This window comes from Scylla paramamosain, chromosome 14, assembly GCF_035594125.1.
Source record: "Scylla paramamosain isolate STU-SP2022 chromosome 14, ASM3559412v1, whole genome shotgun sequence".
In the NCBI taxonomy this organism is placed as follows: domain Eukaryota; kingdom Metazoa; phylum Arthropoda; class Malacostraca; order Decapoda; family Portunidae; genus Scylla; species Scylla paramamosain.
Window position 1 is genome coordinate 3,358,094 of NC_087164.1, and position 72,089 is coordinate 3,430,182.

At 37.8% G+C, this 72,089-nt stretch overlaps 2 protein-coding genes and 1 long non-coding RNA gene across 3 annotated transcripts; 2 read left to right on the top strand and 1 right to left on the bottom strand.

The window, feature by feature from the left end:
- Positions 1 to 959: 959 nt before the first annotated feature.
- LOC135106750 (AN1-type zinc finger protein 2A-like) lies at positions 960 to 45,914 on the bottom strand. The gene is made up of 6 exons (XM_064016016.1): positions 45,504 to 45,914; positions 31,559 to 31,601; positions 31,275 to 31,446; positions 21,752 to 21,903; positions 15,959 to 16,154; positions 960 to 2,923 (listed from the first exon to the last, which is right to left on the bottom strand). Exons 1-6 carry the CDS (start codon positions 45,556 to 45,558, stop codon positions 2,711 to 2,713), a joined length of 831 nt encoding a protein of 276 aa, XP_063872086.1. The 5' UTR covers positions 45,559 to 45,914; the 3' UTR covers positions 960 to 2,710.
- LOC135106751 (uncharacterized) lies at positions 18,385 to 40,252 on the top strand. Its single transcript, XR_010271450.1, has 3 exons — positions 18,385 to 18,490; positions 19,721 to 19,801; positions 40,119 to 40,252. It is a non-coding gene; the product is annotated as an uncharacterized LOC135106751 (long non-coding RNA).
- Positions 45,915 to 46,882: 968 nt separating the features above from the next.
- On the top strand, positions 46,883 to 59,852 carry LOC135106754 (PRKR-interacting protein 1 homolog). The gene is made up of 3 exons (XM_064016023.1): positions 46,883 to 47,273; positions 52,989 to 53,168; positions 59,494 to 59,852. Exons 1-3 carry the CDS (start codon positions 47,181 to 47,183, stop codon positions 59,752 to 59,754), a joined length of 534 nt encoding a protein of 177 aa, XP_063872093.1. The 5' UTR covers positions 46,883 to 47,180; the 3' UTR covers positions 59,755 to 59,852.
- Positions 59,853 to 72,089: the final 12,237 nt, after the last annotated feature.

The window sequence follows — 72,089 nt, forward strand, 5'->3', positions numbered from 1 at the left end:
AAATGTTTCTAAATGTTACTTATTTTTTCCTAAGCTAACTTCACCTAACCTAACCAAGCTTAACCTTACTTACAAAAAAATAATAGTAATAAATGAATAAATAAACAAATAAATAAACAAATAAATAAATAAATAGTGAGCAGATGAATGAGTGGTATTAAAACCAAAGGTAAGCAAAAGGGGGCAGTGTAGTGGCTGGGGCTACACATACAAAGAAGTAAGCACGTAACCACAAGTTTCCTGCATATCCTGCTGCTTCTCATCTTGAAGAGTGTGAGTCTTACCTCAAAGCTTTCTTTTTTCCATCTTGAAGTGTGCTTTGAACTCTTTGGTTACTATACAGCGGATCTGTGTGCTCCACGCATCCTTCCACCCAAGTCAGCTGTCGGTTCCTTTCCTTCCCCTTTTCTGGTGCTCTTTCAGTCATCTAAACCCTCCCTGTGGCAACCAACAATGCGGCTTCCATTTCTTGCTCTTCATCAAGGAACTCATCAAACAGCAGGACTGCAAGTGTTGCAGGATTTATGTCAGCAGCTGAGGAAAAGTAGCCTGGGCCATCTTGTGGCGTCCCCATTACCATAACAATGGCATGGCTTTGTTACCCTAGAGGCTCCCAAAAGCATTTGATAGGTGCTCCGCGCATCCTGAGTCGCGCTCTCAAATGCAGCCCTGATAAACAAACATAATTCCTGACTCACAGGACTTTGTGGCCTCTCTTCTCCTCTCCTCCTCCTCTTGCCTCCTAAATTAATTTCTTCTATGAATAATGTCCATAACGTCTAGTACAGGATCATCAGTGAGCTCTTCTACCAAGAAAATCACTGTGGCTGGCCATTTTTGTTAGCTCCAGCTGATCAACTGTCCCAAACAGGTTTTTTCACACAAGCTTATGAAATCCTCTTTGGAACACACCCCCATATGTTAGCAAAAATCTTTACAAAGGCAAAGAATACAAATAATGTCATTAAAAAAATGTATGGTGTATTACATCTCTATGGATGAAATACCTTTGTACATTATGCAGCTATCTATTCAAGTCAGCTGAATACAAAATTGATATTAGTAAAAAGTCTCACCATGATTTAAACTAATTTTTCATATTAAAATAGATTATAATTGTTTTAAATCAATACAATCCTGTCAAAGGGGAAAACTATTATTAATTTTTGTTTCAAATATACAACTTATCTTTCATGAAAATAACTTTTCCAATATCTTTACTGTCTTCTCAGTATCAGTACACACACAAACACACACACACAGAGTATAGTAAAACTAAGTTAAGTTGGGCACTTTTAAAGCAAGGGGAAAGACCTGTATAGAACAAGAAAGGCACAGCACGAAAAGTATCAATGAATTAGTCTACAAATGTTTAGTGAAAGAATCAGTAGTAGTCCAGTTTAGTGAGGTTTGATTTTTTACCTATGTTTCTGCTGGACATATGGCAAGAAGAGTTTAAGCCAGCCTAATTTGTCAAATGCAAATCCTATGAATGGTATTAAATTTTGTTCATAAATATGGCACAAATTTGAATCAACTCAGTTTGTCAGGTGCAAATTTTATACATAGTAAGTGGTATTAAATTTTGTTCATAAATATCTTCAATCTTCTCAAAGGTTATTGATAATGCAGTAAATGAGAATACATGTAACATCTATTCATATTTACTGCATTATTATAAGGAAACATTACAATTATTGATAGTTTTTATATAAGCTCGTGCCTGTTGCCTAACTTCAACACCATTTACTGTCATCATACGAGTTTGCCTCATATAATAAGAGACTAGCTTTATTCAATCTTTATTTCATATGACGATATTTGTATATGCCATCCTCACAAAGCAGCAGAAAAATTTCAAAAAGATGTTAGAAAATTGTTGTAGATAGAATTTATCTCCTGATTTCTCGAAATACATTTGTCAGTTCATAAAGTCATGTTGCTGTTTTAATACAGCTATAGGAATTATAATACCTCCATAATGCAAAGGTTAGGGCACCTGGCTATAAATGAGCAAGTCTCTATTCAATTCCAGGCTGGGGCAGTTGGAGCACAGTTCACTCAGCTGTTCATCCTTCCTTTGGCTTGGTTGATATATGAGTACCTGAGAAGCCTGAGGAAGGTAAACTATGAAAACCTGGATGTCACAGTGGCTCTGTGTCCCCAGGGTAAGGGATATCATCCACCAAAGGCTCAAAGGCCAGTGAAATGGAGATGAGCACCAAGGCCACACACCACTACTTTTAGCAAGATATTATACAACTGTAACATTTATTTATGCATCAGTTTGTAACTTCTTTTTATGAGTATACAGGGATGGTTAGCATATGAAATATTTTGCAAGTATGGTAGTATGTAACTTTATTTATTATACATGGATGTTAAGTGTATAAAATAACTTTTATATATGATAGCACCTTACTTTATTTTCACCTGATATAACCCAGCCTTGCAAGACACTTTGTGGAATCTCTAATATGATTAATTTCTACTGTCTTTCCCCAGATAATTTCCATACTATGATTTTTTAAATGCAAAATATGTATCAACCATTCCAAGCTTATTCTAAGAAAAGAAAGTGCATTAGAAGTGCTCTTTTAACTGGAAAGTCTAGTCCCAGAGTAACAGATAACCATTTTGGCAAACATGCTTATATATAATGTTCCATTCTCTTTTGCCAGCTTTGTACATTCTTAAATATCTTATTGTATTAACAAACACTGCAGCTATTGCTAGTACTGTTACGTTGTTCCCTGTTATTTATTCTGTGATTCTCCTCCAAGCTGGCAGCAATGGTACGAGCCAGTAAGGCATCTTCATCTTCTTGTTCTAGGTTACCACCATCAGTACGGTATGATGTTTGTTCTCCATTCACCTCCAACATAGAAGCAGCCATTGCTCTTGACAGTGCCTCTTCCTCAGACTGAAGAAAAAGCAACAAATAAATAAAAGAGGGAATGGTATGTTTAATTAAGGCTGAAATATTGATGGAAACACTATACAGTAGGTCTCTCCAGCAAGTTACTTGTCATGCAACTGGTGACAGTCAATGCATTAAAAAAATATATATAAATAAATAAATAAATAAAAAAACTCACATTCATGATAAGTATACTAATTAAATATATATTTATTTTTTTTATGTAGGAAGAACACTGGCCAAGGGCAACAAAAATCCAATAAAAAAATATGCCCACTGAAATGCCAGTCCCATAAAAGGGTCAAAGCAGTGGTCAAAAATTGATGAATAAGTGTCTTGAAACCTCCCTCTTGAAGGAATTCAAGTCATAGGAAGGTGGAAATACAGAAGCAGGCAGGGAGTTCCAGAGTTTACCAGAGAAAGAGATCAATGATTGAGAATGCTGGTTAACTCTTGCATTAGAGAGGTGGACAGAATAGGGGTGAGAGAAAGAAGAAAGTCTTGTGCAGCGAGGTCACGGAAGGAGGGGAGGCATGCAGTTAGCAAGATCAGAAGAGCAGTTAGCATGAAAATAGCGGTAAAAGACAGCTAGATATGCAACATTGCGGCGGTGAGAGAGAGGCTGAAGACAGTCAGTTAGAGGAGAGGAGTTGATGAGAATATAAAACTAATCCTTTAAAAAAAAAAAAAAAAAAAAAAAAAAAAAAAAAAAAAAAAAAAAAAAGCATTAAAAAGACATGAGGCTACTCATGCTTTATCCAAGCCAAACAATTGTGGTTCAGTGCCAGTACCAATCTGATGTACTTCAATTAATCAGGAGTATTTTGTTTATTTACTTCTATTTCTATTTTATTATATTTAATGAAAATTGTAAAAAACAAAACAACTGTACATCTATAGGAAACTGTAAGAAGCTGAAAGGGATGTTGGAAGAATTATTGTAAAAGCTTTAATCATTTATGCAATCCTCATATCTTGCCTATATATATATATATATATATATATATATATATATATATATATATATATATATATATATATATATATATATATATATATATATATATATACACAGTGGAACCTCAGTTCTTAAATTTAATTCATTCCTGATTGCCGTTTGAAATCTGAAATGTTTGAAAACCGAAACTATTTTCCACATAGAAATCAATGCAAAATGGACTAATCTGTTCCCAGACACTAGTCTACACTGTCTTAGCAGCTTATGACAGACACTCCCACAGCCAAGATGGCTGCTTCACAACATCTCCAGTTCACAAATTATTTATCCAGAAAGGATATAATGAATGAACATAGTGACACAGAACTCATCAGAAGATACTGTTTAGACCAATGTAGTGAGGGAAGCCTTACAGAGGGACACAGAGTGAAGCAAGCCACTTACCACCAAAATAAAAGGGACCATAACACTTAGACACCATGCTGCTGGGAAAAGCTACTGGAAAAATGCAGCTGTGCAGTAATGGTGGTGTTGGGGGTCATTGAGAGAGCCACAGGTGCCTCAGGATTACTCCTGAGTGCCAAAACCTGTTTGTTTACATTGGTTGGGGCTTTTCAAGGGGATCACATCTACCATATTTCAAAGATTGAATTACTGTCTTACACTTTGTCTCTCTCCTTCAAATATATAAAAACAAAGTAGATATTTATAGAAGCTATAAATCAGTAATAAACAGCAGCTTTTGCTATGTCTTTTAATATTTCAAATCATGTAACTTTGTCCTATAATCAAATTATGGTACCACAACTGAAATAATAAGGAGTTCAAAATTTTGTTTGAAAACCAAACTGTTCGGAAAGGGAGGCATTTGGTAATTGAGGTTCGACTGATATATATATATATATATATATATATATATATATATATATATATATATATATATATATATATATATATATATATATATATATATATGCCGAAACAATAATTACTCCCAGTGAGGTCTAAAGCACTGTTCAGGGGGTGCTGTGAACTTATCATTAAACCCAGCTGTGACCTCACTGAACGTTTCCCTTTGTGTCTCACAACACAAGGGGGCAGTCACAGCCTGCCCTCTAAAGACAACTCTCTTCCTCCACACAAAACTACAAGCACCTAATAACACAGACACACCCTTCACTCAAAAATTTCAAAATTATGATGGCAACTCCTACACCAGCCTCAGAGTCCCCATCTGGGGAGGGGACCATAAATGTCCCCAGGTCGGACTGCCTTTCTGCCGATGACCCTAAGTGTCTTGACACCCCCCTCAACTTTTTCTTCATTAACTTCTGCAACATTCACGGTCTAAGATCTAATTTTCAATCTGTAGAACACCATCTCTCCTCTTCTAAACCTCATCTTCTTTTCCTCACTGAAACTCAGGTGTCAGAGGCAACTGTCAGTAGCCCCTTTTCTGTTCCCTCCTACTTTCTCTATCCTCATTTTCGATCCAAAGCTGGATGTTGCATTTATGTGCGCAATGACTTAACCTGCTCTCATACCCACACTCTTGAATCTTCAGAGTTTTCCACCATCTGGCTACGACTACAGAGTCACTCTCAAACTAAATTTATCTGTGCTGTATACCTCTCACCTTACTCCTCTGACTATAAGAAATTCTTTGACTACTTAACTTCCAAAGTGGAGCACATTCTGACTCTCTTCCCTTTTGCAGAGATCTCCATTCTTGGAGACTTCAATGTTCACCACCAGCTTTGGCTGGTGGTGAACATTCACTGACCATCCTGGTGAACTAGCCTTCAACTTTGCTATCCTTCACAACCTAGAGCAATTGGTGCAACACCCTACTTGTATTCCTGACCGTCTTGGAGATACGCCCAACATTCTTGACCTTTTCCTGACCTCTAATCCTTCTGCTTATGCTGTCACCCTTTCTTCTCCGTTGGGCTTCTCTGATCACAATCTCATCTCTGTTTCTTGTCCTATCGCTCCAATCCCTCCTCAAGATCTCCCTAAGTGAAGGTGCCTCTGGCGTTTTGCCTCTGCTAGTTGGGGGGACCTGAGGAGGTATTTTGCTGATTTTCCTTGGAATGACTACTGCTTCCGTGTCAGAGACCCGTCTTTGTGTGCTGAGTGCATAACAGAGGTGATAATGTCTGGCATGGAGGCGTACATTCCTCACTCTTTTTCTTGACCTAAACCTTCCAAACCTTGGTTTAACACAGCTTGTTCTCGTGCTATACATGATAGAGAGGTGGCCCACAAAAGGTACTTAAGCCTTCCATCACCAGAATCTCATGCACTTCATATTTCTTCCCAGAACCATGCCAAGTCTGTTCTCCAATTTGCCAAAAACTCCTTCATTAACAGAAAGTGTCAAAAGATTTCAAGATCTAACTCCCCTTGTGACTTCTGACATCTAGCCAAAAATATCTCCAATAACTTTGCTTCTTCTTTCCCTCATTTATTTGAACCAGATGGCACCACTGCTATCACATCTATTTCTAAAGCTGAGTTCTTCGCTCAAACCTTTCCTAAAAATTCTACCTTGGACAATTCTGGGCTTGTTGCTCCCTCTCCTTCACCCTCTGACTACTTCATGCTACCTATTAAAATTCTTTGCAATGATGTTTTCCATGCCCTTGCTGGCCTAAACCCTCGGAAGGCTTATGGACCTGATGGGGTCCCTCCTATTGTTCTCCGCAACTGTGCCTCCGTACTTGCACCTTGCCTAGTCAAACTCTTTCAGCTCTGTTTGTCAACATCTACCTTTCCTTCTTGCTGGAAGTTTGCCTACATTCAGCCTGTTCCTAAAAAGGGTGACCGTTCTAATCCTTCAAACTACCGTCCTATTGCTTTAATTTCCTGCCTATCTAAAGTTTTTGAATCTATCCTCAACAGGAAGATTCTTAAACATCTATCACTTCACAACCTTCTATCTGATTGCCAGTATGAGTTCTGTCAAGGCTGCTCTACTGGTGATCTTCTGGCTTTCCTTACTGAGTCTTGGTCATCCTCTTTTAGAGATTTTGGTGAAACTTTTGCTGTTGCCTTGGACATATCGAAAGGTTTTGATAGAGTCTGGCACAAAGCTTTGATTTCCAAACTACCCTCCTACAGCTTCTATCCTTCTCTCTGTAACTTCACCTCAAGTTTCCTTTCTGACTTCTATTGCTGCTGTGGTAGACGGTCACTGTTCTTCTCCTAAATCTATTAACAGTGGTGTTCCTCAGGGTCCTGTCCTGTCACCCACTCTGTTCTTATTATTCATTAATGATCTTCTAAACCAAACTTCTTGTCCTATCCACGCCTACGCTGATGATACCACCCTGCACTTTTCCACGTCTTTTCATAGATGTCCAACCCTTCAGGAAGTAAACATTTCACACAGGGAAACCACAGAATGCTTGACTTCTGATCTTTCTAAAATTTCTGATTGGGGCAGAGCAAACTTGGTATTGTTCAATGCCTCAAAAAGTCAGTTCCTCCATCTATCAACTCGACACAACCCTCCAGACAACTATCCCCTCTTCTTCAACGGCACTCAACTGTCCCCCTCTTCTATACTGAACATCATTGGTTTGTCCTTTACTTATAATCTGAACTGGAAACTTCACATCTCATCTCTAGCTAAAACAGCTTCTGTGAAGTTAGGTTTTCTGAGACGTCTCCGCCAGTTTTTCTCACCCCGCCAGCTGCTAACTCTGTACAAGGGCCTTATCTGTCCATGTATGGAGTATCTGTCCATGTATGTTGGGGGGATTCCACTCATACTGCTCTTCTAGACAGGGTGGAATCAAAAGCTTTTCATCTCATCAACTCCTCTCCTCTGACTGTCTTCAGCCTCTCTCTCACTGCCACAATGTTGCATCTCTAGCTGTCTTCTACCACTATTTTCATGCTAACTGCTCTTCTGATCTTGCTAACTGCATGCCTCCCCTCCTCCCACAGACTCGCTGCACAAGACTTTCTTCTCTCTCTCACCCCTATTCTGTCCACCTCTCTAATGCAAGAGTTAACCAGTATTCTCAGTCATTCATCCCTTTCTCTGGTAAACTCTGGAACTCCTTGCCTGCTTCTGTATTTCCACCTTCCTACGACTTGAATTCCTTCAAGAGGGAGGTTTCAAGACACTTATCCTTCAATTTTTGACTACTGCTTATGACCCTTTTTATGGGACTGGCATTTCAGTGGGCTTTTTTTTTTTTTTTATTGTATTTTTGTTGGCCTTGCTCAGTGTCCCTCTTGCATAAAAATATATAAAATAAAATAAAATAAAAAAAATAAGAAAGCCACTGGCCAAGGGCAACAACAAATTTGAAAAGAAAACAAGACCCACTTCAGTAGCAGATGCTAAAGCGAGTTGGTGTTCACACACACAATGTTAACTGGGTGCAAAGCTATAGTCTTCATCGCTAAATACAAATGTTAATTAAACAATAGTTTTCTAATGGTGTAAGAGACAACCTCACTGCTATAGGTCATTAGAGAGAACTGCACAGTTGCCAAGGATGCAAGAACAGGTCATTCACTAAACTGGTATCACTACAGGTGGTGGTGGCAGCAGGAGCCTGTTTTCTACCTACAAATTTCTCTGCAGGTTGCTGCAGTACATCCCTCTATCAGGGATTTCAAGTTGACATTAGCAGCAACCTACCTATATGAGATTAATAATGAGGTCCTTGAGCAATGCAAAGGATCAGACCATGTGAAAACTATATCTGCAAGACTTACAGTTCCACTAGTTTTGCAAAAAATAAATAATTAAAAGTAAGAGTCCTCATAGTTACATGATAATTTAACAGTTCCCCTACAAAAATTTTGTTTGTGGTGGGGGAGTTAATTTGATTTAAGGAGGACCATGATCTTCACCAGCAATATAAAGGCCACAATGGAGCAACTCCCACAGAGAGAAACACCATGGTACAACCTCTTTTATAGGTTAATAACCAGATAACCTAAAATTTAAATGTTACAGCTAGTGATTCCAGAAAAAAGGGAGAAACTCACCCATCTCAGCCCAAGAATGTCTTCTGTGCTGAATCTTATGTGATCAAATTGTTTTTGGGTTTTCAGACAAAAAACACACTAGCATATTAAAAATGACTATGTTTCAAAGACTTTCAAGTAGTTACATTTTTTGGTGAGATTTGCTTTAGTCTATATTTTTTTACATAAGAGAGAGAGAGAGAGAGAGAGAGAGAGAGAGAGAGAGAGAGAGAGAGAGAGAGAGAGAGAGAGAGAGAGAGAGAGAGAGAGAGAGAAAGAGAGAGAGAGAGAGAGAGAGAGAGAGAGAAAACTGCCATGTTGCAAGGTGTAAATGATCTAACATTTTTTTTGAAAAATACAACTATGGTTACCTCCTACACTTTTGCAATTCTGTTTATTGACTACATTAATTGTGTGTCCTGGTAATTTGACTAAAAGCTTCTTGCACAGTGTAGGAAAGTCAAGATAACCAGAGACTTTTCAACCTAACAGCTCAATGACCCATGAGACATTTGATGGAAGTCAGCATAAAAGTCCCCTGTTATAAATAGACTTTAAAACAATAAAATTAAATAAAGGAAGCTGAAATTTATAGTTTTGAAAATACTAATTGTTTAGATATTATTACCAATGGATGTCAAAAATATTAGAAGTTATACTTCTGTAAGAAATTGGATTTTGACAAGGCACCCCAGTTTTGAGCCTGTGCATACCCATATCCCCATCCAGTTTTCAAGGGAAGAAGCCTCTGATTGATTGACTAATGTAAGTAAGGAAAGTAAGCAACTGCAAATTTTTGTTATTTATTGTTAAGGGCATGAAAATGAGTGAAAACTGTTTCAGCATAATCATATAGTTCACATATATGACTGTTCTATTGTTGCTGTGGTAGGCATTACTGTTCTTTTTCTAAGTCTATTAACAGTGGTGTTCCTCAGGGTTCTTTCCTGTCACCCACTTTTCTTACCATTCATCAATTATCTAAACCAAACTTCTTGTCCTATCCACTCCTACGCTGATGATACCACCCTGCACTTTACCACATCCTTTTGTAGATGTCCAGTCCTTCTGGAATTAAACAGTTCATGCAGGGAATCCACAGAATACCTGACTTCTGATCTCTCTAAAATTTCTGATTGGGGCAGAGCAAACTTTGTATTATTCAATGCCTCAAAAGCTCAATTCCTCTATCTATCAATTCAACACAGCCTTCCACATAACTATTCCTTCTTCTTCAATGACACTCAAATGTCCCTCTCTTTTATAGTGAACAATCTTTACTATCCTTTACTAATAATCTAAACTGAAAACTTCACATCTCATCTCTAACTAAAACAAACACATCTCATCTCTAACTAAAACAAAGCAGCTTCTATGAAGTCAAGCATTCTGAGTCATCTCCACCAGTTTTTCTCATATCCCTAGCTGCTAGCTCTGTACAGGGGCCTTATCCATTCATGTATGGAGTATGCTTTACATGTATGGGGTGCTCCACTCATACCGCTCTTTTAGACATGGTGGAATCAAAAGCTTTTCATCTTAACGCATCTCCTCTAACTGACTGTCTTCAGTCAGTCTCTCTCTCTCTCTCTCTCTCTCTCTCTCTCTCTCTCTCTCTCTCTCTCTCTCTCTCTCTCTCTCTCTCTCTCTCAATGTTGCATCTCTTGTTATCTTCTACCACTATTTTCACACTAACTAGTCTTCTGATTTGCTAACTGCATACCTCTCCTCCTCCCACGGCCTCACTACACAACTTTCTATTCTCTCTCATCCCTATTCTGTCAACCTCTCGAGTACAAGAGTTGAACAGTATTCTTATTCATCCCTTTCTCTTGTAAACTTTGGAACTTCCTGCCTGCTTCTGTATTTCCTCCTTCCTATGACTTGAACTCTTTCAAGAGGGAAGTTTCAAGATACCTATCCTCTATTATTTGATTACTCTTTTTGGCATTGATTTGGGAACTGGCATTTTAGTGGGCAGTTTTTTCTTCAAATGTTTGTTGCCCTTGGTCAGTGGCCCTCTTCCATTAAAAAAGATTAATAAAAAAATAAATAAATAAAATCATGACAATATGCTAATTATTAAGAAATAGTGTAGAACTTACTTAATTTGAATAATTTCAAGGATGCTATGAGTGCATTAAGAGAAACTTTGTTCCTGCTAATAAGCAAAAAATTGTAAATAAGGCTACAAGAGCAAAATACAGACAAGATGGTGTGTGGCAGTAGTGAGTCACTACTGGTGCCACCACCACTCCCCAGCATGAAGCAAATTCTCTTCAGCCCATGTCTACATCAGTCTAGTCCACTGCAGTCTTCTGAGTGTGACACAGCACCAAAGGCTTCTACAAGTGCTGGTATGCAATGATGGGAGGGATGATGACAAAGATAAATCTCAAAGCAGAATGAAAAAGAAGCCAAATGCAAGGCAGGCAATGCAGTGGAAGCACCACATGATAACCACTTAAGATCACTAACACTTACTAATGAAAGTCACAGGCTCATGCTATGTAATCTTGTAATGCTGAGAAAATGGATGCCCTTGTTTAAGAAGGAAACTGGTAGCATTGGTAGGATGTAATAATCATTTAAGTAGTTTCAGAGTGTATATGTCAACTTACATTCCTTCCAAACATTTCTTCTTCCTTCCTATCCCTCTTTCCATCCTTCCTTCCTCTCTACTTTCCCATGCTCAGATTTAACTCACTAGAATAATTTGTGATCTCCAAAAAAGCTACTGCTATATAATAACCCCTATCCCTTAAGCATTACTCTTACTTGGGTTTTACTGCCTTTTAAAACTCAGTCAGTATTCTCCATATAAATCATGTCGTAACTGGCCTGACACGCCAAAATCTAGGCTCGCTAATATTGCAATCCTCAACTCATTCCTCTCCCTCCCTGTGTTTGGGATGCAGCTTGACTCGAGTTTATTAATATGCATGAACTCATTCTCCTGTATAAATTTTAAGTATCTTCGAGTTTTTTTGTCTTTAAAGGTATACCCCTTCCTCCCTCTTTCTTTCCATTGTTTAATCTTCTTCATCAGCTTATTTGCCCATCTTTATATGGGGTCACTGATTTTGATCCTGCCTCCAATTTCCTGTCACCTGCCATGTTGGTAATCTAGTCCCTTCCCTCTCATGTTATCTTGTATGCAATCTTTCCATCTAATCTTGGGCCTTCCTATCCTCCTTCCTTGCACTTCCATATCCAGGACTCTCTTCTCATCACTTGCTCCATCCCTTCTCATAAAGTGCTCATACCATCTAAGCCTTGTTTCCTATGTCTTCTTCGAAATCTCTCCCACTTTCACTGTTCCTCTGATCCTTGTATTGCTGATTATGCCCTCCTTCATCATCCTACATATCCAACACAACATCCTCATTTCTGCTACTTCCATCCCCTTCTCATTTACTTTCTTCACAGGTAATGCCTCTGCTCCATACATCATTGCTGGTCTCACTACAGTTTTGTAATTTAATTTTACTGGCATTTTTCTGTCACACAATATCCTTGATACATCCCTCCAGCTCCTCCATCCCTCTTGGATCCTTCTAGTTACTTCCTTATCCTCATTGCCATCTACTGATATGGTAGATCCCAGATACTTGAAGGCATCTACTCTCTTTAGCTCCACTCCATCCAGCTTGATGCTTTCACCTCTATTCTACTCTTCCTCTGTACACTTCATATATTCTGTCTTTGTCGTAATTATCTTCATCCCTCTAATCTCCAATGCTAACCTCCACTCATCCAGTCTTTGCTCTTTCTTTAGACTCACCCACTAAAACATCATCTGCAAACATCATGTCTCACAGAGTCCCCACTTGTACGTCCTCAGTCAGCACATCCATCACAATGTTGAAGAGAAAGGGACTCAATGCAGAGCCCTGATGCAGACCCACCTCCACTCCAAAGCTATCTGTCATGACCATTCCACTCTTCACCTGTGTCTTGACACTACTATACATTTCCTTCACCAGCCTTGCACATTTTTCTGGCACCTTTCTCTCTCTCTCTCAGGCATCTCCACAGCTCCTGCCTCTGCACTCTGCCATAGGTCTTCTCCATGTCTATGAACACCATATGTAGTTCCTTATGTTTTTCTCTGTACTTTTCAGCCATCTGGCTCAATATAAATACTGGTCTTGTTGTTCCTCTTCCAGGCATGAAACCAAACTGACCTCTGGAAACCTCAACCTCCAACCTTAGTCTCTCATCCATTATCCTTTCCAGATCTTCATCATATGTGATAGTAATTTAATTCCATGGTAGTTTCCACACTCTTGAACATCTCCTTTCTCCTTGAAGATAGGTAGCAACACATTTTCCCTCCACTCATCTGGAATATCTTCCTGCTCCTCTATCTTGAACATTAACTTCCACAGTAAATCTATTCCTTCATCTCCCAGGGCTGTCCAAGCCTCCACTGGGATCTTATCTTGTTACCATGTTGTTTTTAATTCTTTTAAGAGCTTTCATGACCTCTCTACTCCTCTTGTCAGTCCTGGGTATGGTATTCCATCATCATGGTGATCCCTTGGGTTCTCCTCATTCAGCAAACCATTTTACTGTCTAATGTAACCATTAAAGTCAGTGAAGCCCAAGAAGTCCCAAGTTGGGAGTATACATTAAGACAAACATCACTAATCCCCTTCCCCCTTTCTGTTGCATCCCCCCACACATTGCCTTGAGACTGTGATTCCCACAAATATATAAACAAATATAAATTAATATTTCCTGCATTACTTTTTTTTTTTTTAAACATTCTGAGCTTCCTGCATAAAATCACACAGCTCCAGAGGTCTGTTAGTGAAAATTATCACAATAGCTGGTCCAGCAAAATGCTTAATCTGGTAGTTTTTGGAATCAAAGGCAAATGAGTGATGTACCTTTAGTATTCTGTCTGATTTTCACTTCAATAAGAACCACAATCTAGCAGTGATTGGCACTAACAGCATAATCCCTATCAGTGGTCAATATAGATTATACAATCTATGTGGACGACAAAATGGAAGCAAATAGCTTAATTCTTTATTTATTGTTATGTAGAATGCCTTAGTGATGAGAAGGGGGGATGAACAGGAGAGAAATGAGAAAAGAACAAGCAGGAAGAGGAAGAGAGAGGAAAGCATGGGGGAGAACTCTGCATCATAGCAGTGTGTTGGGTTAGCCCCTTTCATCTGCCTGGCCACCCTCACTCTTTCTTCCCTTTTTCCCCTCCCCTCAAGGCCTGGAAGTGCTGCTTCCATTTTCTCTGTTGTTACCTGAATCTTTGACTATAAAGACATACATGTGAGCCACCCAGGGGAATTGCTTTGTTTGCAGCATACATCACTTTGAAGTTTATTATATCATACTGGCCTATAGGGGAGGCCTGTGCTGGCTGTTCTTGTCGTCTGGGTGGGTCAACTCATGTCTTCATTTTGTTAGTGTTCTGTTATCAGGTCAGTGTCCCATCTTGTCCTCGTAGTTAGCAAGGCTTGTGGAGTGTTTATTCGTCAAGAGTCGAGCTAACTTATTTGTCTATTCTCTTTAGCTCCAAATGTGACTGGCCCTGTGTGTGCATGAGTTATTTGTTTGTCAGGTGGTCAGAGGATAATCTTTAGTATCTTTTTTATGTAGGAGGAGCATTGGCTAAGGACAATAAAATTATAATAAAAAAAAGGCCCACTGAGGTACTGGACCACAAACAGAGTCAAAAGCAGTCATCAAAAATTAAAGGATAAGTGTCTTGAAACCTCCCTCTTGAAAGAGTTCAAGTCATAGGAAGGAAGAAATATAAAGGCAGGAAGGGAGTTCCAGAGTTTACCAGAGAAAGGAATGAATGATTGAGAATACTGGTTGGAGTTCAAGTCATAGGAAGGAAGAAATACTGAGGCATGAAGGAAGCTCCAGCGTTTACCAGAGAAAGGGATGAATAACTGAGAATACTTGTTAATTCTTGCATTAGAGAGGTGGACAGAATAGGAGTGAAAGAAGAAAGTCTTGTGCAGCTAGGCTGTGGGAGGAGAGGAGGCATGCAGTTAGCAAAATCAGAGGAGCATTTAGCATGAAAATTGTGGTAAAAAATAGCAAGAAATGCAACATTGTGGTGGTGAGAGGCTGAAGACAGTCAGTCAGAAGAGAGGAGTTGATAAGACAAAAAGATTTCAATTCCACCCTGTCTAAAAGAGCAGTATGAGTGGAAACCCCCTTATACATGTGAAGCATACTCCATACATGGATGGATAAGGCCCCTGCACAGAGTTACCAGCTGGGGGAGATGAGAAAAACTGGTGGAGATGACTCAGAACACCTAACTTCATAAAAACTGTTTAAGCTAGAGATAAGATGTGAAGTTTCCAGTTTAGATTATGAGTAAAGGACAAACCGAGGATGTTCAATGTCAAAGAGAGGGACAGCTGAATGTAACTGAAGAGGGGATAGTTATCTGGAAGGCTGTGTTTAGTTGATATATGGAGGAATTGAGTTTTTGAGATACTGAACAATACAAGTTTGCTTTGCCCCAATCAGAAATTTTAGAGGGATCAGAAGTCAGGCATTCTGTGGCTTCCCTGCATGAACAACCTGAAGGGTTGAACGTCTACAAAAAGACATGGAAAAGTGTAGGGTGGTATCATCTGTGTATTTGTTTTTGCATTGTCGTCTTCCTTTTCTCCAGACCCATTAATTTTAAGGGGATAGGGTCTGTCTTTTGAGAGACTGAAGAAGAATTGAATGCAGATCAGACAGCTATAATATTCTGATGAGCAAGAGGGTTGGACCATTTTTAAGGGAAGCTTGCTCATAGGTTATTAAAGCCTCATCTTGTGGTGTTAGACATATGTGTTTCTCTCTAGAATGTACAAGTGTGAGTTCTTTCCTGCAAGTCGAATAAATTTAAAGTTATATTTACCCCTATTGGTAAAGGCAGAGGTGGCAACCTCCAGGCAACTGTTGTGTACAACTCTTGAATGTGTCGTTTTGCCCTGCACTAAGCTACAGGGTTAGTAGTCAAGGAAAACTGACATGAGATGAAGAGGCAGTTGTGAGAGGGACTGAGTTTGAGTCATAACAGTATTAACAACTGGTAAAATACTCACCATGCTTCCTTGTAATGTTGATACTTTAGCTGCATGTTCTGAACGTGCATGACCTGTAGGTTGAATAGGATTGAAGGCAGGTGATAAAACTCTTCTTGCACTTTGCTGGTTATTACCACGGCTACTACTCTGGCTTCTGCTGTTGTTGCTGCTGCTGCTGCTGCTGTTAGTTTTGGACCTTGCTAGAGCAGCCATTCTGCAAATAATTTCATGAGTGTCACTTCTGTCTATATTCACACAACACTGCATATTGTGACTGTAGGCAACTCAGGCAAAATAAGCACTGGCCACATGACATCACAGCATCCTTCCACTAATCATGCCATTTCCTGCTGAGCACAGGCACAACAAAATATTTACTACAACTTTCACCAGTATTATTACTTTCCTCAACTGCCTACTTATATTTCCCTCCTACAATAATTTATTAAAACTGGGGCTACTGTGGTACAGTAGTAACACATATAGAGAATGATGGGTCCACAGCCCTTTTATCTGCAGTTCTGAAAACTGCATACTTTGTCTGTAGGGTGTCATCTGTACATAAAAGCCTGTGTTTGATACTAAACAGTGTGGGTAATTGCTAGAAAGCAATGTTTTTTTTGCATCATCAAACTGTCTTCATAAAGGCTTCACTCAGGCTTCACTTCAAAGGTTATAAATACCACCTTAGTCAAAATCTACATAGCACTATCTTCCCCACCAACAGGCCCCTATAATTCATGTTGTGAGTGTATTTATTCCCTTGGCTGACTCTAACATGGTATAAACTGTTGTAGAACATAGTTGAAGCTAGTTTCTCTGGCCAACCATATTGCAGTCTGTGGGAGCAGGGCATGCCAATGAGTACTTCAACTATAAACAGTGGGTCCTGCAAGCTAATCATTGTGAGCTCAGGATCTGTGAAACAGTGAATGTCTATGTCCAGTGTCACACAGCCAGGCCAGATGTAAATATTGTTGATATTTCTAGAATGTGCCCACCATGTACAGGTGTGAGTCTTGGTGCTCTGCTATTTTATTAACAATAATAGTAGTCTTTTCTAATGTAAACACAACAATGTCTTCATCCTGATGGGAGAAATGGGAACGTGTGGAGATTAATGTAAGCTAAGACTATGCAAAACTGAATGAAAGAGTGAGTGTTAAGACAGAAAAACTTAGAGGCATGAAAATAATTGATTAACCATAGTAGTAACAGTAATAAAAGGATGTGTAAGGCCAGCTGTGCTGTGTTTGGACTCATGTGTGAAGTATGGTGAGCTAAGAGACTGTCCCTTTCCACAAGGGAGCCAAAGGTGCTAAGAGTGTGAAATGGTGTGTGTGTGTGTGTGTGTGTGTGTGTGTGTGTGTGTGTGTGTGTGTGTGTGTGTGTGTGTGTGTGTGTGTGTGTGTGTGTGTGTGTGTGTGTGTGTGTGTGTGTGTGTGTGTGTGTGTGTATTTACCTAGTTGTGCTTTGTGGGAAAAGAGCTATGCTCATGCTGTCCCATCTCCATATCTTTTAATATCCAGTTTAGCCCTGAATCCATGTATACTTTTTGCATTTACTACCTCCTCATCCAGACTGTTCCATACATGAATACTTCAATAAGGGAAACTATACTTTCTGATGTCTCTTCTACAAGCACTCTTCTTCAGCCTCTTTCCATGTCCCGTCGTATCACATGTATCCCAAACCATCCAGTCATTCTGGTCCACTTTCTCCACTCCCTTATATGCTTTATATATCACAAAAAGGTCTCTCCTTTCTCTCCTTTTTTCCAACACTGTTAGATGTGTGTGTGTGTGTGTGTGTGTGTGTGTGTGTGTGTGTGTGTGTGTGTGTGTGTGTGTGTGTGTGTGTGTGTGTGTGTGTGTGTGTGTGTGTGTGTGTGTGTGTGTGTGTGTGAGTGTGTGTGTGTGTGTGTGTGGCCTGGTCTCGACCACCCCATATGGGATTGCTGACCTGGCATATAGAAAAACACAGATAGTTTATTATCATTATTATCACTATTATTATTGTCATTATTATTATTAACATTAAACAAGTTATTTTAACTTTCTTAATATGTACACCACAATAGTTTTTGGCCTTTTGAAGGATCCAGGCTATTATAAAGTTTGTGCAAGCAACCAGCTCATGTTGTGTTATCAACTAAGAAGTAATGATTAGTTGGTAAGAAAGGATGTTTATTCATAATAAGTTTAATAACAAGTTAAACGTGAAGACAAAAGTATGTAATGATAATAACTGATTATTATTATTTTTATTATTATATTCAGTGATCCAAATCTCTGGAGTCAGTAAGCATAATCACTCCCTTTAATCTCTATAGTGCCCTGTCTTTTTTTTGCTGTGTATTGACTGCAGAGAAAGGGGTCCCAAGCCCCTACACTCTGTTCCTTTCTGTTGCCTCTTACAATGTGCAGGGAACACAGTGGCAGTATTCTCACTGCCATACCACAGGAAATGAATGGAAAGCAGTTGTGAGTGCGTGAAGAATGACAAGGCTCTACTACCTCCAAGGGAGGCACCACACATCAATTGTCTTACGTAAGTGTTGGGCAATCAGGTGTGGAAGGGGAGAGTATTTACTATTAGGAGCCTTATTCTGGACCAAATTGTCCAAGCTGTGCTGCTGATACCTATAAAGAGAGGGGCAGGAGTAATGGAAACAAGGTGTTTGAAGAGTGTGTGGAGAAACCTGCAAGGATAGAATAAGAAATAAAGAGGTAGGAAGAGTTGGTATTTTGAGAGAGTCAGCTGGACAGGCAGATCAGCAAGATAGTTTGGGCATGTGAAGAGAATGGAGGACAGAAAACTAGTAAAGCAAATAATGAAATTAAATGTGCATTGTTGAAGGTTAAGAGGAAGTCCATGCCAGAGTGGATGAAATGAACCAAGGGTTTATACAAGGACTATAAAAGCTCTTTTTCTCCCATTACAAACATCCTTGGCCCAGCTGTTCAACTAGGAACAAAGCATGTGGGAATGTTCCCTTATATGCTTCATCCAGAACTTAATTATTACAGGACAAGCAAAGTTTATGGTATTTTTGTAAATATGTTGCTTTGAGTTTAAGTTGAGTTAAATTTAAAACTCCTGACAGGACACTCACAGTAAAGGCAAATCCAATACCTTTCCAATCAGGTAATTTTTGGGTTGGCTTTTGACTGTTCTGTCACTGTATAAGCAAATGGTAACATCAATAAAAATTTATTGTTAAAAAGACAAAAAAATTTTGAGAATCCTACACTTTCTCAAGCTGACTTTCAATTTCTTATATAATCTTAATACAGTTATATTAACTGTGCAGTATGTGGTGTAAAATCCTAAATTATAACATCTCATATAAAGGATTCAATATCAGAAGTATGACATAAGAAAATATATATTCAGTAGACAGAAGTTCAGAAACAATCACTGCCTAACTTCAAACAGTTGGATACTAGGCAGAAGTACTGACAGTAATCTATGAGTGTTTTAAGGAAAATTTAAGCTCAGTACCACCACTGCAGGTGGCAGGTGTGGCACCCACCTTGGTGTTACTCTGTTCTGCATTATGGGTTTATCTGCAGCTTCTTACAGCTCATTCCCCATTCCTCCCTTGTTCTCATCAACATAGCAGTCAAGAAAAGCACTGCTATCAAAAAATATCTACAAACTTAGTAATCAGTGTTTTTAAAAAAAAATCAGGTAGATTCACAAATTTACTTAAGAGAATTCTATTCACAGCAGATGGTGTCCAATTATACTTCCCTTCTTTCCTATAACCTCCTGTAGATGTCCTGGGATGTTTCCAAAGTATTTCGATAAAAGTCCTTGTCAAGTTAGGCCCACAACCTGACAAGTCCTTGCAGGGAAGTGAGTATTGCCAGTGTTAGGTTGTTTATTGTTTAAGATGATTGACATACTATTGTTTAAGATGACTGACATACTATGAGTAGAGCAGTGACAATACTATTCCAGTTATACACTGGTGTATATGAAGGTTGGTTTGCTAGCACTGTTAATATAAACTTTTCTCCCATCAATTTCAGCTAAACGGTAATGACATATCCAACATTCACATGGGTCAGCTCTTACTACCTAATGGTACATTGCCGAGCAATATAGTTTCCGTAAATGTCTCTCTTGTTTTTTTTGCTTACATTGTCTCACCTAATAATTTCATCCCTAGTCTCCATTTGTTCTGCTAAAGGTAAATTTTGAATTGGTAAGCAGTTCTACTAATTCTGCTTCAGAATATTTAACTTGTTTCCCAAATGTCCTGAACAGCACAATTAACTTATTCTCAACACTAAGTGCTAAAGCTAAAGTCTGCTTCAAAAAATGAGTTTTTGAATGCCTGTTTGGTCTTCATTTTTGTGAATGGAGCATTCATACATGTTGTCAATGGAAGAGGGTAAATTTAGTTTGGGCAGATTAAATCCCATTTTTTTTTTTTTGTATGTGTGTGTGTGTGTGTGTGTGTGTGTGTGTGTGTGTGTGTGTGTGTGTGTGTGTGTGTGTGTGTGTGACTTCTCATCCAAGTAGAATATAATTAACTAATTCCTCATATAATGTATCCTCTACCATGGCCTCTACCAGACTAACCTGGTCTACAAGATCAGAATTTTTCTCATTACTGCTGTAAATTTTTACAAGTATGTTCTTTATGGTTGTTTGCTTGCCCTTTATTTCATGCATGCTAGTGGTATGAATAAATGTTTCTAGATCCTTGCTCAGGGTGGTGATGCTTCTCTTCAGGCCTCCTGATTCATTTTATTTTTTTTAGATTCTCCATTTTTATGTTTTCTAGGAAGATGGTATCACAAATCAGAGTATTAAGTTAATTATTAGGCCAAACAAGTTTTGTACTTGTATGGCATGAAGCACCAGAACCACCATGCCACTGCCAGATGTATCTCACTCTATTGCTTATGTGTGGCCTTTGTCATTCTTTAGTGCACTTGAATGACACACAGAAATGGGTTTTACAAGCACAAATGGTGGGCACAAATTGAAGAACTAGCAAGGATCCAGTTCAGAGGACCAGTTTGGTGACAAAACATCACATATAACTTGATACAAACATGCTAATACCAAGTCCCCCAAATGGGTTAGCACAAACATGGTGCAGTCTTGGTCATTAGGTCAACATGCCAGAAGCTAGTCATTTATACACTACTGTCGAGTGACTGATGATCATTAACACAATGCTTGCTGCCCCCCAAGGACTGAGGCTGAATATCCAAACTTGTGAGAATTGTCTCCGGACAAATCACGTTTCCCATATCATAATGTCATATTGATTAAGGAAGATGGTGGAGCAACAGTTGCTGGTAAATCAGTAGTGATAGGTCAAGATGCATGAACTCTGGAAATGACTTATTGAGTTGCAAAATAGATGAAAGGAAATATGTGCATAAAATTTAATGTAACAGGCATAGGGAGCATGGGTCATGATAGACTGTTTAAGAAATTGTTTACAAATAAAATATTGGGAATACCTTTTTTTTTTTTAGCAAGAAAAGAGACTGGAACAGATATAGCATGGTATGAATGAGTTGCATATGAAGACTATACCATAAAATTGCTATCTATCTATCTATCTGCTATAAAACTGCTATGCTAGTGGTTACTTCCTGGATGGCAATATAGAATATGATGATGATGACGGTGATGATGATGATGATGATGATGATGATGATGATGATGATGATGATGACGATGATGATGATGATGATGATGATGATATCAGCTTTTAATGCATTAAATGCAAAACCCTCTTTATGAAAATGCAAATTCAGACAAACTACAAAAGAAACTTACAATGCTTGTTCTCTGGCAGATGTTGGTCCTTTACAATCATGATCTGTTGGATGTCTATGTCGCAAGCAGTAGTTTTGTCTGCAAGATTCACACAAAACTGGTATCATCTCCTTAGTTTTACAACCATCTGCAGAGCACTTGTTTGTATAGATCTGGAAAAAAGGAAAATAATTGATAACTTTAAAATATGTAAGTATAACAATCTTGAATATAAAATTTCCTTTCCAGCCTTCTGACAGTGACTTAATAAAGTAAAATCAAGTTCTACAATTGAAAGAAGTACAGTAAGTTCTTAACTTGCTCATTGCCATCAATAAGATATGGGGCAATGGTTCTCAAAGAATTTTTGTGAGGAATCCTGTCTGGAACTTTTGAATCCTCTGTGACCCACAGTGAAGAAAATGTTATCAATGTTATTTTGAAGTTATTAAATATGTTCTCCATTCTTTCTTAATTAAGTTAATGGACAATGAACAGATAACAAAATATGCAAGGTCAGTGACTGACTGGCCGGCTAGCTTAGTGGCTGGTGGGCCCATTAACCAATATGTGCATTTGATACAGGAGTGTTTCCTGTCTGACCCATCACTAGGTGGAATCCAAGGGGAGGGAGGATGTTCAGAGATGAATGGACATTACCCATGTAGTTTTTCACTGGAATGTCAGGAAATAAAGATCAATCCCCAACAAGAACAAGAACAAGACTGCATGAGGGGAGTAACTATTATAGTAGCATGGAAGCAGTGGTTGGACTGAGTGAAGACCAGAGTGAGTGGAGGGCAAAGAGATGAAGACAAGGAGGAAATGGAGCAGAGAAAAGGGTGAGTGCAAGCAATATAACCCAAGGTGAAAAGGTAGAAGATTTTAAGAAAATAATCAAAGAGCAGATGGAGGAGTTCAAAGAGGCCAGGATTGCAGAGAAAGTGATGGTGATTAAGATTAATAAATATTAGTAAGGGGTGCTGTAGATGAGAAGCAGTATGATTTTATTTGGAGTGAAAGAGAAATGGCCAATCAGGTCAGTGAGGGAGAAAAACCTGTAACAGGTGGTAAATAGAGTGGTGGAGAAAGTGCAGAAAGAGGTAAGAGATTTTGTGAGTAAAACAGCTGATTATCATAGAATTGGAAAATTTACAGAGGAGAGAGACAGGCCAACAAGATTTGAAGCATAGAAAGAGAGGCAAAGGACAAGAGCACTATACACCTGTGGTTGAGAAAGGAAAGACTGAGTGAGATTAAGAAGGTGGTGTAGGATAAAAATGGGAAGAGGTCAAAAGAAGAAAAGAATATTTATTTATTTATTTTTATTTTTTGGTAATGGATGTGGGAGTGAAAAAAAATGGTACATTTCAAAGAGGGTACATTTCAAAAAAAAAGATTGAAGTTAAAAGACATAGAGGAACAATGAAAAGTGGCCTTTACAAATATAAGTGGGATCATATTGATGATTCACCTGAATTATTTTTTTGAGAGAGAAAGAGCTTGATATTGTTGGTGTTGTAAAAACAAACCTGTATGATACAACAAAGCCAGTGAGGATTGGAGAAGGCCAATATAATGTATGGACAAAGAATAGAAAAGAGAAAAAGGGTAGTGGAGTGATGTTCATAGTGAGGGAAAATGTTGAAGTGGAGGAGACTGTTAGTGGTGAAGGGAAGGCGGATGTATTGGGATTGAAAGCCAAAGTGAGAATGGAGTAAGACGACATACACTTCATTGTGGTCTGTGTCCTCCCCCAAAACAAATGCATGAGAGTCTTGAATATGATGACATGATGAAGGGAACAGTGGAATGTCTGGAGAGAATACTGGAAGAGAGTGACAGAATCATCATGATGGGTGACTTCATTTGTAAGGTGTGCTGGGAGGAGTAGCAGACTTGGGGAGCTGTGGGACTGTGGAGAGACAGATTACTACAGTTGGCAGTGGAACAATGACTGATGCAGTGGATGGGGGAACACAGAAGATCTAGGAGTGAAGGTGAATCATCCACATCAGATATAGTATAGTATTTACCAAAGAATCACAAATACTTAACAACATTAGAGTGGAGGCTCCGTTAGCTATGAGCAACCACATAGTTGTGAGGTTTGGAATCAGGGATGAGATGGGAACAAGTAGGAAAGAAGAGCACATAAGTGGATGGGATAATTTCCATAATGCTTGTGGATTTCAAGATAAATAGGAAGAGTTCTTAAAAATATGCAAGGAGGAAGAAAGTAAATTTATGCTGAGAAAACTCAGAGATAATGAAAACAAGGAATGGTTTAATATCAGATGTGGGGTGACAAGAAAAAAAAAAAAGCAGCATGGAAGAAATGGAGATGGCAGAGATAGTCTTATCTTTGGAATTAATTTAAGAGAGCAAGAAATGATAATGTTATGATTCAAAGAGAAGAAAAAAGCACAAGAAAACATGATTGACAAATGTAAAGACCAACTGAAATTGTATTACAGACATGTGAATGGGAAACTGAAAACAAGGTAGAGTATTTACCAACTAAAAGTAGACAGAATTATATATGAGAAACAAGCAGAAATGGTAGAAGTCATGAACAAATGCTTTCATAAGGTGTTGTTACAACTCAAACTCAGCCCCTCACAACTGCCTCTTAATTTCAGGTCAGCTTCCTAAGGCTACTACCCTATGGCCTGGTGCAGGGCAAACAAATACGAGTCCAAGCCCTCATCAGCCACAAATGGCAAAAACTTCCCTCACAACCCCACTCTAGTCTTGAGCAAGGTCACCACTGAGTTACAATTTTTTTTTTTATGTAGGAGGGACACTGGCCAAGGAGAGAGAAAAAAAAAAAAAACACTGAGATGCCAGTCCCGGAAAAGTATCCAAAACGGTAGTCAAAAATTGAAGGATAAGTGTCTTGAAACCTACCTCTTGAAGGAATTCAAGTCATAAGAAGGTGGAAATACAGAAGCAGGCAGGGAGTTCCAGAGTTTACCAGAGAAACGGATGAATGATTGAGAATACTGGTTAACTCTTGAATTAGCGAAGTGAACAGAATAGGGGTGAGAGAAAGAAGAAAGTCTTGTCCATGGGAGGAGTAGAAGCATGCAGTTAGCAAAATCATAAGAGCAATTAGCATGAAAATAATGGTAGAAGATACGTAGAGATGCAATATTGCAGCGATGAGAGAGAGACTGAAGACAGTTAGGGGAGAGGAGCTAATGAGACAAAAAGCTTCTGATTCCACCCTGTCTACAAGAGTGGTATGAGTGGAATCCCCCAGACATATGAAGAGTACTCCATACATGGACGGATAAGGCCTTTGTATAGAGTTAGCAGGTGGGGGGGTGAGAAAAACTGGCAGAGACGTCTCAGAACACCTAACTTCATAAAAGCTGTTTTAGCTAGTGATAAGATATGAAGTTTCCAGTTCAGATTATATGCAAAGGACAGATCGAGGATGTTCAGTGTAGAAGAGGGAGACAGTTGAGTGTCAGTGAAGAAGAGGGGATAGTTGTCTGGAAGGTTGTGTCAAGTTGATAGATGGAGGAATTGAGTTTTTGAGGCATTGAACAATATGAAGTTTGCTCTGCAGCAATCAGAAATTTTAGAAAGATCAGATGTCAGGCGTTCTGTGGCTTCCCTGTGTGAAATGTTTATTTCCTGAAGTGTTAGACGTCTATGAACAGACGTGGAAAAGTGCAGGGTGGTATCATCAGTGTAGGAGTGGATAGGACATGAAGTTTGGTTTAGGTCATTGATGAATAATTAGAAGAGTGTGGGTAACAGGACAGAACCCTGAGGAACACCACTGTTAATAGATTTAGAAGAACAGTGACCATCTACCACAGCAGCAATAGAATGGTCAGAAAGGAAACTTGAGATGAAGTTACAGAGAGAAAGATAGAAGCTGTGAAATGATAGATGTTTAAGAATCTTCCTGTTGAGGATAGATTAAAAACTTTAGATAGGCAGGAAATTAAAGCAGTAGGACAGTAGTTTGAATGATTAGAATGGTCACCCTTTTTAGGAACAGGCAGAATGTAGGCAAACTTTCAGTAAGAAGGAAGAGTAGATGTTGACAAAAGCTGAAAGAGTTTCACTAGGCAAGGTGCAAAAACGGAGGCACAGTTTCGGAGAACAAGAGGAAGGACCCCATCAGGTCCATAAGCCTTCTGAGGGTTAAGGCCAGTGAGGGCATGGAAAACATCATTGCAAAGAATTTTAATAGGTAGCATGAAGTAGTGAGAGGCTGGAAGAGAGGGAGGAACAAGCCCTGAATCGTCCAAGGTAGAGTTTTTAGCAAAGGTCTGAGCGAAGAGTTCAGCTTTAGAGATAGATGTGATAGCAGTGGTGCCATCTGGTTGAAATAAAGGAGAGAAAGAAGAAGAAGCAAAGTTATTGGAGATATTTTTGGCTAGATGCCAGAAGTCATGAGGGGAGTTATATCTTGAAAGATTTTGACACTATTAATGAAAAAGTTTTTGGCTAGTTGGAGAACAGACTTGGCATGGTTCTGGGCAGAAATACAGTAAAATCCCTCTCATCCGGCATTTGAGTATCCGGCAGCTTCAAGTATCCGGCACATTTTTCCCCAAGCCTTAAAATCAATAAAAATCAATGTGTACTCATAAAATCGATTAAATTATGATTAATTATGAGGACGGCACAATCCCCGAGTTACAAAAACAGTTCAATGTTAAGGATGCGATATTCATGGCTTCACTTGCTTGGCTAGACGTTAAAAGGCAAACATTAATGCGATGTTGGCGCAAATTGTACCCTTTGATGATGTGTGATGATGAGGATGATGAGTTTGAAGGGTTTGTAGGTGGCATGAAAAATTCGGTGGTGAGCGAGCTGAGGGAAATGGAGGGGAAATGTGCAACTTAAAGTGACAGATGAAGCATTACAGGAATGGGTGGACGTGGACGAAAATCAGGCCGTAACATTCACTCTCACAGATGAGGAACTTATCAATGCTATAGTAGAAGATCGTTTAGAGAAAATTAGTGATGATAGTGATGATGATGATGATGATAACGAGCCTAAAGTAACTTGGGAACAGGCTGTGAAACATATAGCTGGCTTTGTCAGGTTTACTGAGCAGTGCACATACATGTCAACCCGAGATGTTATGACCCTTCACTGCATTGAGAATGAGTTTTTGCTGCAAAGAAGAAGGAGTTGCAAACAAGGAGACATTAGAAACTATTTTAAAGTAGCTTGTAAGGGAAAAGAAGTGGGACAAACAAGTACAGAATCTGATGATGTTGATGACCCGAAGGGTGTTGAATGAGAGGTGTGGGGAGCGAAAAAGTGTCACAAACACTCGTACATTTTCATATCTTTATTGTATGCTATACATGTTGGCTAATATTGAATAAAGCAAATAAGTGTATACGTACTTTATTTTTGTAACCCATCAACTTATTTATAAGAGGAAAGTATTAAAGAGAATGTCAGTACAGTAGTATTGTGTGTTGGTGAGTGAGGTGCCAGCGCGGGAGGCGACGCGCGGCATGGCGATCAGCTTATCTTTGTTATGGTAAGATGCGTGAGTGTAGGGTGGTGATTGTGGACATAATTTCACTTCTATTCAAGTATCCGGCATGCTTCAAGTATCCGGCATGTCGGCGTTCCCGTTGATGCCGGATAAGAGGGATTTTACTGTATAAAGTGCAAGAGGTTCTGGTGATGGAAGGCTTAAGTACCTTTTGTAGGCCACCTCTCTATCATGTATAGCATGAGAACAAGCTGTGTTAAATCAAGGTTTAGAAGGTTTAGGTTGAGAAAAAGAATGAGGAATGTACACTTCCATGCCAGACACTATCACCTCTGTTATGCACTCGCCACACAAAGACAGGTCTCTAACGCAGAAGCAGTAGTCATTCCAAGGAAAATTAGCAAAATACCTCCTCAGGTCCCCCCAACTAGCAGAGGCAAAACACCAGAGGCATACAACACTAGACATACAACACTAGATAATGCTAAACTATCTCCCTTGCTGGGAAAGGACTCGCCTTGACCACGTTCTAGGCAGAAACATACAAGCCTGAAGCCACATACAAGGCTTTAATACCCTGTGAGCAACCACCCTTAAAAGGCTTCCAACCCACTTGTTCAGCAGCATACTAGACCTCTCTAATCCATATTTAACTTGTTTTCAATCTCTCAAAAGACAGACCTGATTCCCATAAAAATTATTAGACTGGAGACAAAGACAACCAAACATATGAAACTATTCTCTGATTGTGGCAGACAAGACACTTCACGGATAGCCCAGTAGCATTTTAAAATGAAGAAGACACTAGACTCTCACAAGATATATAATTCATGATTCTCAACAGAGGGGGCAACGGTCAGCTCCCTCAAGATGAACGCAACACAGAATGACAAACACACTGAGTTGACCCTAGGCATCTAAACCACCCTCCAGATAATTAAAGCAGTCAAGCCAAGGCTACATTTATGGGCCAATGCAAATAATATGAATTGTGAGGTGTATGGCTAATATTTGCCCCCGTATACTAGCTGACTTATTCCCCCAAATACACCTCACACATGGCTGATTCTCTGCGCACATCTTGTCACTGGTAAGAATAACAGTCAACTGAGAAACTGAAGTGGTATGCAGAAAAGGTCATGTCAGTTATGAGCTGGATGCAGCTCATAAACCTTGTAAGAGGAGCTCACAAGCAATTTAAGTAATGTAGAAAAGTTTGCATCAAGCTATGAGTAATCGTAGCATGTCCTTGTAGCGTAGTGCATCAAGACATTACAAGTCATGGATAAGGACTCCTAAAAAGCACAAGAGCTACTCACAATGACAATGGTAGACCAGCAACAACTCTTAGTACAATAGCACTGAAACATTTTGGTTAGGTTTGGTTATATTTTACTTGAAAAAAATTAATTCAAAGTTTCGTAAGAATTTAATGGCCATTACAAGGGAGTGAAGGTGGGGCAAGTGTGATTTGGTGGGAGCAGCATGGCCCAAGGCCTTGCCCAATTAAACCTAACCAAGCATCAACAAAACTAATGTATGTCAAAGTAGTTAAGTTAAATTAGGTGTGGCCAGGTTTGGTTTAGTCTAGATTGGTTTGATTTAGTTAATGAAATGGATTAGAGTGAAAGAGAGCACAGATTCATTGGGCTGAAGTGATCACATATCTAAACATGTAAAATGAAAATAAGGTGTTGCTATAACAATAATGCTTAAATAAATAGTATTAAGCAATTGCACAAATGCAGGGTTGGATCCATGCTGGCAAGGTGTACTGGTACTGCTTGTTGGTACTCAGTAGACCACTACTTTATTCATAGCTGAGGTGGGCACTGTCTGCCGCCAAAAGTAAATCCACACGTATTCTTTTTGAGATATGATTTATTGAAAGATTCTCATCTCTGCAATTATTACATTAATAAAATTTCTACTATTCACTTTAAAATGATAACAATGTACCACCATATATCCTTATTATCGTGATAAGTATTTTTAACCAAACACTAGCATTATTAGTAGTGGAAAATGCACTACATAGTGCCTTCTTATGAGTAGCTCATAAATCACTTGGCTCACATTTAGGAGTCGCCTTGTGAGTTTCTCTACATGACTCACAAGTCTAGCTCCTAACTATGAGGAAGATTTTGAAGTTATGAGTGGCTTTAAGAGGCGCTTTTATGAAGTTTTCTGCATACCAGCCATGAGAGCAGAAGTGTTCCCATGTTTCGAGAGGAGAGAGAGAGAGTGGAAAGGAGAGTGGGGGTGGCCAGGTGGATGAAAGGTGTAACCCAGCACCCAGTGCTATCTCACTAAGAAACACAGTATCTTTAATAAGTCACTACAATTTTATTAAGGAGCCTGACTGTAATCTTCTCTTCTTCTTTCTCACTCTCCTCTTTCTCTCACATGAATGACTGACAAAAGTTGACTTGCATAACAATGTATACAAGGGAACAAGAGTTTGTGCAGCCAACAGACATAGGGGGCACTAGAGTTGTGAAAGACATAACAATAACAGTACAAGAAGTGAAGAAAAGTTAGGTCAAATTGGATAAGGAAACCAGCAGGTCCAGATGAAGTGCCAGGATGGATTCTAAGGGAATGTAGTGAACAACTGGCAGAGAAGATAGGTGCCTCTCTGGAGGAAGGGAAAGTCCCCACAAGACTGGAAGAGATCAAACATAGTGCCAATCTATACATGAGGAAATAAGGAAGAACCATTAAATTACAGACAGTGCCACTTGCCAGCATAATAGCAAAATTGTGCAAAAAGTTGAGAAAAAATGGTGTGCGACTTCACACCAGCAAAAATTGAGATCAACTGAAGATGAACTGAATTTAGTCATCACTAAGAATGTTAGTGACCACAACCATCATATATCCAAGCCAATGTACAACTTCTTGCTAGCACAAAGATGACTAGATCAGTCTGACCACTATACAACCTCTTGCCAGCACAGAGATAACTACATCAGTCTGACAAAGACATAGCAGCTGAAATGCTAAAAGTTGAACCCAACAGAAAGATGGTTTTGTCAACAACAGTATGAGACCACAAGCAAACTCCTGTTCATGAAGGACATTCACATCACCACAGGTGCCAAGCCCAATCATCCACAGAAGTCTGTGAATTGCACCTGAAATTCCAACAAGGGCTTTCTACAGAAAGTCTGGTTGAAAATGTGTCAATCCAGAAGATCCAGAGATATTTTGATCCAGATGGTTGGAAAGCTGTGGAACATGTGTATAGAGCCTTGAGACGGTCAGCACAGTGGTTATGCGAGCTGTGTAAGCAAGATTTCAAAAACATGGATTCTGTGGACCGTGACTACTGTCTTCAGTGGATGCACCTGAAGTATACTGGCAAGAGAACCATGCCCAAGGACAAGTTTTGGATTTGTAGAGACTATTAGTGCTTAAAATATTCAGAGACTTTTAAATTTCTTTTGGTAACTGATGATGAATTAATTATTTTAACCCGTGCTTCAACAATTAATGGTGGAAATTTTTTTTTAAATGTCTCAACAATTGATGGTGAAAATAAATAAATTTGTGTTAAATCTGTATGCTGTTATTTTAACATTACCTTCCTTCATAATAATAAAAATAGTTACCAGCAAAATAGGTTGGGCGTCTATTTTTACCAGGATCGATAAAATACACTTTAAATCATGCTTGTCTATTTTAGTGGGACTAGAAAATAGCTTCTTCCATTTTTTTTCAGTTTTTAGCATATTATTGCCAAATGAATGCTAGTAAGACAGGGCAGTAAGCAGAGAGAGAGAGAGAGAGAGAGAGAGAGAGAGAGAGAGAGAGAGAGAGAGAGAGAGAGAGAGAGAGAGAGAGAGAGAGAGAGAGAGAGAGAGAGAGAGAGAGAGAGAGAGAGAGAGAGAGAGAGAGAGAGAGAGAGAGAGAGAGAGAGAGAGAGAGAGAGAGAGAGAGAGAGAGAGAGAGAGAGAGAATGCCACTACATAAAGATGGAGAAGTGCCTTCCAAGGGTTAGGAATTTCTGCCTTAGGATGATACATAAATAAATGCATCTATAAAATTACATACCTTTTTTTTCTTGTTCTTGCAATTATTTTCCATATGTTCATTCACTGCTAAATCAGGGGGCTCTCCTCTTTTGCTAGGAACTGGCTGGTCACATAGTGGACAAATGGGAACCTGTGCATCTGCTCTGTAGCTTTCAGCGCAGTTGTGAGCTGTGTACTTGTGGTGGTCAACACTGCAGGGAGCATATATTATTTACAATGCTTGCTGAACTTAAACTTGGCAATTATATTGCATTTTTGGTAAATAACTTTATTGCAAAAATGTAACTCTAAGAGAAAACTTACCAAAATTCTTTTTTGCACAAATTACATGTGAAGGGCAGGAAATCTGAAAGAAAAATATTAATAAATTATCTTGTCATTTATGGAGAAAAACTTTTCTTTAGCCAACAGACTTGGGTCTGAGTACATGTGCCAGCACTTGTGGGCAAGTACAAGTAGCAAAGAAAAGTACAAGAGAAGATCTGCCTGGTACTTTTTAGTCCAAATCCAAGTACAGTGCAACCTTGGTTACTGAATGTCTCCCTTTCCAAACACCTCGGTTTTTCATACAAAAATTCTAACTCATAACTGCTTCAGTTGCTGTACCATAATTCAGTTTTCGAACAAAATTACTTGATATCAAATACTATGAGGCATAGCAAAAGCTGCCATTTATTACTAATTTATAGTTTCTATAAAAATTCCTCTATTTTTTTTTTATATTTGGAAGAGACACAGAGGGTAAGACAGTAATTCAATCTTTGAAATAAGTTATATGAGATCCCACTGAAGAACCTTGATGTAAATAAACAAGGTTCAGCACTCAAAAGTAACCCTGAGCCTCCTGTGGCTCTCTATGACTCAACGTCATCACTACTGCACAACTGCTTTTTTCCAGCAACAAGATATCTAAGTATTATGGTCACTTTCATTTTGGTGGTGAGTGGGTTGCTCCTCTCTATGTCACTCTATAAGCCTTCTCTCACTTTAATCAGTGACAAAGAGAATATCTGCACAGTTTAAACAATATCATTTGATGAGTCATGTGTCCCTAAGTTCATTCAGTACATCCTTTCTGGATAAAAAATTTCTAAGCTGGAGATGTTGTGGAGGGGCCATCTTAGCAGTGGGAGCATCAGCTATTACCATGCTAAGACAGACATGGTGAACAGATGTCTGAGAATGGATTAATCTATTTTACATTGATTTCTACAGGGAAAATAGTTTCAGTTTTCGAACATTTCAGATTTCGAACAGCATTCAGGAACGAATTAAGTTTGAAAACCAAGGTTCCACTGTACTGAAATGTACACAAGTCCAGTGTACTTAGTGCAAATACAATTCAACATATTATTTATTTTTTTATGGCCATACTTATCTAAAATTCAGTAGCACATATCTAATAAAGAAGCATTTCTGAGTACTGATACCACTACCAATACCACATTACTGTAGCTACTTTCAGGACCTGTCACTGCATTTCATAAACATCACTGACTCAAATTATTGTCTGCAAGCTGACCTCTTCTTTAGTGAAAGATTTCTCTGCAATGCTTAAGATCCTTTCCACTGATACAGAAGATAGGTAATAATTGTGCTAATTTTGCTAGAGTTTGAAATTCATTCATATGCTCCTTCCAGTGTGTCAGTACACCCCTTTTTTTTTTTAGCAAAAATGCACAACTGACTCACATATCTTTGGATCTCAGTATCTGGAAAAAAAAATCTCCAGCACATGTCTTATATCCCTTGACTGTTGAGCTGAGGTAATGATAAAACTGAAGCTCTGCTTGAGAGTTTCCTGGACTGGGATTGAACTATCTTCCAGAAGTTTTGTACTATATGTATTATACCTGATTTTAGTAATTTGATCCATGTACAATGTTCCTAAAATTTCTAGACTAATAGGACGGAGGGGGGGGGGAGAGGGGGCATCTATCTGGAAATCATAAAAGTCAGGGAATTGCAAAGGTCTAATGACACTATCCACTCCCAGACATGTGCCCAACTTGGCCTGATAATTACATACCAATATTCATGACACTTTGGACTTTTACTATACTATTTCTAACACTTGATACAATATAAACAACAAACCAGAGGGTTTCATGTAAATACCATAGCAAAAAAATGCTTAAATAATAAAATGAACATAGTGATTCCCTCTCTCTCTCTCTCTCTCTCTCTCTCTCTCTCTCTCTCTCTCTCTCTCTCTCTCTCTCTCTCTCTCTCTCTCTCTATCTCTGTTTAATGCCCCTTGTGTGTGTGTGTGTGTGTGTGTGTGTGTGTGTGTGTGTGTGTGTGTGTGTGTGTGTGTGTGTGTGCGCGTCCATGCGTGCTTATTTACCTAGTAGCCTAGTTGTATTCGCCTAGTTGTGTTGTACAGGGCACAAGCCAAAGTTCCTTTTGTCCTGTCTCCATAACCACATTTATCCAGTTTCTCTTTAAACATGCGTACACTTTGCCACAACCACCTCTTCCTTCAAATCATTCCAGACTTCAATAGTTCTATAAAGGAAGTTGTATTTCTTAATGTTGGTTGAACATGCACACTTCTTTATTTTCTTCCCATGCTCCCTCATCTGTCTTTCTCCATCTTCTATCTGTGGTACCAAGTCAATTCTGTCTATTCTTTCTATATTGTTTATTAATTTGTACATTGTTATCAGGTCTCTTCTTTCTATTCTCTCTTGTAGTGTTGTAAACCCATCTCTTCAAGTCTTTCTTCATAGCTTAAGTCTTTCAGTTCTGGTACCATCTTTGTCGCTATCCTCTGTATTCTTCCCAGTTTCCGTATATCTTTTTTCTATGTGGAGACCAAACTACTGCTGCTTATTCCAGTTTTGATTATATCATGATTCTTATAATTTTCTTCACAATTTCTTTATCTAATTTTTTTTTCTATGTAGGAAGGACACTGGCCAAGGGCAACAAAAATACAATAAAAAAAATGCCCACTGAAATGTCAGTCCCATAAAAGGGTCAAAGCAGTAGTCAAAAATTGATGAATAAGTGTCTTGAAACCTCCCTCTTGAAGGAATTCAAGTCATAGGAAGGTGGAAATACAGAAGCAGGCAGGGAGTTCCAGAGTTTACCAGAGAAAGGGATGAATGATTGAGAATACTGGTTAACTCTTGCATTAGAGAGGTGGACAGAATAGGGGTGAGAGAAAGAAGAAAGTCTTGTGCAGCAAGGCCACGAGAGGAGGGGAGGCATACAGTTAGCAAGATCAGAAGAGCAGTTAGCATGAAAATAGCGGTAGAAGACAGCTAGAGATGCAACATTGCAGCGGTGAGAGAGAGGTTGAAGACAGTCAGTTAGAGGAGAGGAGTTGATGAGATGAAAAGCTTTTGATTCCACCCTGTCTAGAAGAGCAGTATGAGTGGAACCCCCCAGACATGTGAAGCATACTCCATACATGGATGGATAAGGTCCTTGTACAGAATTAGCAGCTGGGGGGTGGGAAAAACTGGCGGAGACGTCTCAGAACGCCTAAATTCATAAAAGCTGTTTTAGCTAGAGATGAGATGTGAAGTTTCCAGTTCAGATTATAAGTAAAGGACAGACCAAGGATGTTCAGTGTAGAAGAGGGGGACAGTTGAGCGTCAGTGAAGAAGAGGGGATAGTTGTCTGGAAGGTTGTGTCGAGTTGATAGATGGAGGAACTGAGTTTTTGAGGCATTGAACAATACCAAGTTTGCTCTTCCCAATCAGAAATTTAAGAAAGATCAGAAGTCAGGCGTTCTGTGGCTTCCCTGCATGAAAAGTTTACTTCCTGAAGTGTTGGATGTCTATGAAAACACGTGGAAAACTGCAGGGTGGTATCATCAGCGTAGGAGTGGATAGGACAAGAAGTTTGGTTTAGATCATTGATGAACAATAAGAACAGAGTGGGTGACAGGACAGAACCTTGAGGAACACCACTGTTAAAAGACTTAGGAGAAGAACAGTGACCATCTACCACAGCAGCAATAGAACAGTGAGAAAGGAAACTTGAGATGAAGTTACAAAGAGAAGGATAGAAGCTTGGAAATCAAAGCTTTGTGCCATTGAGGAATTGAGTTTTTTAGGCATTGAACAATACCAAGTTTGCTCTGCCCCAATCAGAAATTTTAGAAAGATCAGAAGTCAAGCATTCTGTGGCTTCCCTGCGTGAAATGTTTACCTCCTGAAGAGTTTGATGTCTATGAAAAGACGTGGAAAAGTGCAGGGTGGTATCATCAGCATAGAAGTGGATAGAACAAGAAGTTTGGTTTAGAAGATCATTAGTGAATAATAAGAAGAGAGTGGGTGACAGGACAGAACCCTGAGGAACACCACTGTTAATAGATTTAGGAGAAGAACAGTGACCGTCTACCACAGCAGCAATAGAATGGTCACAAAGGAAACTTAAGATGAAGTTACAGAGAGAAGGATAGAAGCCGTAGGAGGGTAGTTTGGAAATCAAAGCTTTGTGCTAGACTCTAGTTACAGAGAGAAGGATAGAAGCCGTAGGAGGGTAGTTTGGAAATCAAAGCTTTGTGCCAGACTCTATCAAAAGCTTTTGATATGTCCAAGGCAACAGCAAAAGTTTCACCAAAATCTCTAAAAGGGGATGACCAAGACTCAGTAAGGAAACCCAGAAGATCACCAGTAGAGCAGCCTTGACGGAACCCATATTGGTGATCAGATAGAAGGTTGTGAAGTGATAGACGTTTAAGAATCTTCCTGTTGAAGATAGATTCAAAAACTTTAGATAGGCAGGAAATTAAAGCAATAGGATGGTAGTTTGAGGGATCAGAACAGTCACCCTTTTTAGGAAGAGGTTGAATATAGGCAAACTTCCAGCAAGAAGGAAAGGTAGATGTTGACAGACAGAGCAGAAAAAGTTTGACTAGGCAAGGTGCAAGCATGGAGGCACAGTTTCGGAGAACAATAGGAGGGACCCCATCAGGTCCATAAGCCTTCCGAGGGTTTAGGCCAGCGAGGGCATGGAAAACGTCATTGCGAAGAAATATATATAAAGTTTGTTAACAAGCTGTATGTAGAGCTGAATATTCTGTTTATGTGCTTTCAGGCAGTTGTGTGTGCTGGATCATTACTCCCAAATATTTTTCTTGATTACTTTTCATTATTATTTCTCTTCCCATTTTGTAAATTCATGAAGGTCTCTTTTTACTTTTACCTATTTCCAACATTTGGCATTTTCTGGCGTTAAATTCTAGTTTCCATCTTTGGCTCCATGCATGTATCTTGTTAATGTTCTTTTGTAACTCCTTGCAGTCATTTTCATCTTTTATTATTTTCATTAATTTTTGCATCATCAGCAAACATTTATATAACTATTTAGATCCTCTGTCATATCATTTCCATATATTTGAAACATAATAGGTGCCAACACAGATCCTTGTGGTACCCCACTTGTCACTTTGTGCCCACTTGAATTAATGCCTGATTACTGCTTTCATCCATTCATCTCAATGCTGCTCCCTTTAGTCCTCCTTCATTCTCTAACTTCCACATAAGACTTTTGTGGGGAACTTACACACCAGTCTGTAATTTAATGGTTCCATTTTATTTCCCTCTTTGTATATTGGGACTATGTTAACTCTTTTCCATTCCCTTGGTACTTTTCCTTCTGTCAATGAGCTGCTAATTATATCCCATACGGGTTCTTCCATTTCTTCTCTGCATTCTTTTAATATCCATCCATTTACTTGATCTGGTCCCTTAGCTTTTCTAACATCCAGCTCTTCCAGCAGTTTCTTGATTCCTTGTCTCTATTTGTATTTCCTGTACTCCCTCATTCTGTGAAACCATGTTTAGTGCCATAAATTTGGTTTCTTTTGTAAACACAGATTGAAAACTCTCATTCATTAGTTCACTCATCTCTTCAGTAGTTTTGTAAATTCTTCCTTCCCTTTTTAACTTGTTTATCCTATCCTTATGTTTCACTTTTCTGTTTGTGTATCTGTAGAAGGGTTTGGGTTCTCTTTTGCATTTTCTTAATATATCACTTTCAGTTTTTTTCTTCTTCTCTTCTTATACCATATTCATTCCTTGCCTTTCTGTATTCTTCTCTAGCATTTCTGTTCAGTTGTTTCATCATTTTTCCTTCATGTTCTGTCCTTTTTCTTTTTTGCTTCTACACACCTGGCATTATACCACCATTCATGCTTCCCAATTTTCACTTTATAACTTGGTACAAACTGTTGCACCTTCTCTCTACACTTGCTAAAAAATATCTTCTATTTTCTTGCACTACTTTACCTTCAAATAGCTCTCTCCAGTTCCTTTTTCCATAAAATTTATTAGGTTCTGCAAAGTCTGCCTTAACATAGTTACATCTCCCATTTCTGTATTGTTTTTTTCCTGTGCAAAACTTTTCGCTCCTGTAGTACTATTTCTATTGTCATATGATCACTTCTTCCCACTGAAATCAAACAATGTATACTTGGTTTACTTTTTGGGTTTTCATAAACACTAAGTCTAACTGTGATGATTCTTTTCTGCATCTTGTTGGCTCATTCACCCATTATCTCGTTGTATTCACCACCATCATGGTATGCATAAGCTCTTTGCTCCATGACTCAACATTTTCTTTCACTTCCATTTCCTGCCAGTTAATTCCTTTAGTGTTAAGAGCACTTTGTTACTTTTCCTTATCATTTCCTCTATGCTATTTCTTATTTCTAGTTGCATATTTTTTAAATTCATTGATCTCACATGCATTAGTTTTTGGTGGTATGCATGTCACAATAACTTTCCTTTTTTTCACTTCCTCTGATCTTAATCACAACACTCAAAGTTTCCGCCATTCCATCACCATATTCCACTTCCTCAACAACAATATCCTCTTTTACCAATATCATCACTCCTCCTCCTCCCTTTCCTTTTCTGTCTCTCCTCCATGTGCTATATTCTTCCTTTGCAAATCGCAACTTTACTTCCTCTTTTAGTATGATTTCTGTTAAACATACCACATCTGGTTTATTGTTCTTTAAGTAGTCTTTAAGTTCCAATAAGCTCAACACCAAACCATCTACATTAGTATACATAATTTTTAAACTTATGTTTTGGTGATCTTGCGTGGTATCTTTGTGCCACCATTTCCTCACTTTCATGTCCACAGCTTTCCAGGTGAATCTTTTTGCTTGTTCCTGTGTTCTCTCCCCATTTTTTGACTGGGTCTCTACTCTCAATTCTTTCAGTTTGCTTCTCTCTTCTTCATTCAAGTCTCTTTCTATCCATATTTCCTTCAATCCTTCTACTTTTGCCAATTTTTCTGTTCTTTGCAAAAAATGTTCTGCTGTTTGTGACAAGAATCTTATTTTCATTGTTCTTGTTCCATATTCTTCATACTTTCCAATTCTGTAAACCTCTTCAATTTGTTCAATTATCCCCTCTTCTTCCTCTGCCACTTCTGTTATAATTTCCTTAGCCCTTTTTGCCTCTTCTTTCTCTCTAGCTATTTCCATGGGTAGGTTCTTCTCCTTGACCCCAAATACCACCACACACATCTTTCTCTGTACTGTGTCTCTCACAAGATTACTTTTTTTCCTTTATTATTTTAATTATTTTTATTAATTTTACTTGCTTTTCTATATCATTATTGTGTTCCTGTTGCTGTTGCCTTATTATCTCCTCCATGTCTACCTTTTGTTGTTGTTCTCTCTCTTCTTTCCAACTTCTGACTTCCTTTGTCACTAACTCCTTCACTTATCTAACCCTAACCTCTGTCTCTCTTGCAAAGTTTTCTTTAATTCCTTATTCTCTTCCTTAAGTTTCTTGATTTCTTCACAGTACTTCTTTTTTCAAGTCCACTATTTTTGTCATCTCTTCTCTCAGTTCTTTGTTTTCTTTTTCTCTTTCCATCTCTGTCTTTTACATCTCTAATATATCACTGAGTATCTTTTTTACATTGTCACCACCAACTTCTCTTTCTTTCTTCCACGCCTTTATCATTGCTGTTAAGCTATGTATTTCTTCTCGTATTTTCACGTTTTCTTTCTTCTGCCATCTTCCCTGTTGATATCACCAACCACCAGTATTTACCTTGTATCACTCTCTCATTTCTCCCTTTCAGCCACTTCTCTAGTAACACTTCCCCTTTCCCAGTGCCCACACCTCACACATGACCCTATTGTGGAGACAGGACTATGTGAGAGAGAGAGAGAGAGAGAGAGAGAGAGAGAGAGAGAGAGAGAGAGAGAGAGAGAGAGAGAGAGAGAGAGAGAGAGAGAGAGAGAGAGAGAGAGAGAGAGAGAGAGAGAGAGAGAGAGGAACACATATTCATCAACTCACTCTCTTTCATATACATATACTCATACCTATGTACATCCATAAACACATGAAGATACAAGATACAAATGCACATATGCATATAAATAGTCACACAAATGCAAACACATAAAAATTTACAATTAGCAGGCATACTCATTAACATTCACACTTGAATCACATATTCACACAAACCAAGTGTAAAAATACATATACTGTGGAATTCAAGAAGGAAACAGTAGCAAAACACAGAAACATAAACAAAACAAACATAAACAAAATAGAAAATTGACACATTTACAAATAAGTACCATACAGTGGAACTTCGGTTCATGCACTTAATCCATTCCGTGACTCAGTTTGCAAACCAAAATGTTCATAAACCAAAACATTTTTTTCCATTGAAAGGTCAACATATATGTAGGTACACACACATTACCATATTCTTCAAGATCGTACCGATAGTCAGTTTTGCCATGCTGTGTTGCCTGGCGATGGCAGAAACACAAACGCCATTTCTGTGTTTTGCTACTGTTTCCTTCTTGAATTCCACAGTAACATGCTTAGGCTTCCTGTTACCACTATCACTTTTTACTTTTTTTCAGGAGCCATAATGAGGGCTACAATAACTCAATAGGAGGAAAATAAGACCCAAAAAATAATGTTCACAGCACTTGGACCAACACTGTTCCAGCAGGTGCGGTGAAACATAGCTGAGCATGTGCTTGCCTACTGAGGAGCTTTGCAGGGTGTATGTGTTCACACACTGAAACACCATTCATGAACCAATGGAAAAATTGTTCAAAAAATCTGTTTTGGGAACAAATTTGTTCGTGAACAGGAACATTTGTGAACCGAGGTTCCACTGTACATATTTACATATATGTATACAAGAGTATATAATAATATGTATACTATTCATGAATAAAAGTGCACATTGGTGAACCTATGAAATGTTACCTAAGGAGTACTTTTTTTTTTTTATCTAATTTTGAAAGTTGTTTTGTTGCTTTAAGAAGTCAGTGAGTTTGTTCCATTTCATGCAGTTAAAATATGTACCAAACCTTTTTTTGTGCCTCAAGTTTCAGATGCTTTGATCTGATGTATGATTTATTCCTGGTGTTTATAGTGTGTATGTTGGCTTGAGTGATTAAAAGTAAGATATCAGGCTACAATTGACTGTAGATGAGTTTCATACATTCAAGTGCCCATCAAAGCAGAGGTGCTTCTGACACAAATATTCTATGTTGGAGGACCTGAGATAGTACTATTCAGATTTTCCTGGAATGACTATTACTTCCATGTGAGGGATCCATCTTTCTGTTCAGAGATAAGAGTCTCTGGAAAGGAAGCATACATTCCCCATACTTTCTAGTCTCAAAACCTATAAATCTTGGTTCAACTCAGCTTGTTCTCATGCTCACAAGCAAAAGCTCAAAGATGATACATTAGCTTTCCACATTCTGAAACTCATGCCCTTCATAATTTTGTCTAGTCATGTCAAATCTGTTCAACTTACCAAAAACTCTTTCATCAATAAAAATGTAAAAATCTAGTCCATTTATCTCCTTAATGGAGTTCCTCCAGTGTTTTCATGCTTGCTCTTTGCTTGATTAAGCTGTTTCTATCAACATCCTCCTTTCATTCCTGATGGAAGTTTGCCTATACTCAATCTGTTTTCAAGAAACTCCTGTCTTTCTACAACTCACCACAGGATGATAAGCACCTATCAGCTCACAACCATTTTTTATTTTCAGCACATATGAATTCCATAAAGGAAGATCTACTGCCAATCTTCTAGCTTCCCTTAATGAATCTTTGAATTTTGACAAGACCTTTGTGACTGCCTTAAGATATCAAAAGCTTTTGATAGTCTAGCATAATTTTATCATTTTTAAGCTTCCCTCAATATAGCTTCTATGTCTTTCCATCATTACGACAGTGTTAAGTAGCCATAGTTCTTCTCTTAATTAAACTTATAAACACTTCTGTTCCATAATGCTCTGTCCTATCACCCACCTTATTCCCATTATTTATAAATGATGCCATAACTTCTCCACACTCTAATGCAGATGACTCAACATGCATTTCTTTGCATCATTTGCCAGATGCCTAATTCAGCAGAAAAGAAACAACTTACATGGGGAAGCCATAGAATACCTAACTTCTGATCATTCTATTATAAATAAAAGAGGTAAAACACTGTTGTTCAGTGCTTCAAAACTCAATTCCTTTTTCTCCACTTGACACAACCATCCAGAACACTAACCTCTCTTTTTCTTTAGTGACACTCAACTATCCCCCTCCTCTATACTGAACAAACTTGGGTGTTTCATTAAAAATCTCAAATGGAAATTTCACATCTTCCATGAAGTGTCATTTCCACCTATACTTTTTCTCCTCCCAGCTGCTTAGGTACTTTATACAGGGGTATTTTTTTTATTTTATCCAAATAAGGAGTACTGCTCCCACATATTAGGAACTTTAACTACTATGTACTATGTATATACTATGTACTATGGAAATATTCAACCTGAATATAAGTACCAGTACATGATATCATGTATTTGAGTACTCATATCCAAGCCTGCTGCCTTACATGTCATCAAATACAGTATGCTCATCTTTGATCAACCAAATAATGGTGGACATACAAGAAATGCATAAATGCATCAAAACACTTCTTTAAATTAAAAGAAAGAAAGTGTCAAGTTATGTTTCACATCAATCTTTGGCACAAGAATTCCACTATTTCCTTTTTACTATTTTCTTCTTTTTCTTGTTGCTCCTCTCCTCTGGCCAAGAGGGAAATTGAGTGACAGGTATTTACTAAGCATTTCTGTCTGGTAGTATCTTCACACAAACAGAGAGACTAGTTCTCTTATTCTCATGTTAAATAATTTCTTTGAATGGAGAGTAACTAGTAATTTAAATAACCACATATTGTAAGTCTCTTATTATTTTTACACAAGTGTAACATCACTGTCAACTCTTTAAAATTAACTTTTATTATTAATTCTGTTGCCATGAAATCTTTATAAGTCAAGGTCAGTATATAAACAAGTATGTCCTGTACTATGGTCTAGAAAGTACACAACCATCACCCATTCATCAAAATAGTATTTCTTAAATTTATCTTCAACAATTTTTATTGTAGAGGCAGTGCTTCATGTGTGGGAAAGGCCATTCTATGGTCTTTGACATAATAGAGCATTTTTCTTTTGTTTTATTTAACGAAAAGTTTATTTTTCCTAGATATTTTTCAGAAAAAAATTACAAAACTTTTTGTATTGAAAAATGTTAAATAATGATAATTTCCTTGCTCTGAATTACTAAAGACTGTAACTGAAAGGAACATTATGAACCATTTAGGCAATTAGAGTTTGACAGAAAACTCACAGCATACATTAACAAAGGAAAAGTAGTGTTTAAGAATCTAGGTATATTCAATGGAAAGTTTTAAGCAGCTATCCACTTACCATCTTCTTTCTGATCATCATCATGGATTCTAAAAAGGATAACCCACTGGAGATCTTCTAGCTCTCCTTACTGAATTTTGGTCATCTTCTTTTAAATTCTTTTGCCTTACATTATAAATCCTTTAATTTCTAACCTTCCCTCATACAGTCTTTATCTCTCTATCAAAAGTTTCCCTTGTGGCCATTTTATTGTTGTAGCGAATGATGGCCACTGTTCTTTCAAACCTAAAAATAATGCAGTTCCCTGTGGTTCTGTCTTATTATCTACTCCCTTTCTGCTATTCAGAAAGTATCTTAGCCAAATTTCCTGCATTATCCACTCTTATGTTGACGACTCCACTCTGCATTGCTCAATACCATTTATGAGATAATCAGCTCAACAGAAATTAGACAACTAATGTAGAGAAGCCACAGAACAATTAAAATCTTGACTTTTCTTTGGTTTCAGACTGGGGCAGGGCAAATCCTGTGTTTTTCAGAGGTTCAAAACTCAATTCCTTCATTTAGTGATTTGACACAACCTTTCAGACAGCTATCCTTTCTTCTTCAGTGTCATTTAACTATCCCCCTCTTCTAAACTGAATATACTTAAACTGTCCATTTTACTAATAATGTAAACTAAAACAATTTACAACCACAATTTTCATGGTTAAATATTCTATGGCAAGCACCTCTACCATTTCTTGTCCTCTTAACTGCTGACTCTAAACAGAGGCTTTATCTGTTCCTGTATGGCTCCCATATACATGGAGTCTAAAACATTTTGATTTAGCCATAACTGTAGATATTTTCTTAAAATTTTATCAAAACATTTCTACTATATTACACAAACCTTATTCCATGGTAAGTAGGTAATCTAATAAGTGTAAACTGTGAAGCTTGCTCCATGTCTCGAGTTCAGCCATTATACAAGTATGGCACTGGTGTAGAATCTTGCTTACACTGGCAATGTTAAAACTAGATCCATCCAACACTGCTGGACCAAGAACATGAGTGTCTTGAAAGTGAAAATCACTTTTACTATTTTGAAAAGGTTAAGCCTTTTCAGTCAAGGAAAGACTCCTAAAGCATTGCAAGGTTAAGCATTTGTTAATTTTTCACAGTAAGTCCTGAAGAGTTCTTCCATCATTGTTTACTGTTGCAAACTAAAGATCACTATTGAAGGCAAATCAGCATCAATACTAGACTTCATATTAGGAAGGGTTTCTTTTGGCTTAAGGAAAATTAGTTTAAGTAACACTTTACTTGCAAATGTCCTTTTTAATTAACTAATCTAAAAGCATTTGAAGCCATCTTTGCTAGTTCCATCTTGCGGATATTTGCTTTCTTATGAGGACCAATGGCAACATCAAAGCTACTTTCACCAAAACATTTACATCTTGCTAAAACTACTGCATTTATGGCACTTTCTTTTCATGATTTCCTGTGCTTGTCCTTTTTATTATTATGAACAAGCACCTCAGCATAGTGTGGCTTCAATGTTCTGCTAGTCATTGTCTGGGTAAGGGAGCCCAGCAACAGTACCAATTAAGTTAGTTAACTCAGAGTTTCAGAGATAACATTATACTGTATAGTGGCCAGAAACAGAAAATAGAAAAGGCTGCAACAAAAAATAGGTATTTTACAAGTGCAACTGTTTCATGGTGAGAAAAAAAAAAAAACTTGTTCTCAATGAAGTATTTGGGTCACATATAACACTGCGGCATGTATCTTTACCAATGCAAATTATTCATTCCTGAGATGTTAATTTCTATCAAATTTACCGTTAAGGTAGTTTAGGTTAATCGTAGGTTTGGTCTATTCAGGTCAGGTTAAGTTTAGTTAGGTTAGATTAGGTTTAGTTAATGTTTTTTTTTTTTTTTTATGAATTTCTACTTGCTTACGTGTATTGGGGGGTTATATAAGAAAAAAAGAAGATTTGCAGCAGAAACAGTTAGTAGATTCGTTCAAAGCATATCAAAATCTACCAGAAAAAAGTACTTTCGAAACGAAAATGTTTGAAGGGCGCACTTACATAAATTTACCCAAGAATATTTGTATATCAGGGTTCACTCCTTAGAATGTCCAATATCTTTAGTCCTGAAGAAATGTTAAAACTATCTAATATAGGGAATGGGTTCTTATGAGCTGACTCAAAATTATCTTCAATACAGAAGGCAGAGCAGTTTCTCTGATATGTCTGTTTTATGTTTCAATCTGCTGTACATTTTCTTAAAAATCTTTTATTTTCTTTATTTTCATTGTAGGGTAGGTTTTCAAAAACTTATTTCGAAGAAAACTTCCTTCATATTAAAATTTACTAGGAAAATTTTGTGCAATAATCGAGATGACGACAAACCAGTCAATCTACCCAACTCTTCCATTAGTGTCAGATGGCACCTCACTTCTTTAGACCTCTTCATATGAAAGTAAAGTTAAATGAAATTACCACAACAATGACGAAATATTATAATGTGCTAAAAATTAACAAATTAATAATAATAACTAATTCCGTGTTTGTGTTATACTTACCTAGTTTATTACAAGTTAATTCAGCACAGTGGGTGCCAAGATGAGGTAACTCCATTATAACACTTCGTAAAATTCACCAATCACAGAATTTTATTCACTATTCACACCACAAGTCCAGCCCGCTAATGTGACGTGAGCTGAACTGACACCCCTTATATGCAGCTGCCTGCCTCAGTGCCTCGCCACCAGCTGCGTGCGCAAGGTGCGTAATCACCACACTTATTACCAAGGATTCTGTACGTTCCTTGCTCATTATTTTTATCATCATCCAGTGGTGCCAGTTTTACTGAAATTTGGGCTTTTATCACAATTAAAATATTGCTGTAAAATCTCCAGAAATTTGAGCATTTTAAAAGGCTTAACCCAAGGTCTTCAATGCCAAACCTTTGTTATCACTCGCTTCCCTAAAATAAAAATTTCCAGCAGTTGTAAACAGTGTTCAAAGAATGAATAGTGCTTCCTGAGACACAATTAACTAGTTTCAGAGGAATATGCAATCACTACAGTTTTGGTTATCAGAGAGACAAAGCATGGAATATATTTCATCAAAATTGATGTTATAGTTGCCTTGCTTTCCACATTCTATTGAGGCAGTTTAGTTTTCACATGTAAATTGGCTGGAAATTAAGAAAAGAAACAGGTTGTCAACAAAAACAATAAGTGCGATTCTGCTGCATACAAGAGACTTCCTAGATAAAGACAAAATAGATGTTACAACTTTTGATTAACTATATAAGCAAAAGTGAAACCACGTTGATGAGAATGTGATCTAAAACCATTACAAAACATATTAAGATTTTTTTTATATACTTTTACTATATATATATATATATATATATATATATATATATATATATATATATATATATATATATATATATATATATATATATATATATATATATATATATATATATATATATATATATATATATATATATATATATATATATATATATATATATATATATTTCATTCTACGTAAAGGATGAGAGAGAGAGAGAGAGAGAGAGAGAGAGAGAGAGAGAGAGAGAGAGAGAGAGAGATACGTGTATATATATATATATATATATATATATATATATATATATATATATATATATATATATATATATATATATATATATATATATATATATATATATATATATATATATATATAATGGAGCAGTTTTGAAATGATGTATGCAACAGTTATTATGGAGGATGTGAAAAATCCTTAAAAGTAGTTATTATTTACAAAGGTTAAATTTTATCGAGTAGTTCTCATAAGAAAAAAAAAAAAAAAAAAACTTGAAACTTGAAATTCTTTGTTGGTGAGAAATCTTAAAAAGAAAAGAAAAAAAAGTACGAATAGCTGGCAAAATTGTCCACTGATTACACACACACATACACATTCTGAAAGAATATTCGATATGATTTCCTTTTTGTACTGTAAAGAATACTATCATAAAATGTGTTATTTAACATCTTGCCACCGCCCGCTCAATATAAACAAAGACTTTATTTACATTCTTTGCGCCTGCCACTCGCCAATCGCCAGTGTTGCGTCAGGCCAGTAGCTAAAGATGTGTTTAGGGATCTTGTGCAAATAGCATTCTCGAGCGTCTTGTTACGTTAGGCTGTGACGCACACACCCTCGACGCTTCCAGAAGTTCGGAAGTTGTGGTCACCGTGATGACACACCAAGATAATGACAAGCACGTCACTGTAGTGAGAAATGCAACTGACTTACAACGCCTGAAATTAGAAAAATTGATGAAAAATCCAGTAAGTACATTTTATTGGTTTATCGGTCAGTTATCAGTTTTACACAACCAAAGTATTCGTGAACGTCTATACGTCTTGTGGTTTATGGTGAATCAGTTTTTATTGTCCCACGATTTTTGTTTGGCTCCCCTGTGTGGAATACTGATACAGTGATAAAATCATTAGAATCTGTTCAACACGGACCAAACAAACTGATGGCATTACAGGATTACACTTTAAATCGTTTAAAAGTCTTAAACCTCAATTCAGTGCAAGGCAGGCTTCTTAGAGCAGACTTAATCAAATGTTGGAAGATATTTCACAGTGAATCAGTAATTGCCCCACATAACCTTTTTTCAACGCGCCACTTTGACCGCCACCAGGGGCCATATATTTGAAATATCAAAACCCCACATTACTTTCCAGTGCAGGCGGAGATTCGTCAGCTTAAGTCATCGATTGCAGGATCTCCTTGCTTGGGGTTTGTGACTGCGAGCTCTACTGGTACTTTAAAAAAATTATTACATGTATCTTTGGGGGATGATTTATACCACTATTTAGACTAAACCCTATATGTGTCTATATTTCCAACTATATTTGGCGGTTTTATTATAGTTTAAGCCATTACACACTACGTGGTAATAACCTACCTCATTTTGTTCTTCTCACTATTCACATCATTTCTAATGATTACACTACTTGTCGGAAATTAATAATAACACCACAATAGGCCTGGGAATGCACAGCGCTCTCAACTTTTTCTAAGTCCACAGGTAAACATAAATGGTATATTGTTGCCTGAACTTCAGTTGTTAGGTTAGGTTAGGTTAGGTTTGGGTTTTATTATAGTTTAAGCCATTACACACTACGTGGTAATAACCTACCTCATTTTGTTCTTCTCACTATTCACATCATTTCTAATGATTACACTACTTGTCGGAAATTAATAATAACGCCGTGGGCCGTGGGTAGAGATTGGGGACATTGGCTTAAACTATAAATTTACCTATTTGGCTATTTAAAATGTTGCGCATGGCACACTTTCCAGTCCATTTTAAATGAAAGTAGATCTCAGGAATTGTACTAGCAATAGTCAGGGCTGGCATGCCAACAGATATGGTGCTGCCCCCCCACAAAAAAAAAAAAAAGAGAAAAAAAAAAACGTGATCACTGAACCAAAGGATAGCCAACCAAATAAGATAACCAGGTGAGATTTATGTTGCAACAATGTATCTTCTAATTTAGGGCTCCCTCATGCCTCCACAGTTTCAGCCTCAGCATCTTGGAGGGGTTAGAAGGGAGGCAGTGGGAAATCAGTGTTTTGGTTGGGGGGTCATCTGCACTTGGGTAAGGATTGATGTGACTAACATTTGTATTTTTTTCTTTCTCTAGCAATGCATTAGATAAAAACGAAAAGCAGATTAATACAAAAATCAAAATCTGTCAAAAAAAAAGTTTTGTCCTCATTAATAAATATCACAGCATTAACACTCATTCACAATGTTTCCCCTAAGAGGACTGCCTACTGCTAGCCCATGGCTGTCATGCACCACCACCTAACCACCTAATCTAACTACCATCACCTAACCTAACTAATATAACTTAAGTAAATTAACCTGACCAAATTAATGTAATCTAAATTAACTTAACCGAACTAATCTAACCTAACTAAACTAAACTAACCTAGCCTAACCTAATTTAACTGGCAAGGCTAAGAAACTAATACAAAGTCATTACCTTATTCATCTTCGTAAAACTTAGCGATGAACTGAAAATAATCAAGGCGACACTGCAGACAGACATCTTCCTCAGACTAACTGAAATATTTTGAAATGAGCTGCTTCTCCCTCCAAAGGATGAAATAAAATACTATGATTGAGTAAATTAATTCTGTATATTTTAATTGGCCAGTGGCTACATTCTCAAACAAAAGAACTTATCACCGTGACTTATTTCACTTGCCCAACAGATGCACACACGAACTCACCCACCCTCACCGAGAAAGATCAATGCCTGCCTATCACTTGCTTCCCCAAAAAAAAACAAATAAATCTTAAAAAATTGCTGTCATCATCATAAATAATTTGCAGTGGTTATATATAGGGTTCAAATTACTTGGAATGAGAAGCTCTGTTTGATGGGAAGGGCAAGAAGAAAGCCATGTTGGGATTGGTGAAAGAGTAAAAGAATACCCCAATGTCCTCTGTAAATTATGAATAACTCTTCTGGTTTTGATGTAATTAAATTATGCCTCCTGTTTTTTGCCCACCTAACCTAACTTTGCCAAACATAACATAATCTAAACTTCACTAAGCAAACCTAACCTAACCAAACTTAACCTATTTCTTTAGGGCCTGGCCTGAATTAATTTAATCATCTATCAAAAATTTTTATTATTATTATTTTTTATTTTTTTTATGTAAGAGGACCACTGGCCAAGGGCTATAAAAAAAAGGCCCACTTGAGTGTCAGTTTCCAAAGGGAAGCCAAAGAGAAAATCAAATAACACATGATAAGTGTCTTGAAACCTCCCTCTTGAAGGAATTAAAGTCAGAAGTTAGAAATACAGAAGCAAACAGGGAATTCCAGAGTTTACCAGAGAAAGGAATGAATTGAAGTGGGGTGTTAATAGTGCAACTCTGGCTGCCCTGAAATCTGTTTATTTATTTTTCTTCTAAACTTGTATTTGTAGAACAGAGTAAAGGATTCAGTGTTTGACATGTTGACATGAGGGAAAATTCTCATTTGTGACTGCTCCTTGCTTTGGCTAACAAAACGGTTTTGTTTGTTTTAAACAAAGGCTTCTTTTTTTTTTTTTTTTATGTAGGAGGGACACTGGCCAAGGGCAACAAAAATCCAATAAAAAAAATGCCCACTGAGATGCCAGTCCCATAGAAGGGTCCAAAGCGGTAGTCAAAAGTTGAAGGATAAGTGTCTTGAAACCTCCCTTTTAAAGGAATTCAAGTCATAGGAAGGTGGAAAAACAGAACCAGGCAGGGAGTTCCTGAGTTTACCAGAGAAAGGGATGAATGATTGAGAATATTGGTTAACTCTTACATTAGAGAGGTGGACAGAATAGGGGTGAGAGAAAGAAGAAAGTCTTGTGCAGCGAGGCCGCGGGAGGAGGGGAGGCATGCAGTTAGCAAGATCAGAAGAGCAGTTAGCATGAAAATAGCTGTAGAAGATAGCAAGAGATGCAACATTGCTGCGATGAGAAAGAGGCTGAAGACAGTCAGTCACAAAAGAGCAGTTAGCATGAAAATAGCTGTATAAGATAGTAAGAGATGCAACATTGCTGCGATGAGAAAGAGGCTGAAGACAGTCAGTCAGAGGAGAGGAGTTGAGATGAAAAGCTTTTGATTCCACCCTGTCTAAAAGAGCAGTATGAGTGGAACCCCTCCAGACATGTGAAGCATACTCCATACATGGACAGATAAGGCCCTTGTATTGAGTTAGCAGCTGGGGGGGGTGAGAAAAACTACTGAGGTGATGCCTGGAAAATATATAAGCCACGATTACATAGCACAAGTGTTAGAGTTTCACTAGAATGGTGAAACAAATTGAAAAAAACTCCACATAACTAACTATTGGCAGTGAAAAGACTTGAGTGCATTGGTGAAGAAATGCAGTGATGAGGGATGCGAGGATATGCCTCACCACGAACATGGTGGTGGGGTACCCCAAAATGTTTGACATCTTACATGGTATCAAGAGACAGTTAAAGGTATATACTCAGCTTACAGCAAAACTAAAAAAAATCAACATTTTGGAGTGCCCACCACTATGTTTGTGGTGAGGCTCATCCTTGTGTCTCTCAAACAGCCAAGCATTGGCTTCTTAGATGTCTCAAGGAAAGGGAAACTTACCCAAAAGCTGAATGCTTCCTTCTCAGTTTCCAAGTTATTTACCCATTTCTTGACAAGTTTCATAGTCATGGGTTGTTGGTCCAAGCTGAAGACAAGCAGTGCTGAATCACAAACAAAGAATGAAGAGACTAAACAAAAGGGAAATGCCTACTCCACTACATGTTCAAGTGCTGCTTCCTCACCACCATCCATTTCCTTCAACCTTTCAGCACTTCCCATCACCACCACAACTCGTTACCAAAGTGAGAGAGATCACAAGCTCTCACCTTTGTAACCATCTTTTGAAATGCAAGATTCCTTTTCCAAGTAGCAAGTAAAAATTTTAAAAATATGTATATAGGTATTTTTTTCCACATCCAGCTTGAAACTTATCAACTAAACATGTGCTACATGTTTAGGTGATTAGAGAATTGATGTCATGTACAGCAACATTAGCTGCTTAATCACAGTTGTAAGAGAATTGATGTTGTGTACAGCAGCTTTGAGTTGTGTGTAACATCCATGGGGACCGTGGGACATCATCAATAAAACCACAGCACATGACATGACGCTGAGAGTGAAGAACATTCCAGAAGTAGGAGGGGGACCATTCTTCTTCTGCAGCTACTCCCATGTTCATATGGGTTTGCTGTTCCTCACTAGTCTTTTCCACAAGGCTTTGTCCCCAACCTCCTCTCCACTCAATCCTCTCTCCCTCAGGTCCTCTCCAATGCGATCCTTCCACCTTTTCTTTGGTCTGCCATGTCGTCGTCTTCCCTCCACTTCCATATCCTTCTGCCGACATACCCTTCTCGCCTTTTGATATTTTATATATCATGGGGGACAATGATATATAAAATTATGCCACATACAGCTTGTGCATATCATGATACACTATTCTACAGAAAGTAGCTCATATCTCAAAATCAAAAGTTAATGGTATTTGGAGCACATTTTTTTTTTTTTTCAAGTCTCTGAAATATAAAGCTGTCATTGAATACAGAAAAAGACAATCTTTTCCATACTGAGACATTTCTTAAAAGTATAAACCTTTTCTTATTTTTTTCAAGAAAACATGAAAAATCTGTAACAAATTTTCTTTTCCATTATACTGTATATAGAATGAGGTAGTTAAAATATGTCTTAATTAAGAAAAAAAAAAGCTATACATATCTAGTGAATCCAGACTTGTTTTCAGACAAATACATTTAGAAATTGTGGAGATATTAAGAAAGATGATAATGTTATTTGTTGCCATTTTCATTGTATGGATATTTTCTCACAAACTAATGATCATATTTTAATGAAACTCTTGGATTTTATTTTGAAGATACAGACACATATGCATACAAAATTTTATATAAATTTGAAAAAAAATAATAAAATCTTTGAAGTAACGTACATTGCCTTCCCTTGAAAATCATCAGTTGTCCTCATTTTGTATTCATATCTTCCTTTATCGCATTGTATTTATAGTAAATTCTTTCATGTTTTGTAGCTTTCAAGTGACTTTTACAATATTCCTTGTTATATTTCTGTAATAAAACCACTTGGTCTTATTTTATCCTGCATGTGCAAAATGAGATTATCCACCTACCCTCACTCACTGAAGCATCCTTTTCTTTTTTCTTGTATTCTTCCTGACATCTTTTGTGGCTCAAAATTCTATATTATGTGCAGAAAGGACTCAAACAGATGATGTAGGCTTGAGTTCAAGAAAGGTTTTTCTTTGCTGTTCCCAAACATAAAAGTCAATTTGCTTTGATTGCAGTGGGTGTGTGTGTGTGTCTGGGTGTGTGTTTGTGAAATGCAGGCAGTTAATAATCAGTTACAAATTAAACACACCAGTTATATTCATGAATGGTTGTAACTTTTTCCTTTCTTTTTTCAGGAAAAGCCTGCCTTTATTCCAGATCGTCCAAAAGACAAGAGGTTTTCAGATCCAGCTGAGTTTGTACGGAATGTCATGGGATCAAGTGCAGGTGCTGGCAGTGGTGAATTTCATGTCTATCGACACATAAGACGAAGGGAATATGCTCGCCAGGAATTCCTACAGAATTGCAAAGAAAAGGTATCGCTTTATTAAATGTTGTGTCATTATCAGCTGTCTCTCAACCTTTGTGGGGAGTATTCATGATAATTGATGCACGCACAATTTCATTGTTGTCACATCACACTGCTTCTTCATCCATTACTGTACAGCAGTTTTTTTCCTTTCTTACTCTAGTATACATATCTTTTTATACCTTCTTAGTTTTCTTCCATGTTCTTGATGTTTCTACTTTGTTTTGGGACACCACTTACTGGAATTCCAAAGTTAATTTTCAGAGGATATTATAAATATCCTCTAAATAAAAAGGATATTATAAATATCCTTTTTTCCATTATCTTCCAATGACCTCACAGATATCCTAAGGACAGCTGTTCTTAATGTGATTTTACAAAGATGGTATGGTCCTCAATATCTAAGGGATTCTTTTGTGGCTAAAACTACTTTTGGGGTATGGCCCCATGAGTAGTGAACCAGAAGACTCACTGGTGCCTAGCACTGAATATTCACATGATAGCTGGCTGTTGATTAGCAACAAATGGCTGAAATAGGCATATTTCTGTTCACTGTTCACTGCCTGTGAACTCACTAGTCCCTTGAAATGTAATACCACGTGATAGATAGTGTACTTGCTGGTGCATGATGCTTATATATGTGTGTGTGTGTGTGTGTGTGTGTGTGTGTGTGTGTGTGTGTGTGTGTGTGTGTGTGTGTGTGTGTGTGTATCAAATACATGTAATGGAGTCATAGTACAGACTCCTAGGCCTGTAAGCCTAGGCCTTTAGCTGTGGAGTTGAATCATTGGTACATTAAACACAAATATTATTACTAATAATATTGCTAATAATAAAAATATTGAAAAAGAGCCAAATCATCACAGTCTATTAGCACAAATTTCCTACCAGTTTATCAAAGATGTAAATAGACAAGATTTTATTGGCAGAAGGAAGCTGACATATATCACTGTATACATAACCCACACCAGATAATGTCTTACATTATGAAATGGCTGCTGTTTCTTGATAAATGTTTATAGTAACTATAAATAAAAGAAATTATGTACAAACATTATAAATATTACAGGGACATTAAAACCACATAAGTGGTCTGTCTGCCATTTGCAATATTGAGTGGATGAGAAACCAAAATGGTGGCAAAGTGCTGTACACTGGTGTTTGACCATGGTAACACAAAACATCACAGCAAAAACATGAGTTTCACATCCTGTCAGTATTTTTCTTGACCAAAATGTAAACAAACCACAGAGCAGCTCTGATCACAGGTGGGAGCAGGTTATGAATTTATTGTTAAAAATTCTTTACTATAACTTTTGCCAGAGTTCAAACTCATGGTGGAAAAGAAATGACAGCATTGCTATAACATTAAATTTAATGAAGATGTAGTAGCCTACCAGTATTCACTGATACCAATGTATTTCTTTTGAGCTATGTTATTAAATTTGATTAATTTTTCTTTAAAGGTTAATATATTGCTGATTCCAATATAAACTGCATTTTCATGTATAAAACAATTTATTTTTACCTACAATTTTTCTTTCAATATATGATGAAATGTAATACTTTTTTTTTCCGACAAAACTTGTAAAATAGGGGTGTGTCTGATGCAGAATTGTGTCTAATACATCAGCAAATATGGTATAACTTCATCAGTAGGGAACTGATATGGTGCAAGTCTAAATAGTGAAAGTAACTTCATTTTATCCATGAATTCAAAGCAAACCACAGTATTTCGGAGAATAAAGCTATACAAATATTTAAGGTACTTTCAACCCCATCATCATCATCATCATCATCATCATCATCATCATCATCATTATCATCATCATCATCATCATCATCATCATCATTATCATCATCATCATCAGCAGCAGCAGCAGTAGCAGCAGCAGCAGCAGCCTTTAGGTATGAGCTCAATGCCGGGCAAAAAACCCATGTCAGCTTTCTCTACCAATCTCTGTTGGCTGTCCATCCAGGCCACACCAGTCAAACTTTTCTCATACCTCCATATAATTCTTTGTATCTCCTGTCTTCATTCATTGCACTTAGGTTGTTGTTCTGTAACTAATTTAATTGTCAATCTTATTTGTTTAATGCATGACATAAGCTACCTGTCTGCTTTTTCTCTTTATAACAGGTAAGATGTCCTTAAATTTTACCTGTTCCACAATCTATAATATCAGCTTATCTCTTCATGCTACACCATGCATTATGCTCTCCATTCCCCATAGTGCCACAACATAATCAATTAATCCATTCCCCATTTGGATCTTTATATTTTTTTCATTTCAGGACTTATACAACAAGTTTCTTATCAATATTTTAGAATTGGTGTGTTTTGTGTACCCAAAACACAATATCCATATCCCATTTCTTTTCTTCCCTTGATTTTTTTTTTCATTAGAGATTTGTTTTTCATTTTGTCTCTTAAGATTCTTAATCCATCAAAATGAGGCAGTTTAAAAACATGATAGATTTGAATTAACAGAAAGACTATGGAGATAATACTCGTAAAGATAGATAATCAGAGATAGGAAGAGAGGGGAGTTAATGATGTTTGAAAGAAAAAAAGTATATATATATATATATATATATATATATATATATATATATATATATATATATATATATATATATATTGTAACCTTTGTTACTGAACACCTCCCTTTTTGAGCAAATCGGTTTCCTAACAAAATTTTTGAAGTCATTATTGCTTCGGTTGTGGTACCATAATTTGGTTCTAGAACAAAGTTACTTGATTACAAATATTAAAAGACATAGGGAAAGCTGCCGTTTATTGCTAACTTATTGTTTCTGTAAATATTTATTTTGTTTTTATATATCTGGAGGAGAGACACATAGTGTAAGACAGTAATTCAGTCTTTGAAATAAGGTAAATGTGATCCCATTGAAGAAGTTCCTTGATGTAAACAAACAGTTTTTGGCACTCAGGGGTAATCCCGAGTCTCCTGTGGCTCTCTCAATGAACCCCAATGCCATCACTACTGCACAACTGCATTTTTCCAGTAGCTTTCCCCAGCAGCAAGATGTCTAAGTGTTATGATCACTTTCATTTTGGTGGTAAGTGGGTTGCTCCTCTCTTTGTCACTCTGTAAAGTTTCCCTCACTAGATCAGTGACAAAAAGAATACCTGCATGGTCTAAACATTATCTTCTGATGAGTTCTATGCCACTAAGTTCATTCATTACATCCTTCCTGGATAAATAATTTGTGAAGCAGCCATCTTGGCTGTGGAAGCATCTGTCATAAAGTGCTAAGACAGGGTAGACTGATGTTTGGGAATGAATTAAATAGTTTCGGTTTTCGAGCATTTTGGATTTTGAATGGCATTCAGGAACAAATTAAGTTCAAGAACCGAGGTTCCACTATATATATATATATATATATATATATATATATATATATATATATATATATATATATATATATATATATATATATATATATATATTTCGGAGTGCATTTTCAAATTTAAAGTGTTGGTGCACCACTTTTCTGGAGGTGCTGTTTAGATTTTGATGGTGCTGTACTCCAAAATCAGCTAATATGTCTTACTTGCACCTACCAACAGGCATTCCTGCTCATTCCTTCTCATTGTATAATTTATTTGTTGCTGTATAGCTCCATTATGGATTCAGCAAAGAAAAGAGGTGGCGTAAAATGTAAACATCATGTGTTGTTGATCAAAGAGAAAGAGAAAGTGGAAGTGCTAAAAAAAACTTGATAGTGGCTTGTTTTTATGTAGGAGGGACACCAGCCAAGGGCAACAAAAATCCAATAAAAAACAGCTCATTGAGATACTGGTCCCCAAATAGCCTACCGTCAAATATTGATGGCAGCAGTCAAATATTGAAGGATGAGTGTATTGAAACCTCCCTCTTGAAGGAGTACAAGTCATAGTGAGGTGAAAATACAGAAGCAGGCAGGGAGTTCCAGAGTTTACCAGAAAAAAAGGATAAATGATTGAGAATACTGGTTAACTCATGTATTAGAGAGGTGGACAGAATAGGGGTGAGAGAAAGAAGAAAGTCTTGTGCATCAAGGCTGTGGGAGAAGGGGAGGTATGCAGTTAGCAAGTTCAGAAGAGCAGTTAGCATGAAAAAAGCAGTAGAAGATAGCAAGAGATGCAACATTGCAGCAATGAGAAAGAGGCTGAAGACAGTTAGTTAGAGGAGAGGAGTTGATGAGGGTAATACCTTCACATAATACTGTCTATGCCCTAGAACATGGTTCCTTGGTTCTTTCCAGTTTGGAGAATTGAGTTGATGTTTATTATACTCCCTTCTTGGTTGGTAGGTTAAGCTGAGTGGCAGCCTTAGAAATTTGATAGTTGCTGGTGACCAGTAGGTGCCTAGATTTGTTGTATTTGTGCCTTGCACTAAGCAACATAGAAAATAATTTAGGGAAGCTGACCTGAGTCAGTGGCAGCTGTGAGAGGGGCTCAACCTGGTTGTAAGAATATAATAAGAGAATAGATAAAAATATTTCTTTATACAGTAACCTCACCACTGTTTAAATTTCCCTAGTGAACACAGTCATTATTAACACTCCTCAAAATTAGATGTGTGAGCCCTACACACATAAATATACAAGTTTGAAGATCAATGTAAATGGACATGTAAATAACTAGGAGAGGGAAGTAATGGGTGTCTGTCTGCCACTGTCCAGGTAGAGTCTGCCCCAACCAGCATACTTTGCTCCTGCCTACATCTCTCACCTGATACCCTGCTTGCCACATGAAAATTAATCCCTCATAAGACACACTCCAGAACCTTCTCATCCCACCACCATAAATGGCAACTACAGAACAACCTTTGACCCTTTCACCAATATTACATCCTTAATCATCAACCTTTCATGATAACGTATATACAACACTCCATTCCACCAGTGTTAATCAAAATACATAATGTAACCAATATCAGTGTAGTAGCAGTGCATGGCAAGCAACACAAATTATAGAAATAATTTTATGAGGCAATATCATAACAATTTGCTAGATCAGTTACAGTACTACAAAGTATTTTCTTTGTGAGCTATCACTATATTCCTTCAATATCTAGATTCTAGCCCAATATTTATTCTGAGCATGGTGCTATCCTCATGTTCACCACATTTCTTACTTCTTGTACAGTTAGTTATCTGTATTTCCATCAACACATTTGCTTATAATTTAATTTACAAACTTATTCTTAAGTAAAAAACATTTTGGAAATATATATATATTTTTTTCCACACATCTGTTCCTCAAATTATTCCATCTGTGTTTAATTTATTAATTCCCTCTTTTTTTTAGATTTCCATTCACACATCTATAGAATAACTTGGGTTGATCTTTATGCATATCAATTACAGATTACTTCCAACTCTTTAACACATTCTCAAGCTCTTCATGCTTATTTATTTTTCTTTTTCAGTCATCTGCACTAGTTCAGTAACTATATCTTCCATGATTATAAACCTTTTCAACTGCAGTTTATCCAGTGATTTTCTGTCACTTTTGATAAACTTAGTTAAGGCTCTACTTGACTTGCAGGGCCATGAGACTTGACTCACAGCAGTCATTTTGATTTACATTGCTATGAGACTGATGCAAGCTCAGCTTGACTTGTAAGGTCATGAGATTGATGCATGGCAGTTAATTGATTTGCACAGCCTAGAGACTGATGAACAAAGTTGGTTTAACTTGCTGCACACATAGTTTGACTTATGCACCCAAGAAACTGACAAACAACAGTTAGTTTGATAAGCATGAAGATATTGACCACAGCAGTTGATTTGACTTGCACTACCAGGAAACTGATGCACAGCCAAAAGACTGATGCACAACAATTAGATTGACTTACAGAGTTGAGTGATTGACCCAACAAGTTATAAATGTTTGACTTTTATAACCAAAAGACAATGCAACATCTGGTCCTTCTTCAGTGACAAAAATGTTTGGTAAAGGAAGTTTTGGCACCAGAGCAGAAGGTTATAACTGTGGCAGAGTTCTGGATGGAAGTTAACATAAAGAACGTAGTCAGACTTTGTGGTATAATCATGGAATTATATAAGTCAGGTATCATCTTGTTAAATACAGATGGATGAAGTTGCTCTTGTATATGAGTGGAGAGTGAGAAGACTGTTTTTTTTTTAGTCAAGGTTGATCTGCCATTGAACCATGCAATTTTTTCAGTAAGAAATTAAGTATAAACTTCAACATTTTTTTATTTCTGAAATGTTTTTGGAGAACCAACCCTCCATCAAAATTTCAGATTTTATTGTTGGTGTAAAGTATCTGAAATACATATTTTTATTTAATACAGGAGGATTTGGATGAAGAATATCACATTAGACTGGAAAATAATAGAAGAGCTGTGGAAGAAAAAGCATCAAAGAATAGAGCAAAAAGGCAAAGAAAAAAGGAAAGACAGAAAGTCAAAAGACAGAAGAAAAATGTTCATGAAAAAACAGAAAGTTCCTCATCAGAGAGCAGTGAGGAAGAAGAGCCTAAGGTTCCAGATGAGGGAAATAAGATCAAAACACCAACTACCATGTGTCACAAGGAAGCAGACCGGACTTTATGATCATTCAATTACACACAAAAAGAAAAAAAATCCATATTGTGAAGGAACTGAAAAAAGAATGCTGAACAATTTGTTTAAAATAAACGATGTGGAGTAAATAGTGAGTTTCACTTCGTAGGTGTGTTTAAATTTTCACTTTATTTCCTTGCTTCAGGGATTCTTTCAAGTGTTATGGGAGTTGAAGTTATTATATATTTACTTCAGTAAGTTCCCACATTTTGTTATGAATTCATTGTGTGTTCCCTATAGTGGGGTTGTATGAGTTATATGGTGGGGTTGAGTAAGGCTTCAACGCTGTGCTACATTGATACGTGTCGTGTCTTCACTCTAAGTCTACCACATCCTACTCATTGATAATCTTTTTAAATTTTTCCCTATTCCCCATCATAGCAGTGAGCTGAAATTGAAATCTGTGTAAGTGTAAATGTCTTAGTCCAGTATAAAAGAATAAAATTCCAGCCGATCTCTATAGTTGTCATGAAATGATTTATTGAAGTTGAAATTATTTAAGGAGCAGGACAGCTTTGTGAGCCGCGTTGGTTGTGGGTCTTTTGGCTTCCAGGGAGGAGAGACCAGCTCCCCACTCGTCCCTTGCTTAGTCAGTTGGTGAGCAAAGTTCAGACACATAAGACGCATTCCTTGTGAGAGCTAGTATATTAATGTAGCTTTGCTTTTATAAGTCATATGAGTAATTGAGTGAGGAAATGGGTATTATTTACATACCTTAAAGTTTAGTATCTTGCTCTGGCCATCCACAGATGCCCAGAATACCACTCTCAAGTTTTTATTTTTTACTTATTTATTTATTTATTTTTTTCCCATAGAGCTCTGCAGCCCATATTGTAATTATTTTGTCTGACATCTGACCATTGTCATTACAGGCAGATTGGCCAGGAGTTATTTTCTCAGTCAAGCTAGCTTGACTCTTGTTTAGTGTTTCTTTAGTTAAATGCTACTGCCTTTCTGTTGTTATTCTTTGTGCATCTTTGTTGGCCATAGGACTATTCCATGTGTGTGCTGGGCAGTGTTCAGTAATCTCCTTTCTCTCCCATTCCACCAGCCTTATAGGAGGTGAGATCAGTCTTCTGGGAGATCTGAGACGAGCTAAACACAGACTGGGTAGAGTAATATTCTAAGGACAGTGGAAGGATTTGTTTGTGGGTGGATTTGTCCTCAGGATATTGCATGTTGTGTGACACCCGTTGCTACCTTACTTCCCAGAATGTGACTGTTGAGTCCTCTTCAGCTTGGGGAGTGAGTTTATGGAGTTATACTTCCTCTGCAGTAGAGGCAGGTATGGCAACCTTAAGGCTTTTGCTTTTTACTGCCTATGAGTGGCCTGAACCTGTCTGTATTTGCCCTGCACTAGGCCACAGTACCCGAGGGAAGCTGACCCCAATGTAGTGGAAGCTGTTAGTGGTGTCAGTAGTTAGTGATTCGCAGAGAGGGGGTTTGTGAGGCCGCAACACAAGTAATTCAGGAAAGATGAATTGTAAATCTTACTCCTTTTTTTAGTATATGTCAATAAAACTAACTGTAAATTGCTAAAACATGTAATAAAGCTCATTTAATTGCTTCCCCTTCTCCCAAAAAATTAAGTGTTTCCAGTTGTTTTCTCAATTTAGCTCCAGAAGTGGTTTGATATTCCTCCTTTAATAATAGTTTTTCTATTATTAAGGACTACAGAATAAAGTGCAAAGTAGAAATTCTAGTGGAGTGAGACTGCAGGGGGAGGAAGATATATTATTAATAAGTTAAGAAGAGCATTAATTGTAGAAAGAAGGAGTAAGAGGTAACAAGAAATGCAATATTGTGGTGGAATGCAAGATTGAAGACAGCCAGTTAATGAAAGGGAGTTGATAGCCTTTGATTCTGTCCTTTTAACAAAAAAGTATTTGAAATCTGCAATATGAGAGCCATACACCTTACAAAGTAAGTAAGAGGAAGAAAATGGCAAAATTAAATCAGTACTTAATTTCATAAAGATATTTTAGTAAAGGGTAAGGGAAATATACAGTTGAGATTTTTTGGTAAAGGATAACCCCTTAAAGAAAAGAGGATATTGTAGTAATCTCTTCTGGCATCTAATCTCTTGGTAGCTGTATTATATTTTATACAGATGCTACTAGTTTTATGGTTCCACTCTTAGGATAAAGGGAACAAACCGAAACTCAGTTTCTCCAGTCTTATACTATATTGCAATACATATAAAAGTTATGTACTCAACTCAAGTCACGAGCCAGAGTAAGCAGGAACAAAAGGTGGCTTGAGAAGCAGGACTATTAAGATGTAAGTGAAGTGAGTGAAGCAAGATCATTGAAAATGCAGCTGAAGTGGTGAGCTTGTGCCGTATCTTGAGTTAATAATAATAATAATAATAATAATAATAATAATAATAATAATAAATACTTTATTGTCATGTAAAATGAAAATTGCTTCGTGAGCTCTCAATAAAACTAATAAAAACAAGCCTCATGTCATACACTCAACTTACTGCCTAATGAATACACACAATAATCTCGGTCTGTGCCACTAGTAGATTCTCTGCTGCTCATTCAATATTTTAATATTACAAGATGTGAATGATCTTGAATATCTTGATGTTCTACAATATAATGACCCTAGCCTCCTTCCAGAGGGTAACATATGGTAGTATTGTTTCAAGGGATGGATGGGATCATGTTGTACTGCTTCACATCTCTGGACAGTTGCTTTTTTTATAAATTTCTAGAAGAGGGATGATGTTCTGAACCCCAGGTTTATCACAGTTCTTCATTAGTTTAGTTTATTTTTTAATTCAAGGTTATAATTTCCATTCTAGCAAGTTACGTTGAATTAAAGAACTGATTGAATTATTGCTGAGTAGAATATATCCATGATCTTTCTAACTTCTTAGCTTACTTAGTTGTCCTACAAAGTACATTCTAGAATTAACTTTTTTTGTAAAGTGCCTCAGCATTATTATTTAAAGAAAATTTATTATCATTTATTGTTCTTATTTATATTACTGGACTCATTCCACCACCTCACCATTTACAAACAGAAGAAGGGAATCATATGATGAAGTGTTGTAGTCTACAACCATCTTTTTATTTGTTTATTTATTTTTATTCTAAATAGTTTCTAGTGCACCAATCCACAAACTTTTACACCTCCTCTTGGTATACAGTGTCATCACTACTACACTGACCAACAAGGACAGTATCGTCAGCATACTTAAACAGTTGGCAGTTCTCAGCCTGACACTTGTGTATATGGTGAAAAGTATGGGCGACAACACACATCCCTGCAGAGCACCTATGTTTGTAATGATGACACTCAATTTTGCACCCTGTAAACTGACATATTGTGGTCTATGAGCCAAGAAATTATTAATCCATAAAATTGTTAGAATTTACATTCATGTTTTGCATTTTACTCATAATTAGGTGAGGCTGAATTTTCTTTTTTTTTTTTTTTTTTTTTGTAGGAAGGACACTGGCCAAGGGAACAAAAATCCAATAAAAAAATATGCCCACTGAAATGCCAGTCCCATAAAAGGGTTAAAGCAGTGGTCAAAAATTGATGAATAAGTGTCCTGAAACCTCCCTCTTGAAGGAATTCAAGTCATAGGAAGGTGGAAATACAGAAGCAGGCAGGGAGTTCCAGAGTTTACCAGAGAAAGGGATGAATGACTGAGAATACTGGTTAACTCTTGCATTAGAGAGGTGGACAGAAAAGGGGTGAGAGAAAGAAGAAAGTCTTGTGCAGCGAGGCCACAGATATGCAACATTGTGGCGGTGAGAGAGAGGTTGAAGACAGTCAGTTAGAGGAGAGGAGTTGATGAGACGAAAAGCTTTTGATTCCACCCTGTCTAGAAGAGCAGTATGAGTGGAACCCCCCCCAGACATGTGAAGCATACTCCATACATGGACGGATAAGGCCCTTGTACAGAGTTAGCAGCTGGGGGGGGGTGAGAAAAACTGGTGGTATTAAAAGCATTCAAAAGCATTTAAAAGCATTCAAAAGTCTACAGATAGTATCTTAACAAAGTATTTAAAAACTGGAAGTATTTCCTTTAAAAAATTTAAAACATATTCAGTGAAGGACAAGATTGCATCCACGACACACTGGTTTTTGGTATAGGCATGTTGGTAATTATTTACAAAATGGTTAACCTACTCTAACAATATATCTTTAACTATTTTTTCTAGGCATTTCATGATGACAGATGTCAAAGGTCGATAATCATTCTGACACGTAGGTGGTGATTTCTCTGGTATCAGTATAATTTCAGATGTTTTCCATGTTGCTGGTATATAAGCTTCATCAGGTGATTGCTGAAAAATCCTACACAAAATTGGAGCTAATGGTTCCTTGCACATCTTCAGGATATTGTCATTGATTTTATCTGGACCTGATGCTTTTCCTGTCTTAATTAATTGTAGACTTTAAGTACATTTGCATTTGAAATTATAATTTTTGAACTGTTTATGTTCTGTAGCTGATTGATAATAGACTGATAATATCAGAAGATTCCTGTAAATAGTCATATTTCTAAAATCTTAAATAAAAAACATTAAGGTCATTACAAAAATCTTTAGGATTGTTTATAATGTGATTACCTATACTTTTTTTCATGCCTGTTAATTTCCTATCATTCCATGCTGACTGTGTCTTTTAAACATATTTCCCACCTTTTGTTTAAATCTTATCTTTACAAGATAATTGATGAGCAGACACTGCCACGTGTTTTACCGTAAAAAGATACTTTAAACCAATATAAGAAGTCAGTCTTCTTATTCTTGTTAAAAACTAATGGCAGTTATGCAATATCAAAGACAATAAATTGCGATAACATTACTTATCATAATTGTAGTCTCTCTCTCTCTCTCTCTCTCTCATTTAATTTTAATTCATACTTCACTTGAATAAGAATCTTTAGGTTTTCAATATTCATGACAAGTGTTCCTGATATATCCTGTATAGATATTTCCTGCACTGATGAAGGAATCCTAGTAATAATCTTTTATTATCATGATTGATGTTAGTTTTCTATTTCTTTGACACCGAGTTTTAATTTTATTTTCTAATTTCAGTTTTGAATTGAAATCAAGTTAGTTCTATAGAATTCAGTTAGCAATGGTAACGTGGGAGTCTCAATACTTTACCATATCTAAGTGTCATCTCCTCTACCATGTAATCCTCCCTCGATCAAAGTTTTATACAGACTTCTAGCAACATTGTCATGACAAATGTTTCTCTACCAATGGAAAGTATTTGCCTTTTTGGTAGTGTTAGTGGGAATTCTATACATACACCTAGAATGGTACCTTGTGTTTTGTTTATCATGAAACTGATAGGAATATTAGAAATAAGTCATTTCTTTATTTCTAAGACATTCATGGTTCATAAAATTGCTGTAATCTCCTTTATTTATTTTAATTAGTTCTTTATATATTAATTATATAAACATGAGCAAAGCTCCAAGCACAAACATATCCTTTCTCTCCACATGCAAAATAAAAAAATAATGCTCCTTTGCCTGGTTTAAGTCTTGGTTCAATTGTTCCATACCTTTCTGTCCAACATTTTGCTGCACACTTATTTTGATTGATTCAAGCCTCATCAATATATTTTCAATAGGATTTTCACTTTTTTTTTCTTTTCCTAGATATCTATTTCTAGTATTTATATTGTCTTCTCTTTCCATCAGTACTGCTCTACCATTCTTGACTTAAATCCAATTTTCTCAACTTTCCATATAAATGTTCTTCAACCTTGAAAACATACTGGTGGTTGTGCAATGATGTATCAAGTAGCATTAAGTGTTGGCAATTATTTCTCATATGAAAAAATTTAACCTTTTTTTAAATCTAAGAAGCCCATAACAATACTTATTTGAAAAGTGGAGTAACTCATTGTGCTAATGATGGCCTTTGCTGTCTTTTCTTTGGTTTCTAATGTTGACAGGCACCATGGCTGTTTCTGAGATCAGATGTATGAGGTGGAAGGTTAAGAGGAGGTTAATCCTTGAGTGGATGAACTTTGTGAAGAGAGCACTGAATGAGAGAAATGACAATGGTGTAAACAAGAGTAATTGTGAGTGAAAGAGGTGAGTCCATGAACATTATGCGGTCTCATTGACCCCTTAAAAAGAGTGTGGTCTATTGGTGTATGGACCTAGTTAAGGTGAAGCACACTATGTAGGAGATATCCTGCATCTGTTGTGATCTCAGGATTGGGGTAGGTGCAGAAAAGGTAAGTCTCATTATGAAGGGGCAGGGGTAAACTAGCATATGTTGTCAGGATTTGCTATGAATGTTGTTACAAGGGATGAGTTCTTATGATGAGGGTTGTGAGAAATGTGGGGGTAACTGACTCATAGCATGCTGGGGGTGTGGGTTGAATTTACTATAAGTTAATTTTCATTCAATTTTTCCTCTTCCCCTTTTTAAAGTGAGTTAAAACCAATACCCGATAAAAGAAAAGTCAGTAAAATGTGAAAAAGCAAAATCTTAGAGAGCCCCTAAGATGTAAGTAGAATGATTTATTGAAGATTGAGTGTATTCTTAGAGGTGTGTGGTGTGGGTTATGCTATCATCCACCTTCCCTCCCCATGCCACATGATCAGCATAGCATGGGAGCACTTTGTCTCGTTTTCATTCCTGGGTAGTTGGTAAGTCACATTCATTAGTGGTGGGCAGGATCCAATAACTTAAGTATTCATGGAATCAGTTCCTTAAGCTGGCAGATCTATTGGAACTGGTTCCAGAACTGGTTCCATGGGAAATTGGTAGAGTGCAGCAGGTGAGTACCAAAGTCTTGGAATTGCCAGCATGCAGGATGAGTAGTGCTTGGGTCATAACAGAAATGGCAACTTCCCACCAGGATTGATGGAAGTTCTCACAGTCATGTGGGAGGTGCAACATCATGTAATTTAATCTATTTTGTGTTCAGTATGTTTGTACCCAGCCTAAATTATGGAGGGGTGGCTGGCAGCCACTCACGGCCCAAGGTTCCTGCACCTGCAAGGAGTGGGGTGTAAATTTGGCTCAGTTTGGTGTTCAGACACACAACCCTACACATAGTGTCCTGGGTTGTCCTGTTAGCCCCACTTGGTAGAGCCTCCCAGATGGAAGGTATGTCTGAGGGGATGAGGTTTAAATTGGAGATGATGAAAATGGAGCTGGAAGAGGATAGAGAGATGAGGAGGCTCAAGCTGGGGGGTTGAAACTGAAGCAAGAAGGCTGAAGGCTGAGGAGATTAGGGAAGTTAAGATGCTGGAGGCAAAGAGAGAGATGAAGAGGCTTGAAGCAAAGTAGGAGAAGGCAAGGATGTATGAGAGGGAAAAGATTGAGAAGAACAGGATATTTGAGTTGGAGAAGATGTGGATAGAGGTTAGTTCTCATGGTACTCAGAGAGGAGAGGTGACAAGGGAAAATACAGTAGTCAGATGGCAAGAAGTTTGAAGATAATGCCAGAGTTTGATGAGAGATATGTGACAGAATGGGGTTTCAGCCGATGTCCCCCAGCAAGGGGGGGGGGGCCAACCTATGAAGATTTAGGTGTGAGAAGAAGGCTGCAGAGTTTGAGTAGCCTCATAAATGTTGGATGGGCCTTGTTCCTAATATATAAAAGGGCAAGGCATTGGAATTGTATGACAGAATTTCAGAGAAGGATTTGGAGGATTTTGATGAGTTTAAGGCTGACATTCTGAGAGCCCACGAGCTGCAATAAGAGGCTTACAGGCAGCAGTTTAGAGGGGGGTTGAAAGTGGCCTGGGGATTCTTACCTAGAGTGTGCTCACTACCTTAAGGAGATTTTTGAAAAGTGGATTACCAGTGAGCAGAGAATAGAGAATTAAGGAAAATAATAATGCAGCAATTTGTAAATATGGCCAAAAAGGAAATAGTCCCATTGCTCTGGGAAAAGATTTAAGACCTTGAAGAAGGTGGCCACATAGACTGATGATCACATCTTGTCCCACTGTCCTGTGCCTCACTGGATGAGTTTAGGTTCTAGTAGGTGATAGATCACTGGGAGGCAGCAGTAGCACCAACCCCACAGGAGTCCACCATCATAGCAGTGGGAGTGGAAGTAAGTTTGTAGAGGAGAGTCCTATTAGTAGTAAGTCTTCCTTGACCCCAGGAAGAGGATAACTGGGAACCTGAAGCATAGTACTCTCAACTATAATACCCACCTTATATGTTATTGTACCAATTCCCTGGTCATATATTTTAAATAAAAAATATAAAAGAATCAGAAAATAGATTGTGTTTATATAACTTACTGATTTATACCAAAAAGGTGACCCCCCAAAAAAAAGTACAATTAGTTACTGGCTTAAATGAAAGAGTAAATAAAGTAATGTACGAGTATAATATAACATACTGGTGTAAACTGGAAGACTGATGTACACCAAAAAGATGACCCCCAAAAAAAGTACAATTAGTTACTGGCTTACATGAAAGAGTAAATAATGTATACTTTTACTGCAACACTCTCAAGATATAAGCTAGACCAAAGAGGATCCCTATCTATTAAAGGGACGTCCCCTTAGGGCCTGCACTTACTTACTAACTATCGAAGTTAACAAATGCTTCAGATTCCGGAGTGCTTATCTGTCTCATGGTTGAGTGGATATCTGCGCAGTTCCTGTAGGCAAATTTGGGGTCTTTTTTTTTTTTTTTTTTTTTTAAGTAGGATGGACACTGGCCAAGGGCAACAAAAATCAATAATAAATAAATAGAAAAAAAAAAAGCCCACTGAGATGCCAGTGCCAGAAAAGGGTCCAAAGCAGTAGTCAAAAATTGAAGGATGTGTCTTGAAACCTCCCTCTTGAAGGAATTCAAGTCATAAGAAGGTGGAAATACAGAAGCAGGCAGGGAGTTCCAGAGTTTACCAGAGAAAGGGATGAATGATTGAGAATACTGGTTAACTCTTGCATTAGAGAGGTGGACAGAATAAAGGTGAAGAGAAAGAAGAAAGTCTTGTGCAGCAAGGGCAGAGAAGGAGGGAAGGCATACAGTTAGCAAGATCAGAAGAGGAGTTAGCATGAAAATAGTGATAGAAGACAACTAGAGATGCAACATTGCAGCAATGAGAGATAGGCTGAAGACAGTCAATATGAGGAGAGGAGATGATGAGACAAAAAGCTTTTGATTCCACCCTGTCTAGAAGAGTGGTATGAGTGGAACACCCCAGACATGTGAAGCAAACTCCATACATGGACGGGTAAGGCCCTTGTACAGAGTTAGCAGGTGGGGGGGTGAGAAAAACTGGCAGAGATGTCTCTGAACTCCTAACTTCATAGAAGCTGTTTTAGCTAGAGATGAGATGTAAAGTTTCTAGTTTAGATTATAAGTAAAGTTTAGTGCCCTCTAAGGGGTGTGATGTTCCCTTGTGGCACACGATAATTACAAATCCTATCACTGATATTCCCCTAGGGTTGGTCCTGGGTTCAATTTGGCAGACATGCACTAGTGATTGGCATTTGGCAGTGATTTCTTTGATGATGTTCTTAACATCGGAGAAAATCCTAGCGGGATTGGTAGATGTTTCTATGTCGTTGCTGCCTATCCACAAGATGGTCAAGTCATGTTGCCACTCAAGTACTCGATTTAACCGATCATCCTCAAAGAAAGTTCTAGCCTTTGCTCCAGGGGCTCTGAATATCCTAATTTGCACATTTGTTACCTCTAGATGCCGGGGAATCTGGCTATGCCCTACAAGTGCCACCTTCAACATTTACACTTATTTCCAGTCTCCACCTCTTTCGGTCAGTCGCGAAATAAATCCCACCGCTGCTCACCAGTTTAATGAAAATTTGCAATTGGGTAGTTGAGTCAAGACCTTGTAGGTGGTGGAGTTCAAGAATTGGGATATCTCGGGGTTTGGTGGGAGTGCTAGGTGCTCTGTGTAAATTAGGGATGTTAGCCAAGCGCCCAATTACCTGATTTTGTTGATTTAAGATTTGCTTTAGTTCCTCTACTTCCTGTTCTAAAGTGTTCAAGTCTTTCCCTTTACTTTCATGTTTAACTGCTCCCAGGCTCTCTCTGGTGTTATGATCCATTAAGTCCTGCCACGGGTCTAATCCACGCCTTGGGAGGCGAACATTATCAGTCATCTTTGCTCACATGGAAGTTTAACGTACTGGGTGTAGAACACAATATCTCAGGGTGATTGTTAGGTGACCTGCGATACACAGTATGCGCTCAGGTTTTCTTCTTCCAGGACAATGTGTTCTACTCCACTGCCTCTCTATTGCTACTGTGACCTTCAATAACTCTTTTGATCTTACTGATTACTTGAGCTTGGCCTCTCTCGTCCCAGTGAACACCATCCTCGCTCAGTTCTTGTACAAATTGAATATTATTAAAATGAATGTTTGGGGTCTTCAGGGCTCTCTTTACTCTATTATTGATTCCTACTTGGAATTTCTTATATTTCTCCTAATCCAGTGATAGGTTTTGTAATTATCGTGTGCCACAAGGGAACATCACACCCCCTTAGAGGGCATTAAACTGGTGGCAGCGGTGGGATTATCTGGGATTTGTTTGGGCTGGTTTAAGACCTTACCATTATAGAATTAATTTTATCGTATTAAGGGCTCCCCATTCTCTGGGATTAGGTGAAAAATTCGCCTCTATAACCTGGCCAAGCAGGAGAAATTACGTTTATTCACGGGGTAAATTTGTTATAGAAGTGGTCAACACAATGACGCTGAGGGGGGGGGGGAAAAGCAAGGACAAAAGGACACTGAGGAGAGGAGGGGAAGGGGAGGGGTTAGTCACATGGTACTGAGATTCTGGTCACCCCCGCACACTACATGGGCCCTAGCCTAGGAAAAAAAGTAGAAATATACATAATTAATTTCTCAGCACTACAAAAGGACAGACCAAAGATGTTCAGTGTAGAAGAGGGGGACAGTTGTGTGTCATTGAAGAAGAGGGGATTGTTGTCTGGAAGGTTGTGTCTAGTTGATAGATGGAGGAATTGAGTTTTCAAGGCACTGAACAATACCAAGTTTGCTCTGCCCCAATCAGAAATTTTAGAAAGATCAGAAGTCAGGTGTTCTGTGGCTTCCCTGCATGAAATGTTTACTTCCTCAGGTGTTGGATGTCTATGAAAGCATATGGAAAATTGCAGGGTGGTATCATCAGCGTAGGAGTGGATAGGACAAGAAGTTTGGTTTAGAAGGTCATTGATAAATAATAAGAGAGTGGGTAACAGGACAGAACCCTGAGGAACACCACTGTTAATAGATTTAGGAGAACAGTGACCGTCTACCACAGCAGCAATAGAATGGTGAGAAAGGAAACTTGAGATGAAGTTACAGAGAGAAGGAGAGAAGCCGTAGGAGGGTAGTTTGGAAATCAAAGCTTTGTGCCAGAATCTATCAAAAGCTTTTGATATATCCAAGGCAACAGCAAAAGTTTCACCAAAATCTTTAAAAGAGGATGACCAAGACTCAGTGAGGAAAGCCAGAAGATCACCAGTAGAGCGGCCTTGACGGAACCCATAATGGGGATCAGATAGAAGGTTGTGAAGTGATAGATGTTTAAGAATCTTCCTGTTGAGGATAGATTCAAAAACTTTAGATAGGCAGGAAATTAAAGCAATAGGATGGTAGTTTGAGGTATTAGAATGGCCACCCTATTTAGGAACAGGCTGAATGTAGGCAAACTTCCAGCAAGAAGTTGAAAGGTAGATGTTGAAAGATAGAATTGAAAGAGTCTGACTAGGCAAGGTGCAAGCACAGAGGCACAGTTTCGGAGAACAATAGTAGCGACACCATCAGGTCCATAAGCCTTCCGAGGGTTTAGGCAAGTGAGGGCATGGAAAACATCATTGAGAAGAATTTTAATAGGTAGCATGAAGTAGTCAGAGGGTGGAGGAGAGGGAGGAACAAGCCCTGAATTGTCCAAGGTAGAGTTTTTAGCAAAGGTTTGAGTGAAGAGTTCATCTTAAGAGATAGATGTGATAGCAGTGGCGCAGTATGCAGGTAGGACCCCATTCTGTTGTGCCTGGGATGTTGGGGATCACTGCTGAGGCCAGGGGGACTTTCATCTTGGCTGGAAAGGTGGGAGTTCCTCCCTTGTGGGGTGTACCAGAGGTGGAGAGCAAGCTGCTCCCCTGCTGAGACCAGACACTGTGGGTAATAGTTCATGTAGTAGACTACAGTTGAAGGCATGCCTGATGAGGATTTTGCCTCTCAGGGACATGTTAAGGAAGTAGAGGGTCAGGAGGAGTTTAAGGTTGGGTGCACATTAAGACATAGGCAGCACAGGCAATGTTGCACAGAGCAGGGTAGAAAACTCCATCTCACTGGTTTAAATGTAAGCATGCAGGTT

Bases quoted from the DNA above. Each gene is read 5' to 3' on its own strand.
- LOC135106754 (XM_064016023.1), top strand. From the start codon at position 47,181: ATGACACACCAAGATAATGACAAGCACGTCACTGTAGTGAGAAATGCA. The intron at 47,274-52,988 runs GTAAGTACATTT...TTCTTTTTTCAG, and splicing joins AAAAATTGATGAAAAATCCA to GAAAAGCCTGCCTTTATTCC. The intron at 53,169-59,493 runs GTATCGCTTTAT...TATTTAATACAG, and splicing joins TACAGAATTGCAAAGAAAAG to GAGGATTTGGATGAAGAATA.
- LOC135106750 (XM_064016016.1), bottom strand. From the start codon at position 45,558: ATGGAGTTACCTCATCTTGGCACCCACTGTGCTGAATTAACTTGTAAT. The intron at 21,904-31,274 runs GTATGTAATTTT...CCTTTTTTCCAG, and splicing joins GCAAGAACAAGAAAAAAAAG to ATCTATACAAACAAGTGCTC. The intron at 16,155-21,751 runs GTAAGTTTCTTT...AATTATTTGCAG, and splicing joins TCTGCCAGAGAACAAGCATT to AATGGCTGCTCTAGCAAGGT.